Raw genomic sequence first — 72,089 nt, forward strand, 5'->3', positions numbered from 1 at the left:
TAAAGCTTAAGGTTTGGAAAAAACAGGACTTGGTCTTCCATTTTTGCAAAACAACAAAACTGAGCTCAAATCAAGAAAGTAAAGTTGTGACAACAAATGAAATCAGAATGCTAAATCATAGAAAATCAATGTAGGAATTACAATATAAAGACAAACAACTCCCAGCTTACTGAATATTTAAAGTGAACATCCTCAAGTATTGACATATTTCTTAAAAATGGCTAACTTGTCACAGCATTTCTTGAAGACATATGGAAAACTGTTCTTGCTTTACTCCTGCTAAAATTAAAGTCCCTGCTCCAGTAGGGGAGCACAAAGAATCACTGTGCAGCCCACATGGAAAAGCGACTGTCTGGGCAAGATACTCTATGAGAAGATATGATATAAATTAATTATTCCCTGGAACAAGCCTTGTGAGGAGACACAGTCACGTGCACACAAGGACGATGGAGAAAAATATAAATAAGCTCAAATATATTTCAACTATTCCTTACTAAAAGAAAAAGTATGAACATTTCTTGAAATTGGTCAGGACACCAGGGCCTGGAGGATACCAACCCTTCTAAATGTAGGCTTGACTTAGAAGAATGGAAGATACCAGTTATCAGTATTGAGTACCAACTGCCCATCCTTTATGACAGTGGCAAGTCTTGGGTACAATTTCCCTCAGGTGAGTGCACAATTTCCCCTTCAGAGTTTCTTTGGTTCCCTTTAATCCTCATCATCTAATTAAAAAAAAAAAAACAAAACTGGGGACATGGGAGTAGACCTGTAACATACAGTAGTGTTTGGTCAAGAGGTTGTTCCCCTGGAGAGAAATAAATGTCTTTTTCCTTAACAAGGACTGAAGATCATTCTTAGATAGAAATGGCATTGTCAAAGGAAAAGCCAAAGCCAATGACTAAGCCAATTAATGTTCGTTATGCTCAGTGGTGTTTAAGAATGTCCATGAGATTCAGTCACAGGAATTCTTCAGTACAAAGCAAAGAAAAATCCCAAAACCAACAAACAACAACAAAAGTTGAACTAAAAAAGAACAATAGCAAAAAAAACCCCCACCCAACCAACAAAAAATTGCTCAGATAAACATAGCTAAAAATAAAAAAACCCCCTCTGAATATTTTTGTTAATTTTTTTAAAAAATACATTTCTGCAAACCAAACACATAGATGAAAAATTGCTACAAATAAAAAAAGCTGATCATTGCTAACCACAATAATCACAAAATTCTTAGTCTGCACTCTGGTATATGCATGTGCAAATATTTATAAACTAAAAAAACCCACAGTAAACGTGGAAAAAATATGGCAGTGTATTGGGTGAGGTGCATGTTTCCTTTAGGATGTATTTCCATGCAGACAGACATAATAATTTAAGCTTCAGCTATGCAAGATTTAGGAAAAACTGCTGCAAATAAACCAGTATTTTCCTACGTTTTATTCAATTTTTGATACTTAATAATCATAGGTCACAGGTACCTTCCCAAATCTACCTTAATTTCCCTGAGTGTAGTCAGGTACGATTTCAGAGGACACATAAGACTGAGAAAAGGGGAACTGAGTGTATTCCACAGTAGAAAACTGTGTATGTCAGCAAATGCCAGGGTAAAGTTACAATATCGTGACCATACAAGATTAATAGAAAGAAATCCAACACTGAGATTAAAACTCTCCACCTTGGCAAACAAAAATGTCTTCTATCTCCTGCTTACAATTTTTGTCACTTTTTCTTCCTCTTCAAATATCCACAAAACCAAAAACCATAGGTGAAGATAATCCATTACCATTGGAGAGCAGCACCGCTTTAGCACACAAAAGCCCTTCAGTTCTCAGTTTTTTGTTGGGATTTTATTTTTGTTTTGGGGTGTTTAGTCATTTGTTTAAAAAAAAAAAATCTTTCCAAATAGATTCCTACCTCCATAGAAAGTACTTTCTACACCACTTGTCTGGCTTGTCTTACACAGATCTTACAATATAATGTTTTGTAGGAAGACCTCCCTCTGAAGCAAAATTATACACAATTATCAGACCTTGTAAGTCTCCCTAGTTCAGTTGCTTCTCCTCACAGAATTTCTAGAGCCTAAAGAACAATATTTCAAAGTATAACTCATTACTGACATTGCAGAATTTATTTCTGCCTCTCAGCTGATATCCCCTCATTCCAACAGAACTGCAAACCAAATAACCTCAACAGGGAGCAATGCACTGCACCTGCTGAAGCTCTTAATGCGAATAACAGCGTTCATTTTTGTGCTGTTATTCATCACACTCAGAGCACATCTTTTCTCTATGGTTAGATATACAGATTCACAAAAACATTATATCTCATAATGGCAGAAAAAAGATATCAGAGACAAGTGTACCTATGAGAATATACCTCTGTTGTGAATACAAAAGAGAACTACCAGTAAGTAGTAAGGAAATGACAATACCCCATTAGAAGACAGAAATTATGGAAAATTCTGGGGTTTTTTCCAACTGCAAAAAGGATCCTCACATTGTCTGACCATGTGGTCACCACAGCTGTCTAAGCCACATCAATATCAGAGTGAGACACTTCTCCAAAGCTGATTCAAAATACATGAATTACAGCACACTTATTTTCTCCTCACAGCTTCGCCTGACTGCTAAAGTGCTGTTTATGCATGGAATAAGCTATTGGTGCTCTAAATTAAACTGCAGGTTCTCCCCCTCCTTACTGACTACATCCAGGATGTAGAGACACTAATGGTCCCTGCTATTCTATTTTTTTCTTGGCCACAGCATGGGTAAAACCTACATCTACTAAAGAAAAGTCTTTCCAATGATTCATTTTTCATTTGCTTTAATAGGAACATGTACATAAAAATAATAATAAAAAAGGGCAACAAAATAAAGTACTACAAAGATGATGCAATTATCACCTTGGGAGTAGGAGAAGGAATGAGCCAGACACGACAGATGTGAGCTGCATCAGTTAGTGTCTAGCTACCAGGCTCCTGGATTCTGAAATAGTGAAAGAAGCCTAACAGAATATGACTGGAAAGGTAATGGAAAGCAGACACGAACCTTTGATTGATGGTTAGCTATAGTACTAAACTCAGACTTCAGAAAGGATGAAGAATATTTAATTCTTCATTAAAATGGTGCTGAAAGAATGGTGTCAAACTCAATTCACAGTATTTTAGCTAATTACAGTCACACATTTAAAATTACTACAACTGTGGGGGAAAAATTGAAATTAAATTTGTGTAGGGAAGCATAGCAGTTAAACAGTGATTATCAAGGAAAATTATGTGGCTTCTGGGAAGTACTGAAAGCACTGATCCCAAATAACTTTTCATTCATGGGTAAAAGACTATGCACATTTTATAGTTCCGTGGAGTATTACTTTGTCTTCAGTGAGAGGAGAGGAATGTCCCCTTAGCATTCCAGGGCAAATCTCCAAGCAGCAGATTACTGGGAGTGAACACGACAGAACCATGAGCCTGTTCTGCAGCAGACTATGCTTTTATACAAAAGTATCCAGAGTTACTCTTACAACCTCTATTGAGACAAGTGAAATCTTCTTTTCCTGTTCTGCTGGCAGTGGCTGAGTTTGCACAGGCAGGCAGTGCAGCGCAGGAGGAGCAGAGTTGTGGAGAAAAACACTCGTGCCAAGGATTCAATTCTGACATGACATGCATTTTTAAAGATTTTACTTTAAGTTCTCTGTTCCATACATCTGACTGGATGATTGCTGGGGTCAGATGGAATAGTTTGCCTACTTTGAGCCTATTTGCATTTAAGTCCAGGTCAGAAGTGAATCTTCCAGCTGCTTCCTCTCACTGTGCTTCAGTTCATCCTGCAAACGGCCATGGGATGTAAAGAGTGGATGTGTATCAAGTTCAACTTTCAGTCCAGGAGGGTATCCTATGAGCCCCAAACACCAACAGCTATTCAGGACAGGACTATAAGAGATAGAAAAGAAAAGATGAAATCATGACAAATAACTGAACTGCAACAGGCAGTGTTTCTGGATGAAAAGCTGCTTCTGCAGATCACATCCACTCTAATGTTTGAAGCAATGTTATGCAACATACAAGAAAGACACAGCCTGTGGCAAACAATGTCAACATGATGAGCAGCTTAAAGAAAAAAACAAAACAAAAATGAAACTTTTTTAGTTAATAATTTCTGGGGTAGAAAGCAGACATTTTTTCAGCTGCACTGTTTAATTGCAGAACCAACCTGATGGCAGAGGTTTTCAAGGGAAAATATAAGTAGCACTGATTCAAAAGGCAAATAACTTCTGTTTCCCTGCCACCAAGAAAGCAATAGCTTTAAAGCTATATTTAGGCTTTAATAAAGCCATTTCCCAATCTGAATTTTATAGTGAAAAAAACCACCAGTGTTTAAGTTAGGGAATAACAGAATAGGGAATAATTTAAGCTGGAAATCTGATTGAATCTAACAAGCCCCTGCTAAATGACATTCAATTGTCTTTTCACAGTGGACACTCCCATTGCTCAAGTTCTCTCCTGACTTCCATCTTTTCCAAATTTATAATAAATTTGTGAGAAGAGAGATATCACCCTCCCATCAGGCCAATGGCCCCTGTGAGTTTTTCAGGAATCTTTCTACTATTAACTTTCTACTCCCATGTATAGTCCTCTTCTCACTTTTGAATTAATAGGAATAAACTCAACCAAAGGCAGCTCCCTTTTTTTTTTTTTTCTCAGCAAAAGCTGTATTATTAATTCGTATTTTGGTGTCAAAAATAATGTTGGACAAAACAGCTGTCATATCCTCTGCCCCAAAGTTTAATATCCTTATCAACAATCTGGACAAAGGAATCATTGAGCACTTGAGACTGCATCTTGAGTAGTAAGCCCCTCACTTCAAAAAGACATTGAGGTGCTGGAGTGAGTCCAGAGAAGGGCAACAGAGCTGGCGAAGGGTCTGGAGCACAAATCTGATGAGAAGGAAGCCATAGAGTCACCATGTCTGGACATATGTAAAAGATATGTAGATGTGACACTCAAACATGGTTTAGTGGTGGACTTGGCATTGTCAGCTTAATGGTTCAACTTGAGGATCATAAAGGTCTTTTCCAACCTAAATGATTCAGTGTTTGTGTGAACATCACCAAGTAAGAGTGGAGCCAAAGGTCTCCCTTAGGTGAAACAATAATGTTGTAATAACTATCAGCTACATTTGACACAATCACTGACATTGTAGAATCAAGTCTTTCTGAAAATGTACAGCCTCAAAGGATAATTAAAGTTATTTACTTCAGAACATTCATCCTAATTCTCTCTCTGCTCAGGTATTCAAGGAAGTGCCTGAGCATTTGAATATCCTCAAGAAGTGTATTGAAAAAAGGAGTATATTAATACAAATGAGAAGCTCTTGATGGCTGAAGTAAATTGTTACAAAGCACCAAAAATAAGTATCATTTCTTTTACTATCTCTCAGTTCTACTTATATCCTGATGTTGATAAATGATAAAGAATGACCTTTTTCAGTAGATAAAGTAGCTAACACAACAGTCATGTTTTTTAAGAAATACTTACTGGGAAAAGTGAGTCCTTCAGGAGAACATATGTTTTCATTTTTTCAGTAAAATCCAGGAAGAACCACTTTTGTTCTGTTTGCTGTTATTTTGGTCAGTTTTTTGTTTGGGATTTTTTGGTTTGGGTTTTTTTTTTTTTTTGCTTTAATTCAAATATCACTGATTAATTCTTGGCAGAGAGTGCAAGTACATTTTTAGTGACATTCTGAATTAAGTGAAAATTTCAAACATCCATAATTCAGAAATCTCAATTCCCTAGATATCCATTTCAACATCAAAATATTTACCCTATTTTATTTTAAAATAACTTTCAAACTTCACTTTCATCATTAATCTATTTTTTCTCTAAAGAAGGATTGCATGAAAGCCACTTTTTAAATGAACTTTGTAACCAGGAGAATACAGAATGCAGAATAATGCAAGCTCATGGAAAGGCTTCTGAGGTTATGCAGAGTCTTTGGGAACCTGGAAGTTCTTACTTTCAAGATAAATGTACTGGTTTTAGCAAAACAAGATTCTACAGTTGCCTGTCCCCTGGCACCTTGTAACTATAACTGGACTGAGCAAATTAAGCTTGACCACCACTGAGCTAAGGTGTGCATCTTTTAATTAGGTAGCATGGGGTGATGGCTACCAGCCTTGTGGGTAGAGCACAGTTATTGTGCCATTCACCCTTTAGAATATTGAACAGTCCTGTGAAATGGCAAAGGGTCTAAAAATCACCTCACAATTATAAAAGGCATTTTATCCTAAAGTAGTGTTTAAGGGACTTCACAGTGAAAGTAAATATCACCTGAAAGAGAAGAACCAGTGGACTCATCAAAATGCAAATAACAAATGTGAGGAAAGTACAAAATAAGGCAGTTCTGTTTCCACATTTCCTGAAACTGTACCAGATGGCCCAGTGCTTGCCTTTCATTAACTAGTGTGCTGGGATAAAGCTGTGTTAATTAAATCACTAAACTACCACTAATTCTCTGTTATTTACTAATTCAACAAATTTAATTTTTTTTGTTTCGTTCAATACAGCAAATTCTAATTAAGTCTTGTAAAGTTGAAAGGATCAATAATTAAATAAAATAGATGAATAATGATATGTGGTTGTCTGTTATAGCATTAGCCATAAAATACAAGTTTGAGGCACAAACTAGCTCACATGGAAGGAATATTTCGCACTAAAGAGACCCAGTGGAACAAAATATTGAAGGAAGAACTTTCTAATATACTTGCTAGAGCATTACAAATGCTGCCAACATGCTAATCGAGATGCAGGCTGCTTGGAACTGAGCTGTGCAGCTTTTCCCTGAGATAACCTCAGATCAGGACAGGCTTCCCAGAACCTGGCTTTGGGGCCACCAAGGTACAGAGCTTCAGCTGCCCTGTACCAGCCAGAGGTAAATACACAGCACTCCAAGCTGTGAAGAGCAGATCTTGTCTCTGCTCAGGTTCCCTTCACCTCAGTGTCCAAGTTTTGTCTGAAAAGCAGCTTGAGTGCCCAGTTACCCTTTCCTCCCACGTGACCTTTTGGGAAAAATAGCCATTTGAGTGCACCAGAACAAGCCACCAGCTGTCCTAATTATTTCTAGCAGGACTGGCAATTCAAGGGCTTATTTGAGTGTTTTCCTCCCTTTGCCCTCTGCTTACAATGAGCAATCCTGGGAGATTTGTTAGGAGCTGTTCCTTTACTCAAGCACAGTCAGTTAAGAAGTTCTTTCTTTTTAAGATGCTAAAATTTGAGAGCGAGGAGAAAATAAAATAAACAAATCTGTTGATTCCCATGCAAGGAGTCGAGCAGCTTTCTGGATCCCTGCTGAGGAGGTACAGCAGCACTGGGACACAGTCCCAGCACAGCAAGCATACAAAACCCTGGAGCCGAAAGAGTGAGGAGCAGGAAGCAGAGGACTGCTCCTATTCCAGAGGGGCTAGCTCATATTGCTTAAAGAGTAACACAGCACAGCTAAGGGTCCATGTTTATCCAACGTATTTGAATTCCTCAAACAAACAAAAACCTTCTTGCAGCTGTGGTGCCAGCCTACTTCATAGCAAAAGTAAAGGCCTCAGGAAATATTTGTGAAATCGCAAGAAATATTGGGAATTTCTTTTGTCATTCTACACATGTTTTTGAAGGAAGAGAATTGTGCAGAAAACTAACACTTCAAGGAAAAAAAAAAACCCAGAATCAAAACAATTGTAGTGATTACAACTGACACTTAGTGTTTGCATTCCAGCTCCATCCACAGCCAGTACCCTTTCGTTATTCCACCATATAAGGGAAAACATCCTGCCACTAAAATGCCTTTAAGACTGTCTAACACATGAAACCAGTGCAAATTTACCCACCAATACAGGAGAATCTTCTGTCAGGAGACATAGATCATTGTTAAGCAAGGAATCCTGCTTAAAAAAACCTGTTTTCCTAAAAGAGAGGATTGTATTGGGTACTGTTGAGTGGACACTGGAAATAGAACCCAGGGTTAATTACCAAGGTTTCACTAGAAAAGAAAGATTATCAGCAGCACAGAGAATGGATAACTACTTCCTTTGATACCAGCTGTGGCACTAATACTCTCAGAAGGCTGGCAAACAACCCTCCATCAAATATTCATGCCTAATGCTCATCTCTGTGTATGACGGGTGTAACTAACCTGTCCAGCTTTTAATTCTTCCCATATTTGTACTTATGATTCTCAATTAAATAGTTTCTCGAAACACTCCCCTGTGAATCAAGCCAGTGCCAAAGAACTGGAATCTACACTTGTTCTCTTGCATCACAATAACAAATTATTATTTGATTCCTAAGAAATGGTGAGATTCTAGAGGTATTTTGCTCAGATCTGTTACTGGGGCTTTTCTTAATGTGGTATACATGTACAGGACACAAGAACACCACTTTTCTGCTGAGACTTTAGTGAAAAGAAAAGCAAGAGTAAGCATCTGAATTACACAAAAGGATGATTTCTTTGGACAGTTTCTCATGTGGCTGGATCAAGAATCTGAGTTTGGAGGGACCTGTGTGGCCCAGAGCCTGCTCAGGCAGATGAACAGACTGCCGAACTGTCCAGCCCTGGATAAAGCACGTGGCATTTCTTCCTCAGTCCTTCTGAAATCCTGCTTAGAAAGCACACTCCAGGTAGAGGCTGAGCAATGACTCACAGCTGAAACACTGATTAAATCTCTAATGAGAGCCCTTTTACCTTTGAGGGCAACATATCAGCCTATCCTTCCCTCTCAACCCTGACAGGGTTCAGTCTATAGATCATGTTCCTGTCCCCAGCAAAACCAGGGCTAAGTGGGTCAGATGGGCTAACTCTCAACAAAACTCACAGAACTATCTGAAAGTCACTTTTTGGCTGCATCCTGTGCTGATAAAAACATTGCAGAGCATCCATTATCAGAGTTGATGCATAAACCTCTTTTGACACACAGATATTTTCAGAACAATTAAGAAGGAAATACACCACAAAACAGGAACCCTGACAGCTTTTATGTTGGATTTAACTGAGATAAATAAAAGTTGTAGCTAATTTCAGTTATATTAACTTGTGCTTCTTAGTTTTCTTCTGGTTTTTTCATATTTACCTAATTAAGCATAAAGTCTTGATCAGAAATTTTTGTTTGGTTGGGGTTTTTTTATTCATTCCTTTTCAGAAAGTTTTTAGCAACTGCACACAGGCAAAGCAAGAAGTTCAGCAGTCAAACTCCATTTACAGTCAGATAGCTCTTGTTTTAAGAGAACACAGCTGATAAACTATGTACAACACATATATGTGCAGACATATACACAGAAACAGAAAATCTTCACTGAAGCCTGCATTCAACTCACAGCACCCAAAGTAAGAGCAATTTAAATGTGCCACTTTTCCATCAGCCAGCACACAATGATGAAGCAAGGCTGATCCTGTTGCTTTCTGACTGGTGTAGTTTTTGTTCAGAGTTTCCTCTGGAAAAATGACTTACCTGGATGTGTTCCACTCTTGGGAAGAAATCATGCAAGGAGGTGAAAGATCTATAATTATACTTTCTTCTAATTGTTTACGATGCTCAAGCTGAACTGTACCTCTTAAAGGAGCTTAGGTGGTTCACAGTCTTCAAGAGATTATGCTCTACTGAATAACAAATAGCAAGTCTAAAATATTCCTCACCTGTTCCAGGACCCCAGCAGACAAGCTTAAAAAGGCTCAAAACCCTATTTTCAAAACAGGGTTTCTTTGTAGTTTAGTGGATAGGTTTTTTTCACCTGTTTATCTTTGAGATTTTTTTGTGCAAGAAAAAAGAGTATATTTGATTTATTTATTTCTTACTACTGTTCTGGAATTGAGAATATCAAGAAGCTAAGCTTGAGTGATTGGAGAATATTTGCACCAAGTTTTGTTTGAGAGAAAAATCATTTGTTCTTGTACAAAAAGAAATAGGTCAAGTCAAAAGCACTTCAGAAGAACAGCAATAAGCATTTGGAAAAACACTATACATTTCTTGTAGAAGATATGTGGAAGAGGAGAACGAAAAGTTAGATAAATTTTACTACTGTTGACATGCCCTGATAGAAGGAAAGCAAGCCAGAGATACAATGACATCAATCAAAAATAATTCAATTATTGAGAAAATAATAGTATTGAACTGGCATAGTATGCACTCAAGGTGCTGAAAAACAAAGTCTAACACATTCCCGGATAAATTAAATGGTCATAACATATCATAAATTTGGGGTTTTTAATCTTTAATGTATTTGCAATTCTTTTAAATCTGAATCCTTTAAATTTACAGTAACTTGTCTGGAGACATTACACTATCTGTTACTACACCTGTCGACTGATTACCACATATTATCAGGTATTAAATTTGATCTGTGCAGAAATACAGAATTCTGTTCTTCCTCTGAAATACACTTTTTGTGGAATGCTTTTTCCACAATTATCAATAGTACTCCTCAAGAGCAAAAATTGCATTTGAACCCTAAATTGCCTGGTTTCTTATTTCTGGATTTTAGACACAGCATTTCAACTTGCTCATCTCTAGAGAACAGGTAAACAAATTAAAGGCCTAAGTAAGTTATTTAAATCCTACAATTTAAATGTCCAAACCCTCCAGTTTACCTGGGTCTGTAAAGCAATAATGAATAAATTTGCCTTAATCACATTGTAGTCCACTCTTTTAGCTTGGCATTTCCTGCTGGTTTTTTGCCATGGCTTTTTGAAAGGAATAATTATGCTTTTGTACTGCTATCAGAAAACTAGCAATATGTAAAACTTCCCTGTATGCACCGGAATCCAGGAATTTCACAGGCACAAAGCACTGTGGGTACCCAAACTGTCCTTGTTTCCACGTCTTTTAGAAATGTAAATTTCAACTAAAACCAAGTTTTCCCTACCCTGTAACAATCTGGTTTATTAATCTTCGACCCAATACACCCAAACCTTCACTTGCTGAGTAAGCTCCCTGCAGTACCATTCTCATCAGATTTTTAATGCATATAGTGGCTATTGGCTCCTTTGCAGTCTCAAACAGTAGCTCTGACTTTTTTTCCCAAACAATGAAGCATAATTTTGAACTCTGGATACCTTGCTAATAGGTCCCTAGACATGCAAAGCTCACTGGTAGTCCAGAAATAACATGTTATATTCATTAAACTATCCAAAATTTTTCACAATAAATTTTACATTATGCACTATTTCAACACACTAAGCAGCAAGTAAAAATTCAAACCTAAGGGCTGAACCCACCCTTGCTACCTTTTTGCTTATTCAGTCACAATTCTCATCCATAAATTATCTCCTACCTTCAAATATTAAATGAATGGACACAACCTTCTCTTACATATCTTTCTTTGCCAGTTCATCAATATCCACTGGTGCTATTTAAAGACCAAGATGGAAATTAAATCCATACCCATCCACCAGTAATTCTGCCACAACAAAGCAGATGAGAAACAAATTCTAAGAGCACTGTGCACATTAAATTAAGATGTTTATTCTGAGGAGATTCATTTTAAACATGGATCCCACACAAACACAAAAAATAGGTACCTCAGGAAATGCAACACACAATGTAAAGTTTGCTTTTCATAAATTGCCCATTTCCTAAGTCTCTCAGATTTTATACTGAAAAATCTACTTTCCTTGAGAAATTGTAGATTCACAAAAATGAAGAAACTTCCCAGACTAGTAAAACCACATTCATTGTGGAAATACTGCAACTGGCATTTGATCAAAAATTTTACCTGCTCTCCCCATCCTGGGTTTCTTATAAGAATTACAGAAGATATTTGGGTTTGCTAAAGTTTCATACGTAATATGTAATAAAAAATTAACTGTATTTTCAGAGGGTGATGAAACAATCTTGAGCTAGAATTACAGGTCTGCAAGCAACGGCAAAAATTAACAGTAGATGTTAGAGGATAGATTAATTAATTTTTTTTCTTCCAAAGAGAAATATGATAGGACAAAAATTTTAAAGTCTAATGCAAGTCTAAATCCAAAACTCTAACCTAAACAATTTTATTACCATTTCTAATTAAACTGTCCCCTCATGAACGTACTGGGACAAAGAATTTTTAGCGCCAAAATGCTGATTTTAGGGAAAAAAAAATATTGTTTATATTTTTCACAGGTGGAGTCAATCACTGAAGTGCACTGCTAGCTGTTTATAAACAGCTTTTATTAAAAACAAGCTAGTGCTGCAAATATTTTAATCGCAGGTTGCAAAAGCAGAGAGAAAAAGCAAGTTTAGTGGTGAACAAAGCAGCCTGTCATGCTATTGAGCCCCGAGGGCAAACAGAATGCTCGATGCTTTATCAAATAAAATAAAAACAGCTTGTACCTTTTTTATGTTAATTGGCTCATGATTGAACTTTAATAAACCCACAAACTCTCTTTAAAAAGTTGCCTTCCAATTTTTAAGCTTTATTTCTTTATTTAAAATTTCCATAGTTAAATGAATTCCAGAACCAAGTCAGTGCAGCGGCAGGCTTTTATTGCCATTCGGTTCTTTATTCTATTTTTAAGCATTTCAAGCCAGCATGCACATTCTTGCTCAAAATATTTTGTTATAATTTTTGTCATGCTTCTTATTTATCTTTTCAACTAGCTCTTAGGTATGTTTCTACTTTCACAGCTTGCTCATCCACAGGTGTATTATTTAAACGTCCTCTAAGACAAGCATAACTATTTTGAACACAATACAAAAGGAAAACAAGAAACCAGTGCAAAGTACTCATTTAAAAACACCCTTGCTCCAAAATTGCCTGTTTCTTGTCAACAGCTGGCACATTTAGACAACCAAAGATACCCAGTACATAAACTTCTAAAGCTACACCAGTTGAAATGCCTAATTTCTGTTTAGCTTCAGATTCATCCATTATGAGGAAAAAAAAAAATATTTTTTTCCCCTACCTACCTCTCACTAAGTCAATTTCCTGAATTAAACAGCTGGGAAATGAAAATACGTGTAGTCAAAACAGAATAAGTAACAGAAATTAACTTCCACATGAACTCTAGAAAAGCAATAAGCTTATTCAGCATGGTCCCAATAAGTGAAATAGCTGAGGAAACAAGGGGTTTCACAAAAACTCACATATTTCTGAATGATGATATTGCAGCACCTGTGGATAACAAAAGTTATATTTAATCTCTGCAGATATATTACATTAATGCTATTGAATCTTGTCTTCAACTCAAAGTACAGAGAAATTTTATGGAGCTTCCAATTTAATCCTATCACTGTTGACATGACCGACCACCACAATTACAGCGTCTTTAAATTAAACTATTAGAAATAATTTATTCAGTGAAAGACCAGGTAAAACTGCATCTCCTGTGTAGAGAAATGCATTCTAGACTACACCCAAATTGCATGCTTATTACCACAATTTTTTTTTTTTTTTTTTTTTTTTTTTTTTTTTTTTTTTTCTGAATTTCAGAAGAGTCACAGGGAGTGCGGAAGGATTATGGAGAAGTTTGGGAACTGCTTTCCTCAAGCCTCAAAAGTTTCAGGATCCTACCCTCTTTTTGCTCTGGGGAATATTTTTCTGGCTTCCATGCAGTCTCACTACTATCTATTTTATGAGGCACTTGACAATTGTGTGAATTATCCCTTTGTTTTTACAGTTTGGGTATGTAGTTAGCAAAATTAGATGCCATTAGGTTTATAACAGCACAATACACTTATTCTGCAGATTGTAACTCTTACTATCAATTTCGATGAACAAGGAAAACAGGTTTGCTTGAAGGCCCAGGACTTTGTATTTCCTTATCTCAAAATTCTTACATGCCTATCAGAAGTCAAATCATTTTTGAAAAGTAGGTGTGATGGGTCTTAATTTGAAATCCAACTTCAGAAATTCTTAAGATGGGATGTGTGGTTACTGCAGAATTAAATCTAGCAAGTTCATACAGCCCTGGATTATTTTAAGATAGAGATGATGAGACAATAAAAGATCTTAGCTATGTTGTTTGTTGAATAATCCTTTAAAATTAAGTAAAATTGGCACCACATGAGTTAAAGGGAAAGTTTCCTACCCATTTGAGTGCTGATTTTTCTGTTCAGGGTATGAAGGCACTGTTTTCCCATGACTTAATGCTGGGAGAAAAACATGCGCTTTTTGATCAATGTAATTATTCTTTCTTACGCATCTTCCTTATACTTTGAAGAAAAAAAAGACATTTTCTGAAGGTAGCATTTAATGCCAGTAATCAGCAACCATTGATACTTCCAAGACCAGCAATTCAAACTCTCCTGAAATTAACAAAACAGCTCTGTTACAGAGACACTTAAAATAGTTTTTCCTCTAATTTTAGACCGATGCAAGCCTTAAATTGGTGCAAGTTTGGATCATCACATTATGAACATATTCATCTGCACTTCACAATTATGCATCAGACAACCAAGGCAAATATATATGAAGTCAAGTTGACTTGTTATAAAGAAATTTAATCATAAATATAAAACAACTGCTTTTCAAACACCACTGGGTGTAAAAAATGGTCTGCACCATTATATATTTGTTTTTACTCTGAAATATATGTAACAACAATACTCCATTCTAAACCCATTGCTGCCAACAAAGGAACTGTTAATGTATCCCAATGACCATTGAGGAATTGCCTGTTGGCTAATCCCAACCTTATGGTAGTGAGTTTATAAAAAAATCCTCCCAAAATAATTTTTAAATAATGGTCACAACACAACTGGCCATATGTTCAGTTGTGCTTATTCTTCATTCTGTATCTGATCCCTCAGTGTTATTTGAATTCCCCTGTTAATCCCCAGCTGAATGGTGGCTGAAGGATCTGGTGTGCAGAGCTTGAAGAACCAATTTATAAGGTGATATAATTTACTAATTTCTGCATTTTTAGCTTATGACTATAACTGCTATATGGGGAATATTTTCTGTATAAAAACATTTCTGTGCTCATTCTCTCTAATGAAGTTTATGCCATCTCATTCATAAAATGAATCATATCAAAAAGCTTGCTGGCATTAGTTAAGTTTTCTTCCATTAAAATTGCTTCCAAACTTCATTAGAGTGATATTTGTTGTGCACATCAACAGCAAATTATTTTAATAATTCAGTTAAGATTTCACACTGTCTATTTAAATTCTTCAATACTTCCTCAATATTAAAGAAAAAAGATTCAGTGCTGTCATTATTCTGTCTATCCCAGAATGGTTGGCACTTCAATGCTTAGCCATCCCAGAGACAGATTTACTGAGTTCAGCTAAACTGGAGACTATTAAATCCCCAAACATTAATCCTCTTTATTCAACAAGGGATTTAGGATGAAACATAAATACTCTGGTTCAAAAAATTGTGTATGGAGTCCAAGTATAACAGAGCACATTGAAGATCATTAGAGTAATTATTCAAAAGGCAAGAATAAAAGAAAAGTTAAATGGTGAAGCTTTATCTGCCTGGGCTGCTGCACAGCACAGAAGCACAGAATGATGAGGTAAAGAGAGATGTCCAATGGTTTCTATAGTAGGGTCCAGCTAGAGCAGACTACCAGTGATTCTGCCTAGTGGATATTCTGCAAGGATGGATATTTCATCACCTCTCCAGGGAGTCTGTTCCAGTTTTAATCACCCTTGAGGTTAAAAGAATTTTTAGGGTATTCTGGTGGGATTTCCCATTTTTTTGATGAATGGAAGTTGCCTGTAAGACCCTAGCTCAGTTTTCTCTCTATCCTCCAATGTTTGCCTTTCTTGGTCTCAGAAAATCCCTCCAATCACCCTAGTGGCCTTCCAAGAACATAATCCACCTCTCAGCACTCTCAGATGGCTGTAACTCAGCCTTGTTATCTCTGCATCTCTTGGTAAACCACTTGGCTCTCCTCTGGGCAGCAGGCACAGCAGCATTGCCCAAAGAGCCTGTGTCCATCCATTGCAGCACTTCAGCCAGGCAAGCCATATCTCCACATTTTTGTAATCAGAGCTCTGCAACTGTGCACAGATTCCCACTTGCTTTTGTTTGCTCCTTTCTTTGTGGGCATTTATGTGCAAATGTTTGAGATGTCTTCCTGTCACCACTGCTTTCTCAAAGGAAGCTCCACAAGCTCCTCTCTCTTGCTGTCTCCCAGCTAAGTCTCTTCTCCTATCATGCCAGTGGCATGGTTGACTTTATTCTGGTCTCTAAATCAGGAATTTTGTTTTCCTTCTCTTTCAAAGATGTATAAGGCTTCTAAATTAAGTGGTTGTGGGAGGTACTTCGGAGGAGAGTGCTAAAGAAGCAGAACATCAGTGATATTTCATTTGAAAATGGCTACTTAATCTTAATATTGGATTATATTTCCACTGCCCTAAAGTATTCCTATCAAACTGTCGTAATATTTCCAGACTGAAGCAACAGAGAGTTCTTGGTCACATGTCAATGCAAAAATATTGCAGAACTAATTCATTAGTTCAAGAGAGAATATGGCAGTATGTTTAAGCTATTCAAGAAAAAGTTACCAGGAAAAAAAAAAAAAAAAAAAAAAAAAGAAAAAGAAGATAGGTTCATTAACATGCAAAACCATGAGAAAATGGAAGTATATCCTTGACTCACAAAGAGTCAAATGCAAGTCAAGTTACACTTGGCCAGTAGTGATTTATAGCTACACACATATAGAGGAAAAAAAATAATCTGAGACAGGAAGAAAGTGATTTAGCAAATGGAATGATTTTAGCAATTGCTGATACATCTCTATCTGAAACTGATAGAAAACCTGTTCAGTATCACTGAAGTCAGCGGAGCTATGCTGATACATGCCTCAGAAAGGTCAGATTTTCCCACTGTCATCCACCCCTCACCAAGATGCTTCTTTTGCCATCGTGCCTGGAAATGATTCAGTACCCTTAATTACTTATCTGAACTTGACAAGAATCATTTAAAGAGCTTGTTTAACAACTGAACCCATAGTCTCCAATATTTATTAACAGAACCAGAGTAGAGTCTTATTTTGTCTGATCAATATCAGTTTGAAACAATTAGAGCTCAATGAACCACAGCACCACATACCTCACATATTGTAGCCTGGCAAACCTTTAAGAGCACATTTAATGCATTATAAGCATATATTTAATATATATACACTGTTAGCCTTTAGGTCTCTGGAATGACAGAGTAAAAAACAAATGTAAATAAAGCTCATTGATTGAAAGCACATTGTTACCTCTCTCTCCTAATGGTAACATCCCACAGATAAATCCTTTTTCTGAGCATCACTATCCAAATTATAAATACTATAAAGCAGTGAAAACCATATTAAGTGTTACAAAAAAAAAAAAAAAAAAAAAAAAAAGAAAAAAGAAAAATCCATTTGAAACTGAAGGATCTTATGCAGCAGAAAGTTTCACAGCTAAGACCAAACTCAACTTTTCAAAATGCAGGTTTATTGCTGCTAGTAAGGATTACTGATGGTCACCTGAAGTTTGGAAACTAGGAGTGTTTTGCTCCTTGAAGCAGTTTATCAGTTACTCAATTGTATTTGTTCCAAAACACAATATATTATTGGATTACATTGCTACATTTCCCTTCCAGCTCTCTGGGGGAAAAGCTAGGCCCTTTTGAAATGGAGATGAGAGTGACAGTGAAGAGCTGCTACAAGAATATTTTGCTAAGTGACATCCCTGATATTTACTAGAGTAGTGTGCAACTTTATTGTGCAACCACAGCTTTAATGAGATGTGACCAAGGCCTGGGAGCATCTGGTTATGAATACATATTAGCAAAGTTTCAAGGCAGAATGATTCTTATATCCTATTTTATACTCCCAGCAGTTCTTGATTGTAGAAATGAAATAAAGTTGAATTGTCTTAGCGTTGGCTTCTAACTTGAAAGATTTAAGAATAAGAGTTAAATTTGAACTAAATGTAATGGAAGCTTATAAAAATACAACATAATGTTTCATAGGACTATACAGAGAGCTCTACCTATGGTCCACTTGCCTAAAATTTAAATTGGGTTTGTGTCATACATTCACAAGTCAAAATAGCAATTTATCCATTTGGCAAATCCGGTAAGAGCAAAGTTATTATTAGAAACATGATTTTAGAATTCTCTTCTTAATCCAGCTCCCAAACTCCTTTCCAACTTTCTGTTTGGACATGAGCTTCCATTCCCCAATTTCCAGGTGAGAGTCTTTTTTTCCTCTCTTCCCTTATTGAACTCTGAGTATGTTTCACAGATGGTACGGTATTACCATTGCTTGAAAATGAATATGCTGCTTACGAGAGACGCCAACAGAGCAGAAATCAAATCTTCAAACATAAGATGGAGCAACTGGGCAATGGCTCTACTGCTGTCTGTGCCAATTGTCTTTTCAAACCCGTTCAGGATTTATGAATTGTTTTCTATCCATTCTCTGAGGTTTTCTAGATGCTGTACTCTGTGGCTTTATTCCACAGAAGGAGCCCATTTACTTCAAAGATATGTCAAGTGGGCAATCCTACAGAAACTAGTGAAAATACTTGTGCATCTGAAAATTCACAAATTGAAATCCTTTACTTCATCTGAGATTTATAGTAAGATATCAAGTTGTAGCCAATAGATTTTTTTTTTTCTTATCTCAGCATTTCTGGCAAATTGGGGCACTAGCTCCATTTCCACATGGAACACCAAGCCATTGGCATCTACTTTTCTCCAATATATCCGAATCTAAAAAGCTACTTCTCAGGGATTCTAGGTCAAAAGTTTCCTCTATTACTCAGCTACTGTTTCCTGTTATGCAACTGCTACTTTCGGAATATATCGACCCTAGAAGTAACTCCTGTGCAGCCAACTGTCCATGTCTTCCTTCCATTTAATCACCGGTTTCCCATTTTTATCCCATCAGGATTTGGGGAATATAGTCAAATTTCCAAAAACAAATGGGATTAATATTCAGGGTCCCTTTTCTTTCAATAGGCATGATGTCAAGGGATGGGGGGGGCCAGCAGATTATGCCAGAAAGGCGCACATTTATTAGAGCTGGATGTTTACAAACCATCACAGTCATAGCGCAAGAATGTGAAGCTCTGACTTGCCCCAATAAAGGGCTGTTTTGGAGCAGCCTGGTGAGAGTGACTTGCTGAATCACAAACATTTGCTCCTAGCTCATTTTTTTGAGAGAACCATAACTCAACACCAAACATCTACTTCACTATAACTTTCAGTCTTTTTACTCAGCATACCCTCCCCTACATCCTTTGTTTTCCACAATATTTTTCCTAAGATGTCTCATATCCATTTCTGCTACATCTACCATGACAATTTTCAGGTGTCACTTCTGCTGTCACATCATCACACAATCCTTCTGCTTACATTTCAAAGAAAAATAAGGTTTGATCCAGGCTGTCCTTAGGACAACCTGCAAAAACTTTCTTCCCTTATTTGTGATTATCACATAATAGCTATGCACAGCAGGATGCAGTGTCTCTGAAGAACAGGTATAAAAATAAATGGTTGCTCCTCTTTAACAAAGCTACTTAGAGAAACCTCAGGCTTGAATTCCAAGGTCTGAGATTTCATCTCTTTTGATTCTATTTGTGTTATTGCTAACAGCCTATTTTATGAAAATGCATGGTGTTAAAGAAAAAAAAGCAACTGGTCAAACAGACAAAATCCTCTGATGGCTTGAGTAGTAAGTCAAGAAATCTGCTATTGGTCCCTGGCAGTGCAGATCCAGGTGAGGAGGCTGCAGCCAGACAGCTGCTTACTTTCCAGCACTGGGTAAAAAAGCAGACAGCTGGAGAGCTAGTTGAAACCTATTGCTTCCCAAAGCAAAGCACCTCCATGGAAAAAAAAAAAAAAAAGAGTCTATAAAGGAAAACAGGGACTCCCCTAGGCAATGAATGGGTGAATAACCTGGGCATGTTTGACAGAAAAAAACCTTTTTTTACAGATGAGATGACAGTGAAGGATGTAATCTCAATGAGGCTGAACCCAAAGCAAAGATCATGAAAAATAAGAACTGATCAGGTATCAGAGAAAACCCCAAGTATTCCCTCGTCCTTGATGAGCACATGTAAGTCAGACAATTGGCCAGCAAGCTCACACACCCAGAAATGTAACACAGCATAAGGCATTAGAAGTGCAGTAGGAGGTAGCAAAGCCACCCATGCAGCTGTTGCTCAGAACCTGTACATTACAGGACACAAAAATAGTGTCCATAAGAATAGTTTCCATAAGAAATAGAAGCATGCAAGCTTTTACCACAACACCTAATGGATGAATAAAAATATGACAATAAATGGCACAACTCAGAAACCTTTCACAGGAAGAGAGGCATTGTCATCTGGAGGCAGGGTGATCAGGCACAAAAGAAAACTACCCAGGCTCTGGCTATATGATTTTTTGGTTTTTAAATGGCACTGCCTAAATCAGAGAATTGCACCTATCATGCCTGATTAAAAAAATACAGCCTGTGATGCATAAAAGCAAGACAATATCATCTGCAGTCTGAAGGAACCTTTGAAGCCACACCTTGAGTGCAAGAAATCAGTGAAACAGTTGGAACCAGAACAAGCACAGCTACCAAATGAAATGGCTGTAGCTGTAATTACAGCAGTTATATTCACTAAAGCCAGGAGAAAAAGAAATTCAAAAAAGAGTAGGGAAAAAAAAAAGTCACAGTAAGTTAAAATACCATTATTAAAGCGGGAGTTTCACTAATGACAATTCCAAACATTTATTTTATTAGCAGTTAATAGAACAGTGCTTTGGTCAGACACGTTCTTCAGGATATTGTGCTTTGATCACTTTGTAGGGGTGTGCTGATCTGTGGCACTGATAGCAAGATCAGTGAAAAGCCTTTTTAATAATGATAATGGCAGTGAAAAGCGGCTTCATTTACTTTATCCCACATGAATCTCCATTACTGTGAGCAACCTAAGCCATGACAATGCTGGTGCTAAATAGCCAAGCAAAAGCATGAGCCATTTGCTATCAAACCTATTAAGAAAGGAAAATTAATAAGATCACATCTCAGTACCATGGTACTCACTCTTTTAATGCAGCTATATAATATATACATATCAGTTTCTGCACTCCTGTGTCAATAAAGAAGCTGCAGGTTTAACCTGGATACCCTTATCTCTGCTCACATCTGCAGGGCAGCTCTTCTTCCCCCGATGTTTTCTCTTAAAGGATGCCAAGAAAGCAGCATTTAAGTCTTTTGTCTTCTCTTTTGCAAATCCTGCACTATCAGTTCCTGAGCAGAGAGAGTTTCCTGCCAGGCACCATGCCCAAAGCCTTGGCAGTCAGAAAGGTTTTAACTCATTCCAGGACAGATCTGAGCACTTTGCACTGAACAGAAATGAGACTGGTCACAGACTCAAACAACTTGAGAAGTTTAGAACTTACTGAAATAAATATCAAGCTGTCATTTTCAATAGCCTCTTCTACTGATTTTATCTCTCATAGTATAAACCCTTTTTCCTCATAGCACCGCCTGAGCAACTTGACTTAGCCTTTGGTTGTCAGAGTTGCAGGGCAGCTGGGGCAAACATCTCCGGGTAACCAAAAGGACAGCCATCGCCTCGTACACAACCTCAGGCAGCACAAGCAAGGCTTGGATGCTCCATCGTGCCATCCTTTGCAGGGGCTCCACGCCGTGCCCGCAGCCCTGTGTTGGCTTTTGTGCTGTGACAGGACACGGCCTTGTCACTGCCAGCCCACCCCAGCAATGACTCGCTGGAGCGCTCAGTGCTCCACCCCTTCCAATTAAACCGAGCCGTGCCGTGCTGGGCCCCCTTTGATAATTCAGCCACAATTTATACCAGGGCTGAATTAGCATATACTGTGAAATGGGCGTTTAGCTAAGGCTTTAATGGTTTTCTGGAAAAAATAAAACAAACATACAATGTGGATTCAGATTAAAATGGTGTAAATAGAAGTTAATGAATATTATTACTTGAGTTATTAGAACTTTCTGCTTGAAAAAATTTAATCTAATATTCCCGTTTTTAGTATTGCCAACAGCACTAGGGCATGCAGTTCAATAGTTCAAAGTTACCAGCTTTATAATTGCTTTCTACAGACCTTGAAAAAGGCATTTAAGTTTCAGGATGTAACTGAATGGAATGAATTACCCATAGTCACTTCAAATGCAAGGGAAAAAAGTTATTACTGTGCTTAGGTATTTACATGCCTTTTCCTTTGAGAAACATGAGGAAGAAATAAAAAGCATGGTAAACAAATGAGAGAAAATCCTGTAATCAAAGAATTAGGAAGCCTTGGGCATTTCCAGCTCAACCAGTATTTTTAAATAAGAGAGATTAAGTTAAAATTTTAAGTGATATCACAGTTTTTCTTCAAGACACAATGGCATAAAGACTGAATTGCAGTTTATTTACTCTTATCTATGCTTTGTGTACTCAGTAGGATATAAGTTGGATTCATCTCTTAATGCAGCTCACTCAGGACAAAAGCTGTTGCTAGCATGCTATCTTCAGGTTAAATGATATTATAGTTTGTTGACAAATCTGTTTTAACATCACCAGTTAATGCTGCATGCGGAGACCGGGCCATTGGAAAGAATTACTTTGTCCTGGTACTGACAGCTGCCTTGGTGATAGTACCATCAGATTTACCATTTCAGTGGCAGCAATATCTTAGTGTCTATCTGTAAAAAGGACACATCGTTTTCTGAACCACTAGAATGATTACTTAAGTTTTAAATATTTAAAAATACAATTAAAACAAGATACAAATATCAGTTATGGGAGGAAAAGCCCCTAGGAAACTAGCCTAACAACTATTTCAAATATCATACATGGTTTTCCAGCCTGAATTACTCACCATTTTACACTTGGGTAGATTAAAGAATTGGAGAAATAGTTATAACTCAAATATGTAGGAGCAGATTGACACAAATTACTATGACAATCAGTCCGAGTTATTTCAAAGGCCTTGTTTCAGGCAGAGTAATTTGGCCCCCAAATCCTAAAGGTTTTTTGAGATTTATAGGATTCCTAGGAGATGGGAGTTGATAAGAAATGAAAGATCATCCTTGTCCTAATACTGCTTTGCATGTTCTTACTTCACTTACCCACGTCTATACTGAAAGTTCCATTTATAAAAGGAAAACCCCATGATTTTCACTGAGGCTCTTACTGAGATAATTGCTTCATAATTCTGTGTTCAAATGTCATGATCAATGGTTCTGCACGCTTTTAAAAAGGAGGAGAAATAGTTCCAGAGATAGCAAGCCTTTCTTTCCTGCGTCTGCTCTAAGAAAATCCCCAAAACCAAACCATGAATTGAACAGCTTCTGCAATTTGTAAAGTTCTGAAGTAGAATAGGAACCACAGACTGAGGTTCCCATGGAGTTCCAAGTTTGTATATTATATAGCAGAAAAGAACATGATTCAGTGTAGCCCCAGATCTGTTTGCTTTTCAAATTCAGTGTGCTTCTGTGCAATATAACAAAAATGTCAAGCCCAGCTAAGCTTAAACTAAGTGTTTAACCTGCAAGCCTTTCTCACCATACAGAGCAATAAAACTTGCAATGACTTCAATGGGCACTTGAACCAAAGAGCCCTTTTGAAATTATCTTTGATGAAAAGCTCAGATTTTTTTGAATTTAACTCTAAGATCTGAAAGAAAATAACATTTAGGAGGTATATAACTTCTTTTTCGGTTTTGAAGGCTCACTAGTAGAGATCAACAGGTTCAACACTTACAGAATGTGAACCACTCTTGAGAAAATGCTTTAAGGGCTTTGTTTATAGTGAATTATCCAAGTATTACTTCTTTCCTTTTAGACCACTGTGCATCATGAAAGGAGAACTTGTACATCTGCCTTTCTGTCAAGTGACTCAAGATCAGAAAGGTCCAAGAAAATTTTTGTTTGTGTACATTTCTGACATCAGCAGGTGAAATCTTGCCTGAACACATTGAAATCCAGACAGCTGATACAAGTGCAGAACTTAATTACACGCTCAGTATTCACTGAGTGCTCAGTTTGAATAGCAGAGCCTTCCAGGGACTCTTTTTTCATTTCACAAATACCAATGCAAAACTCCAGTACATACTATGATTTTTTTGTTTGTTTCTAAGATGTGCAGATGCTACTGACAGCAAATTTAGATGAATGTTTCTTAGACAGTGCACTTGAGTATGGCCACTGCATGCAGTCAGGTCATATCTGTAGGAGTGGTTCTGTTTCAGGAGCAATATGTAAGTGTCCATCATACTTCGAAACTTTTAAACAGCTTCTGCCAAATGCATCAGAAAAATAATGAAATATGCTTTGTAAAAGCTAAGAAAAATCTACTTGTAATAAACTTGTTATATTTCATATATTCTAATACAGAAATTTTACCTTTTTTCCCTTTTCATTGCAAGGCTACTGCAGAGCAATTTTGGCCAACTTACAGATATTTTGACAGATTTTATTATTTAAGTGTGTGATGGAAGCATGGGAACATAGATTACCATTTAATATGTTAAAACATTCTTGCACCAGAGAATTACTAAGAGGACAATGGTGAAAGATGCATTTGATTCTAACAGATTGAACCATATCACCTGGAGGAAGGCTGTGGGCTGCTCAAACTGCACAGAAAGTGCAGTTCCACAGGTTTTTTACAAATGCTCCTACACATGGAAGTTTCCAGTGTAGAAGTGAACTCCAGAACCTCCAAGGGATGAGGCACTGCTGCAAACACCAAACCAGGTTCCTGTATCCTAACAGCTGGATTAATGTTAGGGGGGAAAAGTTCCCCTATGTCACATAGCACAGTATCAGTGTCATAAAAGCCTGAGGCTAAGCTTCCTGAGGGAGAGAGCTCAAAAGTGAAGACTGGAAAAGAATGTAATCCTAAGTAAAATTCCTGTGCTTAGTGTACAGACACAGCAGAAGCTCTTTTAAGGAGAAGCTCTGAGGGGTTTTGGGGTTTGGTTGGGTTTTTTTTTTGTTTGGGGCTTTCCATGGTTTTTTTGTTGCTGCTTTTTTTTGTAGTTAAAGGAGAAAGAAATATGAAAAGTCTTGTACTTTCCTGAAATAATGAGAAAAAAATACATAAAAAGGGGAACAGAAGTTAACAAGAGCTCAAAAGCAGTAATATAAATCTACAGTCAAATACAGATGCTTTTGGATTTCTGTATTTTAATGAGGAATTTCTCATAAATTCTTTTCAGAGCAATCTCAAAAAGGATTGAAATTCACACTGGACTTCCATGTTATCCTCTTTTTTCCTCTAAATGGTCTGCAGAATAAAAAAAATACAGAGATGACCAGTTTAAGTCAGCTCAAGGGACAAAGTCCAGTGAGGAAGCACATAAAGTTTGAGTTCATCATCATTTAAATCTGAAAACCCAGGAAATACACAACTGACCACCCCTTCCAAAATAACTAGGATTTATTGCTTTTTCAACATAATACCGTATTTTGTGCCTTTTCCCTTGTTATACAAATTCTCATCGCAGTCACCATGCTAAAGGGCTGATCTTTCCTCAAGAAACCCCATTTCAGAAGCATAAAAAGGTCTACAAGAGATTCAGACAATCTGGCAAGTTTGAATTCATCTCTGGCAAGATAACATCTATGATAACATAAAATAACCGAGCACATTCATAAACATGGTTTATTATGAAAGTGGGGGATTGTTTCTGTGAGGGGGAACCCTGCTCGTCCTGAAAACTCTGTGGCAATATCTGACAACATGTGAGTGAAGGGATTCCATGAACATAGCACAGCTGTACTCTCAAAATTTAAAGTTATTAAAAAAGCCAAGTTCCACTAGACTGGAAGAAAGAGCCATTTCTGGACTGAGTGTTAATCAAAGGAAAAAAGCAAATAATAGGTCTTAGCCTCACACTGTACAGCAGTGGTTAAGTCAGAGATGTTCCCTAAGTACTAGTCTCTGTCAACATCTTCATCCATGACCTAGAAAAGGAAATTGGAAGAGAATTCCAAGCCTTTCCAAACCATGTGCAGCAGCTAAACAGGAAGAACTCCAGAAACCCCTCCACAAAGGTGAAAAAGCAGACAAGAAATGACAAAGAGGCTTCAGTGGAAATAATGCATTCCTGTTTCTAGGTACCATAACATCATTTTGCCCACTGCAACTATAGAAAATTCCATTTTTAAAATAAATTTTAGTTATGGACATGAGTTTACAATACAGTTCAAACATACTCAGTATTATAGTAGCTCTTTCACAGAAGAACAAAAACGTCACGAGTCCCTCTACTTGAATTTCAACAAAATAAAAACTAAAGAAGAAAATAAATGTTAGAAGACAGTGACAAATCAAGCTTTTAATTTAACAAAATACCCATAAATACTTCTTACATTAAAATAAGCCCTGCAAGTGTGTTAGCCTTAATGACTACTGAAGAAAAAACAAAACAATTGGACTGAATTATCCTATAAATTCAACTTTATGGTACTTTTTCCTGAGGAAACTCAGATCCAAGCAGAAAAATAACACACTACTAAAATCTCTAAGGAAGATGTACAAGCAAGTGTTAAATGACACTGTGTTAAAATGACACTGTCCCTATTCCTCTCCAAGAGATGTAATTTGTAGTGGAAAACTTGTATTGTAAACTGGCCACCAGGTTCCTTTGATACTCTTTTATTCTTTTCAAAAACACTGAAGTCTACTTGTGGGGGTTGTAGATGCATACAGATACACTTTCAGGGATGAGCTCCAAGGCAGGAAAAATACTTATGAAAGGAAATCAACAAAATTCTGCACATTTTAAATGCAGGCACAGAATGTAGTAACAAATAGGTTTGTGCCTCAGAGTGGTTTGTGATCCTTACTGAACAAAAGCAGTACTGAACTGTAGGTGCCAATCAGTGAAGGTGAGAGAGGTCTCACAGAACAAATGCTGTTTAACACATCAAGGGTGTTAAGAAAAAACACAAACTACTGTGTGTAAACTGCGTGATTTCTAAAGGCTATTCAGAACCTAGGAAAAAACTAGCATCTACATTGGAATGAAGAAAAGACTGACAAAGACAAATCTTAATGCTCAGCAATACTTCAAGACAGTGTCAGTATTTAACTGGTGTCTGTAGGAGATGCTTGACCACACCCATGCTGCACTGCAGGCACGCTCCAGTTAGAGCCATCCTGCTTCCCAGGCCACTCAGCTCTAGGCAGAAACTTCCCTCTGCTGGCAACTAAACACCCACAGGAGGTTAGATGACCCTGATCTCGTCCTTGAACAAAAAAGCTGCCAAGGAGCATCTCCAGACCTGGGAGCCAGAGGAAACACCTGGGACATGGATCAGAGGCAGTCAGGGTGTGGCATAACACCACAGCACAGCAAATTCCACTTTTCCAAGTGACATCACTTAAGTGGACTTAAAAATCTGGAACAAGCCTGGGTGCAACATCACAATAGTTTAACTCTTCTGTGTTCGTTGTGAAGTCAGTTTCGTGGGTTTTGTTTTTAAGGAACAGGGGAAATTGAAGCTGAAAGAACTGAAAGCCTGACAAAGCTCACTACAAGAAACTGGAATTGAGCTGCAGGATGAGTTGCACACCTATAGAAGATGAAGTTTTTATTGTCTTAACTAAACATACACTTGTTATTTATCTATTTGATTCCATATAAACTACAGGGGTCAGGTGATGGAACCAATGATGAGCAATGACCCAAGAACAAAAATAAGTACTTGCCATCCTTCAGGTTAAGAGAAGATGGCAAAGAGTACATTTGCTCTAGTCATCCTAAGAATAGAAGCTCATAATCTATCTTAACTGCTAGATATTTTAATGGCCTACAGAATATATCTAACTACGTAGAACAGAAGCCTTAAAGGAAATGAAATTCTCAGGGAAAAATATGATCTAATTAAAGCGTCTACAAACACGTTTCAGAAATGGGAAGGAATATTTAATTTTGTCAGTAACATCTGCAAAATGTTTTAATATGAGATATCTATAACCCTTCTGACTTCCAGATTTTCAGAGTATTTCAGAATGTTTTACAAAACACAATAATTGGTATAACAATAGTCTGAAGAAGTGCACACCCTTTCACTGGAAAAAGGCTGCCAAGAAATTGTGGCTGGTTTTATTTCACATCACTGTCCCTGAACTCTGCCTCAAACTCCTCTGTCTTATCCCAATGGTACCAATATTTGTAACTATAAAGATACCATAAATTGTAAAGATGTTATAAGGTACACAGATATCAGATTTTCAAATGAAACGTTGGCTGCTTTACATTCAGCAGCAATCTCTTGCATTTGTGATTTGTTCTAAGTTGTTTTTTTTTCCTCCTTCAGTGAAAGAGGTTTCTTTTGCTTGAGACTTTCCCTGTTATTTCATTTTCTTTTTCCTGAGGGCAGTATATCAGCCTAAAGAAAACACTAGGCTGCAAGTATACATGTAGTTGAAACTTCTCCCTTTTTCATTATTAATTGCTGTAACTCTGGACAAAACCAGGGGTAGCAAGACAGATAACACAAATGTACAGTTCCATATTGGCAACGTGAAATAGGGAAAGAAGTTTTATTGCCCAGTGCAAATTCACACCAAGCACATTCTGAAAAATGGGAGTGCTTCAACTACAAGTAAAATTTTGGCAAGATCACTTTCTCCAAACCTTCATTCTGGAAACACGCAAAATGCAAATTTCATCACCTTTGTTTAGTTTTCCAGTGTCCAACAGCAAATCAAGATACTGTTTTGACAGTTCTCCCTGGGGGACACAGGATCTGGGTGAGGACTAGCACACTGCATGCAGATGCAGTCAACCATTCCCTGAGAAGCAAATGGAAAATGTCCTGAGAGGTTAAGGAAATGCCAAATCCATGGCCACCTGCTTAGAGCAACCCATAATGTCCTTTGGGGAGCCAAATAGATGGGTTAAAATCCTGGCACACAGCTCTTTAGGCAACTCTTTTACAATTCCTCTACCTACATATGGTAGGATTTTTGAGAAAAGCATTGTTTTGTGCTCAGGGTATAGTAGGATTTATCATTACAAGAGTGTTATTAATATATTCAGTAAATTCTCATTTGCCAACAGCCCAACTTCAATTAGAAGTTTACTCCACTAATTATCTTCTCTTCATAAGCTTGTAATTCAAGAAATTTTACATTGGTTCATTCTCATACTCTGTATTCCTACATCTTGTTTCCAAATGCTTAGGGTAAGGAAAATATTTAACGATCAAACAGTTCTCACTGTGGAAGTTACTGACCTCTTTTTTTGCCCTGGCTATTTGAGAAAAATTATGATTTCTGAAGCTACCAACAAAGCTGCATATGTCAGTCCTAAATCACTGTCAAATCCATCATATTAATCTAGAACAATTCAAAGAACAGAACACAAAATTTGAACTGACACTACGTCTGAAAACAGTGGCTCAAAACTAAACCAGTTGAATAGCATACACATGCACAGAAACATCCATGAGATTAGTTTATATGACTCTTTTTTAATTACAAGCAAAAGAGAGCAGAAAGGCAGATCCAAAGTGCATTCCTGGTTAGTTATAAACAGAAATTGAAGGCAAAAAAACCCCGTGGAGGTAAATTCATTCCCACAGATGGGATCTTCTCCAGTGTGCACCTGAGGAATATTAAGACACTTCATAAAGAGAAGTGTTTTGTTTTCAGAGCTGTCAGCCTGGTATCCTCTATGATGATTACATCAACTTCCATTTCACATTCAAAAGAAAAAAAAAAAATCACCTAGAATTAATAGAAGTAAAATGTAAATTTATCCTGCTTCCTGCAAGGTGACCACTTGTCACACAGCCCATTGAGATTCCCTACAGGCCTGGAAATAAACTTCCCAAGCCTGAAAGCAAACTTTAGCTGTACGTAAGGCTGAGAGTTTAATGAGTGAGCATCTGTTCCCGCAGTTATTCCATTTACAGTGCACTGTCATTTCCAAACTTCAGTACAGGTGTCCTGTGCCACCAGTCTTAACCAGAAGCTTCCTATGTATAGAAATATTTTCTTTCTCCTGTTACTTTTAATTGCATCATGTGGAATTACACTGAATAAAATATTGATTTCTAAGATTTATGTAGCTTAAGCAATAATGCAGTTGGTAACACCTCTTACTATATTTTCTCTCATCCTCTATGGCAATTTTCTAAGCTTAAATATGTTAGCTCCTGGCATATGGCATGTTAATACACATGTTCTGGGAGTTATGCTCTCAATTTATCTACCAATAGTTGGCAGTGTTCACTCAATTCTCTACAGCATGACAGCAACTCTAGAGGATAGCCAAAAGTGACACACTGTCTGGGCCAGGGTTATATGCTAAACTTCAATGTTTTTTCTGGGCACATTAACTAAAAATTAATTTTCATGGAATGACCTAAAAACCTGCAAGGATATGAAACATCCATTCTGCTTCCTTGTCTTTGTAATGGTTCAGGCTTAAGACATTATCCCGTATTCAGCTCACAAACACCTCAGTACTCCTGGTAGTGTCATTTTTTTCCATATTTTCCCTTTTTTCCTTTACTATTCTTCCTAATTTGGTTACCCATTAATATCATATTTCCCAAATATTAAAAAGGTAACAGTGATAACCTACACTACTTGCCTTACTCTACCCTGATTTTAATGGGTTTGCCTGACAGAAGCCTATGGAGAACTCCCACTTCAATATTGACATCACTGAAGGCTTTATTAACCTAGTTTGTGTGACTTTAAACAGCTTTTCTTTCATTCTGAGTCCATGAAGACAATATATTGATATTTTCAAGGACAAAGATCAGTTGGTACTAGTTGATCTTGAAAAAAAGTCGGCCCTCAAAATCTTCCCTGTTAGCAGATGTCTTTGTGAGCCAGTTACAAGCTTCAGTTCACATCTTCCTTCCTTCAGTGCTTTGCAGAAGTATATCCACCTATATGTTTGTGCTTCTATATATATCAATACATATTTCTATAATTTTTTTGCATTTCATTCTTTTGGCTAAATATATAAGTTCCATATTTTTCTCCACTTGCTAATTTTACTTTGACAAGACTTGACAGATGACAAGAAATCTTCTCTTGTGGCTTTCCCACATTCCTTCGGGCCTGATTGCATATCCACAAACAAAGCTGTCAGTGAAGCCACCTGCTTACTGACAAAGCAATGTGTAAGAAATAAAGCTGTGTGGTTTTACGAATTACATCCAAAGAACAGACGATCCAGAGCCACAAAACCAGGACTTGCTTCAAATCAGAGATGTGTTAACTTTGTTCCCAAAGTGTGGACTATAATTAAATAAGTCTTTTTTTCTTTTTTTTTTTTTTTCCTCAAAACTAAAGACAGGGAAAAGGAAAGAGAAGACATCTCCATTCTAACCACTCTGTAAAATTCTTTCCCACGAAAAAAGTAAAATACTGCAGATTAGTATCTACTGCATGAACACAGGAAGTTAAATCAGATGATATGGTGCTGGTCCCACCACGAGGATAAATGCACAGGAAAGCACCACCAAAATATGATGGTAGGTACTAATTAGTGAAACCCAAGCAACAGTACAGGCTGGGGACCGACTGGCTGTGAGCCTGAAGGGCTGCAGATGCTTAATATCAAAGTGGACAAGGAAAAGGAGATAAAGGAAGGACTGTTTGCATTTATATAGTCATACAACTCCTATTCTGTAATATTTATTTCCCACATACTCTTACATTTCCTCATCTTTAACATTAGGACAGAAATACTTGGGTGAATATATTTCCTTTCATTTCCTTACATAACCCCAATGTGTTTCACTTTCATGTCATACATCAAAGTTGAAAGTAGTGTGAGGACATCTCCATTCCCTGTTCCTTTTCCATTGCCTACTAGAAACACACATTTTTATTAATTCTACAGTTTTATATTTGCCAACATTTCCAGAAGAGTGAGAAGAAATACTCTGACTGTAGATCAAGCTAAAACAACCTCCAGACTGCTCTACTTTGGACCAGGGCAGCAGCTGAAAGCTGAAGCAAAATGTGTTTCTGCATATCATTGAAGTATGAAACACAGACAAGTGCCCAATTTTATCCCCAGACATTTCCTAATAAGTGAGTCAATTAGCTATCCTTTCAATCTCTGCTTTGCTCAATATGGGACCCATCAAGACCAGATATGAATATATTTTTACAGACAATCTAGCCTGTCTGAGCTTCAGGGCAGGCATCTATGCAGTCCTTGCTTCCCAAATATCCAGTGAGGGGCACCTCTGGCTTCTAGCCTCTAGCCACCATGGCTTTCCTTGCACAGAAAAACAAAGGAAGGAGTTGAAAACCAGCACATTTACATCTAGTTCTAAGGTGCACAGGAAGTGATGCTTGTACTTCTGCAGTGGAGATGTACTGCTGCCTGTATTATTCTCTCTTAACTGGTGTTTTAACAATGACAGTTTCACCCATGAAATTTGGAAGGCTTCAAAAACAGAATTACATTTGTCCATGATATTACCCTAAATTAGAACACTTTCTCCTGAAAGCATACCTCTAGCAATGCATATTTTTAAGACATTCAACTTAAGTTCTCTAGCATTCTTACCTGATCAAATAAGAGCTTTTCTTTTCACATTATATCATCACAAGCTAATTCCCAAATACTCTTCCCCAGAACTGTAACTAAACTGGCAATTCATTTCAAAGCTTATGATGTACAGCAAAGAGAAAATCTGAAGTGGTAACATTCTTATAATTGAGAGCATAAGTTATTTTAAACATCTGTAAAGATCCATCACAAGGGATCATGGGAACAGTAAATGAGCCATACTGTACCTATAAAAAACCATTAAGAGTTTGACACCATAAATTACTAGCAATGACAATGAGCCTTTACCTATAACAGTTTGCACTAAAACTTAATTGTAGCTATAAGGCAGTGTATTGTTTGAAAAGCAAGGAAGAGCTTGTAGTAGACACAGGACTGGTAAGCTGTTTATATTTGATTTTGCAGACTTTGTTCAATCCTATTTTATTAGAAAAAAAATTTAAATTTCTTCTAGTTTGTAATATTAATTTATTTGTATTGACTCTTTGCAGACATATAGCCAAAAATTTATATAAGGCTTTTTGTTTCTGCTCTCAGTTATACACTGCCACAAAGAAATTTAAAGAAAACCAAAAATACTGACATTAAATTCCCAAGGTGATGTTACCTAGAAGAGTCACACATATAATACAACAAATCTAAATTAGTTACTTGACACATGCAAATGGTGGCCCTTCAGAGAGTCCTAATGAATGAGGGATGACTTCCAGGAACCTGGTCCATTGCCACATTGAGGAAATAAACCAGTTGGAATTTTAAAATATTGTTTCCGTTAGGAAAAAGAGAAAAATGGAACAGTTCATTCAAACATAAAATACCCATGAAAATATTTCTGCTCAGGAACTTATAACAGTGTTCCTGTTACAATTCAATATTCCTTCAACTTGGATTTGACAAGGCAAAAACCTCACAATTAAAACCAGGAGCTTTTTTTCTCTTAAGACAGAGGTAGTGAATTTGGGTTCAATAATCATTAAACAGGCACAGAGGGATGTACATTTTCTCATAGTTCTGTGTCTGAAGGCATTTGGTAGTAAATGAGTCCTTCAAATTGGACTCATCATTACTCAGAGTTTTACAAGACAAGTATTGCACTGAGCTAATTGTGCATAGCCACCCAGCTTTACCTTTAAGCACAAGCTCTCTCATTACTTACTTGGGATTTTAATAGATTCGCTGTCTCTAAACAAGAGCTGCACAAATAAACAATTACATTAAAGATATGTACAAAAAAGCCTGAAGTTTGGTCCTAGCCTTGTACTGCAGGTAAACAGAGTCAACAGATCTGACTAGAGACACCACAGGGGACTGAGTAGACTCAGAGCACACACGTGAACAAGGGAGAGGAGTCAGTGGAGGTGCCTGAGCACTTCACCTGGGCACCCTTGAGTGCTGCAGATGGGCAGCAAAAGCCAAGGGACACAATGTCCTGAGCTATGGGCAGAGCTGCATCATCAGCACTGGATATTCACAGAAAACAATGGAGTTATACATGCCAAGGCAGGGCCAGAATTTACATCTTTTTTACCTAACGATGTACTTGCTTCAGCCTAAGACCCAGTTAATTTCTCACTAAAAACCACCTTGTCTTTCTGGGAGGGACTTGCCCACTCTGACATTTCTATAGCTTTTTCTTGTTCCTTGAGATTATCAGGCATTTATGAAGCCCTCAAGAAGACAACAACATGCAATTACATGGAATATAAACATCTGAGTAGCCAAAGGAAAAAAAAATTCTCACCTTCGTTAGGTCATACACAACAGATATCAACACATCTCCACCTCATCCAACAGATCCTGGTTATCCCTCTTCATGTGTTTTACTCCAGAAGTGAGTTAGCTCTTATGTGTCTGCAAAATCTATTTAAAATTACCTGCATGTGAAATGTTAACCACATGTGATGTTTTTCCTTACACTCTAAACTATTATGGCACTGGAGCTGGGGTCCTCATTCTCTACTGAATCTACACCACCTTCACAAGAAGCATATGCTTCAGCTCCCTCTCAAACATCTGGCAGTTGAATCGATTCACAGTGCATGAAATTCAGTCAGGTGAGTGCAAGACATGTAATGAGTTCGTAAAGGACTCCAAGGACAAAATGTATCTCAAGCCAAAAGCCACATTTAGTCTGAAGCTGAGTAATAAACTTGACAGTGCAGATTTGGGGCAACTGCACCAACACCACCCTATGCCCCCCCCCACCCCATCTTGAAGAGCTCCTCCCTTTTGTGGTGGACTAGGCTATCAAAGTGAAAAGCTTAATCTCTACAACAGATCTGATCATACTGAGTATCCACCCAACTCTTATTTCAATAGCCTTCAGCTTTTGAAGATGGAGACACTGCATCTGCCTCAAGACTTTGCAAACTTTGTTTTCATATAATGACCCCCATTAACAATCACTAGGTCATCTTAGCTGTTAATGGCAGGTAAGATATTCTTTAAACTGTGGGTATTGGTGTTTTTAATTCCCATCCTCAGTTATTTCAAGAATATGAACTGCATTAAACATATCAGAACCCAAAGTTTTGCAGTCTTTTACGTATCACTGCAAAAGTGACTTCTTTGCATACAAAGAAGACAGAAACACAATGTCACTTGACACACAACAAAAAAATGGTGCAGCTTCGACAGCTCAGTAAAAGACTCTTCTTCAGTTTTAAAGGAAAAAACAGCTAGAAGAAAAAAAGTTTTAGTGACAATGTTGAAGAGTCGAGAGATCAGGGTCTGAATAAATATTTACATCTTGGACATTAAAGGCATTTATCAATGATATGAATTTTTAAATGACCAAGCACTTTTCTGTGTAATGTCATAATACTTTCATTCAGATAAAACTACCCTTGACCCTTTAAACCCCATACAAATAATACCTAAAGGAATTCTAAAAACATATTCTTCAGCCTGCATTATAGCACAGTTCATTGTTGCAGTGAGTGAGCTGTGTTCTGTGTGTTTGCAGGTGTCCTGCACTCATCCCATGTCATAACAGAGGGGATTTCAGGAATGTAACCAAACTTACTGAGCTCTGCAGTATCTCTGGCAGCAGTCATCTACAAGTTGCTGTAAAGACTCTAAGAAGACCTTGCAGGAATAACTTCCATTCCAGAAGTCAAAAAGGAGGATAAGGACAAACAAAACCTGCACAGTTAGCTGACTCACCCTCACCCATGGCGTTAAAGAAGAGGTGTTTCCTGGTACATTCCAAAGAACAACACCTACTGTATCAGAGGTTAAAAGCAAGTACATGGCTTGACTTTCCCTTCTAACATGATGTATCACGTACTTTAGACCATCTGGTACAAAAGAACTCTTACTTATCCCACAGTTTAAATGCATGGAAGAGGCACAGCCACCAAATTATTGTTAGAACTATAAATAACTAGCATGTTATCTTTTATGCAAGACTACTAGTTTATACATTCTCAAGTCCATTACTCTCTGCTGTCCTCAAAACATGGTGTTGCCATTCCCTAAAGAGAAATTTCCCCTCAGAATTCAGGGTTGGTTATTCAGCATGTTTCCTGTATCTGGGAGATTTGTTATCTGTGTGAACAATATGAAACTCACAGTTAACAGACTCCTTTTCTGTATTTCTCCTTTGGAAAGGGAAAAGGTGTGGGGAAGCATGGAAATCTTCTACAATTACTCAGACTAACCCCAAAGCTACTCCCGTTATGGGGAAGGAATGGCTCTCACTTGAAGGGAAAGAACATCTGTTCTTCAGCAGCCACCTTCTTCTGCACATAGAAAGTCACAACGGAGAGAGCACTGTTCCCATCCACTCTACCATAGAACCCCACCACCAGAGAGAAGCTGAGTATTATTTGATACAGAGAAGCACTGCAAACCTGCTTGTTACATCTATCTACCACTGGTGGTTATTACCTCAGTCACTCTTGGTGGTTCCCTAAAAACCAGACAGTAAGATTTCACTTCCACGCACACAAACAGAAAAAACCTCCACAAATGCTGATCTTGGGCATGCAGAAGAAAAGTAAATTCCAGGGGAACTCAGAGAGGGTGGAAAAAGCTATGAAATTCAAGGGTGAGACTAATCACAACAGTACAAATTGAGGAAAGATTGGCTGGAGAACGGTTCTGCTAAAAAGGAGAAGATTGGAGGAGGCTGGTGGACAGCACAATACACACATGGATAGTGTGTCCTGGCAGCAGTGAAGGCTGACAGCATCCTGGGCTGTGCCAACACAAGCACAGCCCGTTGTTCAAGGTAAGAAATTATTCCTCTTTACTCTGCTCTAGTAGTCAGACTGTCTGTACCTACTGCAGCCAGTACTGGACCCTCCAGAACCAGTGAATTAATGATAGCAATAAAGTAAAAATAGTGCACAAAAACACATGTCCTTTTAAAAGATACTGAGGCAACATGGCTTGCTGGATTTGGAAAAAAATATAGTAAGCTTGTGAGGGACCTAACAGTAGCTCTCCAGTACTATCCAGTACTCAGGGACTGTCAAGAAGATAAAGTCTGTGATGAGGCACGACAGGAAAATGAGAGACAGCAGGCACTAATTGAAAAAAATTATTCTTACAGTACAAGGGGAAAAGAGTCACTACAAAAATAATTAAGCAGAGAAGCAGGGGCCCAAAGAGGTTGTGCAACCTCCATCCTCAGCAGCTTTCAAAACCCAGCTGGACAAAACTCAGATGATCCTCATAGCTGACCTACTTTGATGTTGGCAAGGTCCCTTCCAGCCAGAACAATTCTGTGACTTTCCTCTCTGTTGGCACCTCAGCTAGAAGCTTACAAAGCCACTTCAATATCTCAGGTCACCAGTTTCCTTGCTTTTCAGTAATACTGAGCTCTATGAGATGCAAAATACAGTGTCATTCTGGTTGGACATTCCTTTATTTATTTAGCTTTCTGACAATAAGCAAATTTCTGCAGAAAACGCTAGCACTAAACAAGATTTGTTACTGAAAAATAAGAAATACAGTCAAATATTAAAAGTGTCCAAATCTGAGTTTTCAGCTTTAAATTTAAATTTTAAAATCTCTTCAAAGAATTTGAAACGTATACATGTTTTAAAGTTTCATGTGCAAAGGGCATTGACTAGCTCTCAGCAAGTTTTTTAATCTACTTACCTAGTGCAATTTGCCACAGCATTCACCCTAAAACATGAAAATATCCTACTCCTCCTAGGCTGAGCAGCAGCCTGGCCACTACTGAAAAAAACCATCAGCAGTATTCCTCTCTTGTCACAGACCTAGGTGTCATTGCCCAGGAAAGTAGATTTCTGTTCTTCCTTTGCTAAATTTGACCCTTGGAAAAGGAGTATTTCATTGCCTTATTTGTAAAATTGGAAGTTATATAGAGCAACACCAGAAATATTTCATCTTTTGCCAACAGACGTGTTAATAAAGAGATAATCCTCTCATGTTTATATCAAAGCTGAGGCAATCCACAGCACTAATGCAAAATCCCTCACTCATCTTCTTCCATTTATGCTCTGTTAATCATATAACATTATTACAAACAATACAGTAAACTAATTACTGTTCAGTCACTTTTTTCTTCTACACTATAAACTAAATTACTTACTCATGGACACATTCTCTCTGTGCAAATGAACTGTTGGTTTGTTCTCTTTCCTTCCTGGCTGTTTAATGCTACTTTAATTTGCAGACACCAAAACCTTAAGGATGCCTTCCCACATAACTGGGGTGAGGGGTCTTGGGCTGTGATTATTTCTGGGTTTGGGTAGGAGTTTCATTTTTTGTTTGATTTGTCTGAGGGGTCTGTTTTATTTTTGGTTTGTGGTTGTGTTTGTTTGGCTTTTTTCTTGCAGAGGGTGGGGAAGAAGGATAGGGCAGAAGTGGGAGGAAGGAGGACGTGTAAAATGGCTTTAATGAATTTTCTCCTTGGTTGTCAGAGCCACTTTTCAATGCTGTATGTAAAGCATTCTACAAAACCTGGAAAAGTCCATCTGATTCATTGCCCTGTAGCCTTGTGACATTAAATTGGTGCAGTAGTTCTGTAACGGCAAGCACAAAGTGAATTGCATCTCTTACTTCCTCACATTCGTTACAAATACCTTTGGGCACATCAACATTCTGCTGAGCTATTGCAACTAAAGTATCATGAACCCTATATATTTGAAGTCTAGTATGAAGAGGGAGGTTTTAGCCTATGAAAACAAAGACTTTCAGGGAAAGATTTTAAAACAACCCTCTACAGAAAAAAAAATCAGATAATAGAATCAACATAAGCTTCCAGAACAGACAGTAGGACAAAACTATGCTAGCATTTTATGGTTTGGATTACTGAATACTGAATATTGAGTTCACAATATTAGAATAAATACTGAATACATTTCAAGATATTATTGTGTTGGAGAAGCTGCATTTACTCACCACATTCAATGCTATTTATGAAAGCAAATCAAAATTTGTTCTGAAAATGGTTATATTCTGAAACTGAACCTGAAGACATGTACTCATGCATTATTCTTCTCCTATTTGACAGGAAAGTATGAAAGGCATTAATATATGAATCAGCGTACCACTATCATTCTTCATAGCTTAATACCAAATCTTGCCATCCATTTTTGAAAACAATAAAAAGCTTTTTCACTTGGAAGGTAAGAAATGTAGTATGGAAGCCATTTCAAGCTTCTAAGGTCATTTAAAACAATCCATGTTTTGAAATTGAAGTCTTTTACGTAAATGAAAAATTCTCTTGGTACTTTAAAGAGCATTAAAAGTCTACTCTGTTGATTTATGAATAAAAATATACCACAAACACAACTATAAATCATATTTGCACATAAAACTCATATTTCAGTGAAACACTACAGACACTCACCAGAGAGATCAAGAGAAGCTTTAAAGATAGCAACAAAGCTAATTCACCTCAGATAGGATTCGTGTGCTCCAACAGAACCCAACAGGACTTAAGCTTAAAATCTAGGAAAAAAAACCCCTCAATTTTGAATTGTGGATCACAAGAAAGACAACTAGGGGCACAAAAGTCCATGACAGAACTTCTCCAGTGTTTCTAGCATATTTTGGATATCCAAATTCAACTTCCATAAGAAAGTCATATGGCTAGCCCTTAAAATAACTTGCACTTCATGACTAACTCTGTATTGCTTACTAAGGGATAAACTGCTTTCCAGCTTTCAGCTTGCTCGGAAATACCAAGACAGTAACTTGCCATTTCTTTGTGCCAAGTCAGTAGTACATGTCACTTCATATTAGATTTTATTCCAATTGAGAAAAGTGCATTCCTCACTTTGGAAGAGCTAAAGGCTTATCTCTTTCTACTACCAATGATTTACTAGTTCCCTCATCTTAAAAATGAGGCTGAGCTTTGAGTTATATTTTCTACATCTCAGTATTCACCCCTTGTTTTCATCCAAAGCCAGTGAAGAAATGGCCTTTTGTGAACGCCTCTTAGGAGCTCTGCTTTTCAAAACCCAGGAGTACTTGTCCTACTGTGGTCATGTTCTGATGCTCAAAAAGTGCTGTTCTTTCTGCCATGTGCACAAGGGAAACTGCTTATTAAAGAACTGTGTTTTCTAATAGTAATAAACTAGAACAAAATTGCTTTGTTTCAAACATATGCTCCAAATACCATATGGTTCACCTTGGTGAGCATTTCAAGAAATCATTGAAAGTCTCCATTTTAAATACTTTTGTACGAAATATGTGGCCCTGAATAATCAAATGAAATCCAATTTCCTCTAAGATACTATGCACAAAAATAGCTCAAAAGGCATAGAAACCATCCACAAAGAACTTGTCCCTAAACAAGTGAAATCAGTAAGTCTCCTATCACTTTCAATGCAAAGCAATTTCTGATTTAAATTTTCTTTATTAAGCTCTCATTACTATTCTATTTATTTCTATTTTTTCCATCAGCAGATTGCATTGCAATAAATATTTGTATACATATTTGAAAGATACTAAGTTGTATTCACTTTAATAGTAACTGGGATAAACAAATGGAATTTTGTTCAGTCAATAAGCTTTCCCTGGCAATGGTCACAGGACGTACCACTAGACTCAACAGCACAAGAGACTCTTTACCACACAGCAGACACATCCAGCAGGTCATGTTTAAATTGCTCAAGGATTGCTTTCCACTGGCTTTCTTCCTTTCTTTCCGCTCGCTTTACTTTAGTTGCTGCCCCCTCAGTTCATTAAGAACGTATTTATACACTAATGAGTGATTACTCTATTTTCATTTCCTCACTCTACATAAGTACCATAATATTGCCGTATGATATTTTATTCAAATAAAAATTTTATTTGAGTTTTTAATCAGTGCAGCAAGGGTCTCCCATATCACATTCCTTCCTTGCCTTCTGCTAGATACCAAGCCAACAACATGAAAAAAAAACCAACCTGAAAATGTGGACCATACGCAGTTCGTGGCAAGCATAGAAATGATTTTTTTTCTATTTTTTTTGCTACTGTGATTAATTCCAAGAGCTGAGCTCTATTTTTTAACTTTTTCTTTGAGAAGCTATCAAGTCAAAATAAAAACAAACTTGCATGTTTATTCATGTTTCATCGTGTAAGAGCTTCATTTTCTTTTGCTACTTTAGCACTGTAGCACTCTAGCCTACCAGGGGAAATAACCATAAGGGTTTTGTTTGGTTTCTGTTTTATACTAATGCTCAACCATAAATGCCACCTATAGGCTTGAAGTTTAAAATGACGTTGATTTTGCAAAGCAGTCATCACCTCTCTATATTTGGGGCTGATGACTCTTTCCCAAAATGCTAAGTTGCTATTTCAGGTGGGAAAAAAGTTTCAAAAAGGCTGGGTACTCTGACAGCCAGGCCATTAGCAGCAAAAAAAAATAAATAAATTTACAAATCCTACAGAAGCATCACATTTTAATGGTGTAAAACATTTTTTTTGGTGCTGCCTAGAGTTATGAATCCCTGAACCATTAAATCATTCTCTGTCCTATTCCTGAAGTTGAGATGAGCTGATCTACTCTCACCAACAGAGCCCAGTGGCAAGGTTCTCTCAAACTCCCTCACCCCATCAGTCTGGCAGAGTCCACACTTACAAGCCTTCAGGGCATGCTGCAGGGTTTATCTATTTATTCAGGCTTTTGCCTGAGGGAGGTCTGCAGAAGCAAAGGGAAGGTTGGCAATTTCTCTTTATTTGAAACGAGGTCATTTTTATGTATTAATTTATGTACATGTGCCTAGAGATTATGATAGGCACATTTCATACAATAGCAAACAACTTTAGCCATAACCTAATTAACTCTGACTAAATAAGAGGAGCATTCTGCAGGTCTCCATTATAGATAAGTTCCTGTAAAAGCTCGCCATGATCACAGATGCTACAAAATAAGAGTTGGTCTGATCTAAAAGTAAAGGGGGAAAAAAAAGTGCCTTTTAACACACTGAGGGATACACATGAAAAATCAAAAGCCAATTTATAAGTTTCATGTAAGTTGTGATACTATCAAAGCTTTTCCTTCGATGTCCTTTGAATTACTGTTGAGCACCAAAAAAATTTTTCTGCCCTCTCAGTATAAATCCGGGCATAATTTTGCAAGTGTTCAAAAGTTTTAGAAATATCGTAGTTCATTAGACTTGAAAAAAAAAATAAAATAAAAGGAGCTTTTACTCTTAAGAGAGTCCCCTGAAAAGGAGCACAAAGTGGTAGATTCGTGGTGTTATACTGCAATAATACAATCAATACAAGAAATCAACTGGAAAGTGAAACTGATTGTTGAATACTTTCTGACAAATCTAAAGAGACTTTCCTGCAGGTGTTGGTTTGACCTATTCTCTGAAGAAACAAGAGAAGCATATTAGATTGGCAAGCTGAGGGTACAGCTTAGACATAACTTTGTTTTAAGGGAAAGAAAAAAACCTACCATGTTTTTAAGGTGACACATCAGTCCTAGGAGTGGATTTGAAAAAAATGCAGTGAGTCTTATGGCACCTGCTGTTGTGGTTGAATTATTTAGACTTTAGTTTTTGTGTTACTTAGCAATGCCAAGTATCAGTAAACAATACATACAAACTCACCCTAAGCTGGGACAAGGCATGCCCCAGAACAATGTAATAAGCTACAACAGCACTCAGCAGAGCCAATAAAATGCTCCATGAATATTTTTAGAGAGGCCAAGAGAAGCTTCAACCCTATAAAGTGTCTGTTCTACATTTGCAGTTCATCAGGAGGTGTTAAAATGAGTCACTGTGGTTTGGGTGGATGGATAGATCAGTTTAAGAATTGCTTTGCACATACGGAGATGCAAAGCGACAGAAATTCAGCTGAGGATCCTACCAAAAGCTATAGAGTGACCAAGCACCAAGGGCTTGTAAAAAAGTCAAGAGAACTTGGAGCTGTAAAAGGAGGGCTCACATGGCATTTAGAGACTTATTCAAACCAAGAGAATAACTCACCTACAACTGATGTTCTTACCAAAGGGGATGCACGGCAAGGTTGCAATTCTATTGGAAAAATGAGATAGAGTACATGTGAAAATCAGAGTATTCCAAGTATGAAATCACACATATTCCTCAATGATGAGCATGTTCCAAATACCTTTAATGGCAATACCTTCATGGCAAGCAAACAGAAAACAGCATGCACTAAGAATATGACAAGTAGAGCAGACCTCAGGAATAGAACTCATTTTACAAGGAGAGAAGTAGATACTGCATTGTCACAAGCACTAATGTAAGGTGAAAGTGCATAATATGCTCATCAGGTCACACTTGAAAGCTTTCTCTTCCAATATCTAAATTACAGTGACATTCTTAATGACCCATCTTTTTACAGAAGGTATTGTAAATATCATGGGATCTTTATATTTAATTATCAAAAGAAAACTTTTAAGCTTTACTAATCTGTGAGTGGCTGCCAAATTTGTGGTTTATGCCATAAAAATCAAACATACGTTATATAACATGCAACCAATTCAGTAATTTTCACAAGTTTCAGGCATCCACTTCCCTCTCCTTGATACATGAAATGCTTTCAGAAGCAGCTGTATAATAAGAACTGGGAGCTGGAAGATTTAGAGAGAAAACCTGTGGGGATTTTCCTATTTGTCACCCTTGGGCTCTGGTATTGACTTACGGAGAACGTCATGTTTCTCTACAGACTGTAAAATGAAGTTCTTAAGCACAAACTGAAACTTAGGTTTGAAGTTTCAGGTAATTTTTGTACTCCTCATCCTATCTTCTACCTCCATGGCAAGATAAAGCTGCACAACCTGCCCTGTGCCTGATTCCTAGTGCAGGTAGGGGAACATGTAGATTAAAGCTGCATTTCTGGCTTGGCTACAAGTCCTGTGGAAATGCCACACACTATTTCCTCACCTGAGCAATCATCCCATCAGATTTGGGGTCAGCTGCCCTGTTTGTAATGTAATGATTCTGAGGAGAAAGATGAGGTTAATGATGCAAACTCAAACTTCTAAAATGAACCCAAAAGTTTGCCACAGCAATTTCAAAGTACATGAATTTTTCTTTTTGTCAAATGAAAACTTTTTAATCACTAAGTAAAGACTTAACAGCATTTATTTAAAGTGTCAAAGCTTTATTTAATAATAAAAATGCAAAACCCTCAGGAGTATCACTTGCATTGATAGCAAAGTATTTTTTCAGACAGTAGTTAGAAAGTACACCTGTTCTTGCATGTAACTGATGAAGTTTCTAAAACCATAAAGTTGGTTGCAGAAGAGCTGTTTACTGTGAAAACTCTCTTGCTTCACTTCAAACACCCTTCACTTTATCCAGAAAAGTCACTAAATAACAAAGACTTGAACTATGAGTATCTAATATCACGAGGCTCAGGGTCTTGATCATCACACATTTTATTTACTCAGAACTTCTGACATAATTGTCACGATTACTGAAATGTTAAAAGTGATTATGTTATCCAGCCAACACAGTTGGAATGGAAAGAAAGGAAAAAGCTGTTTTTCCCAAGGTTTAAGAACATAAAGTCCTTAAACCACTTGTTTATCATGAGACCACTCTGTCTTTGTTGGAGATGGATACCAAACATAACAGATGGTCCGCCAAAACCCTATCACGTTTGCTTCAATTATTTGTGAAAGACTGCAGAGGGGGAGGAAAGAACTAAGATGATACAGTAAAATCTAAAAGGAACACAAAGCCAGGTACTAAACAATAGAAAGAATGATAGGCTGAAGAAAATAGGCATTCATGCACAAGTTGCCCTGAAACTGCTCCAGGATCTTTCACTTCAACAGAAATTAGGAAAGTACTCAGTCAAACAAGTATGATGCCTAAAAAGAAGATAGTTTCATTGTTAATTCAGCCTACTTAATTTTTTCAACACTCCAAAGGCACATACAGATGATTTTGCATAGTATTTCCATAGAATTACTAATTTAATATTATGAGAACATATGTACAAGATAAAGATACACCACTATGTGTAACAATTAACTCTGATTGCAAAAGGGCAAACTTGTAATGTGAAAGGAGACCAGATGACCTTTTAATTACGAGACAAAGCTCGGCAGACAGTGGTGTGCTTTTTGATTCTCCTAAGCCCTTAAGAATGCTTTTTTCATGGGCCTGGGTGTTTAAAAGACATGTATATATGGTACTTAAGAGACCTAGTTTAGCGATGGACCTTTTAGATTAATGATTGTGCTCAATCTTTTCCAACCTAAATGATTCTATGCAGGAGAATGTGTAGGACAGATTTACCAAACCCTCACGTGTTGCCACATGTCTTATGGATTCGCCACCAGCACTCCATCAAAACACAAATGACAAGACTGCAGTACTAAGTCAAGCATTCAGATATTAAAGATAAAGAAAACAGTTTAGAAACAATATGGAAGAGATTTATGAAAACATGTTTGCACATGATTTTCTATTTTTTTCCTGAGCTAAAAGTGTTTGACCCCAGAGCTGCAGAAATTTAGGGCCTTCGAAATGAGATAATTTCATTACGTAATCTGATTTCTTGTGTATTACCAACCACTGCACTTTCACTTAGCTACCTCTCCCTCACTGGATCCAGTAAGTTACATTTATCAAGATTATCTTCAAAATGCCAGTGCTTCTCATGAAGACACACCAAAACCAGAAAAACAACGAATTACTTTTGACAATATGCCCCAAAGATTATTGTCTCACTTATGGATAAAGTCCAAACACTGATTTTCTGTTTCTTTCTTGTCACTGTCCATCAGCAAATACTCCTCTTATAAAACTCTTCAATACTGAGTGCTTTTCTTGTCAGAATACACTAGGAAATAATTTTCCATATACTAAATAAGCTATATACACAAAAATATAACTATATAAGATAAATAGATATGCAACAGGTAACCTACAAAAGCTATTCTGAGAAAAATTATGTTCAAGTAAGACATTTTTTGTGAAATTCACACTATCACCATAGATTTGCAGTCTTACAGGAATCAGAGAGAAAAGCTAAATACCTTTCATTATACTTCAGTATAAGCAATTTTAAAAACTGAGTCCCCAAATTTACTGGGGGAAAGAGAAGAGATGCAAGAATTAAATTTTGTCTCCTCCCCTACCTTTATATATAGACACTATCCTGAGCAATTCTTCTCATATACAAAGGAGATAATAACTTACATGATCAAAAAATAAGGTTACTAGAAAGAACTGTATTGTTTACTACCAGATTTCTCTGGTCACTAAGTTATGTTCTTGGAGGTTTTAGAATTTATTCCATAAACAGTTGGGTCCCTCCTAAATGAACTAGGAGTTCTCCCTGAAGCCTTGATACTCTGTTTTGAAATAGGTCTTGCATTTTAGGGTAAAGCGTGACTGAAATCTGAAGTTCACTTTAATAATTCACCCTCCAGGGGTGAAGGGTTATATGAGCTAACACACCTCAGAAGTTACTACAAGGTGGTGCATTCCTGCACTGTATTATGTGGACCATACAAATGCAGCTTTCACCTCTACTGGTGAAAAGGGTGGTTTAAAACCAGGCTGCAACATGGAGACCTCCCTCCATCAGCCCCAGAAAACCTCACCCTAAACGGATCACAGCTTTCAAGCTCTGAAACAAAGGTTAACATATGTGGAAGGCTTAAGAGTCACCTTCCCTCTTCATCCCACACATCTCTTGCTTTGTTCTGACAATAACACTGCTCACTCCAGCACTCTTCACTATTTGAGGTGATCCACAATGGTGTGAGTGGCTCCAGGAGCACACACCAATTTGTCACCACCCTAAAACACCTCAAAACCAATGATCACTTTAGTGTCCATTACTTCTATAGCAACCTCTCCCCAGACCACACTTTCTCCTAGAAGAGTCATGAAGACAATTTGAGTTCTACTGATATTTTTTTATAAGAATAAAGTGAATGAAGCTGCTGCAGTAGATGTAGAGTTCCCTACAAATTATTCTGGAAAGCACTGATACAGGGCAGTGTGGGAATTAGAGACTGTGATGAAAATTATTTAAACCATCACATGATATAAGAATAGTCCAAATTCCACACCTCTCGAACAGTGAGAGAAGGGTGATAACTTCAGCTTTTACCAACACACACATGTGGGGCATGAGCTCAGAGATCTTGGGAGCGAGCTGTCATTAAATCTTTCATCCTGCTTATTTGCCTGACAATGAAATCTCTCTGACCATTAACAAGTAATTCCTTTGCAAGAGCCAGGAGCTGTTCAGCTCAGCAACCATCTAATTTCTTAATAAAGAAAAATAAGTCAAGGTTACCTGTGAAGAGGATGAAGCCACTGTCTCTGCAATTCACAATTGTCACAATTGCTCCTCTTATAAAATCGGTCTTTTCAGTGTCTAGCTCAAAACAAATGCCTTTTCTCACACGTGTCATTGCAGATAACTGCATTCAATCTTATTTTTGAGTCTTTATTGTAGGAGGTAAACAAAATAGCATCTGCACTTTGGTTATTTTTTACTTGTGTATGTGAAGAGATAACTGCAAAGAGTGTTAATACTCAAGTTTATGTTAATGTTAATCATGTCTATGTCAAATACTCCACAAAAGGGAGCATTCAGCATTTTTCACTCCATTTCAGAGTAAAAAGAATAAAAGTAAACACAAGAGCCACGTAACATCAGAATTCTTTACAGCTGCCCTATTTCAGATGTATACGTGCACTATTTTTGTCTGTCTAGCCTTATGGAGGTTGTGCCTACTTTATAAACAGTATGAAATTCAGTAATTTCAAAGAAAATTTAACTATAACAGCAGCACAAGCCATTATGTTCCAGCAATCCATCATTTTTAGAGAAAAAAAAGCATTTTCTTCACAATGAGCAATTTATGGATTCAGAGAGTACATCTGGGATTTCTATTTGAAGTCTATTATTTCACAAAAAATAGTTCTAGTAAGAGTAAGGCTAGATAAATATTAGAAGAGATTGACATTTTGTGTAGATTATTTCTAAGATCTGAAAGTAATTTGGTAAACATTGTACCAAACACTGAATAGAAAAATCTGCAGCTCATAAGTCAACGTACTAATTTGAAATAATGGCTATATTCCCAAGGGTAAAAAGACAAACAAACCCCCCACGCCAAACAACTGTGAAATACAAGTTATTTACACTATTTACATTTAGCTCCAAGAGTACAACCTCTTATAATTAAATAAATGTGTAGGACAGATTTCTGGTGATTCACACTGTGTCAGCTGCTCACCCATGGCACAAAACTCAATCCATAGTACACATCTATAGGAATATCTACCATTTCTGCCTGTGACATCAGAGGATAACTGAGCTACTCCCTTAACATTCCTGCCACACACCACCATGCGCACCCTTGGCAGCCCCTGGGAATCCTGCAGCAGGGAAGGTCTGGACCAAAGTTATCCCACTCCATCACAGGGCAGGCAGGTGGCCAATGAAAGGCTCTCACAGCTCCTTTAAAGCCAGTTCCAGTGTCCCCATAGTGTCCACACTATTACAGAGAGACCTGAATTAAGAGATTTCCTCCCAAAGACAGGGTGTTGTTTTTGGGGGTTTTTTTTGTTGCTTACTCCAGTGCTCCCATAGCAATTAAATAAGGTGCTGTGGGTTGAATTGCCTGAGCTAAAAAAATTTTAAAGTATTACTCCCAGGTTTTAAAAATGTTATTATTTCTAAGCACTTTGATGCTAATTAACCAATTCAGGCAGAAAACAGGCCTCCCTTAACTCCAAGAGTTCCTTCCATTCTAGAAGCAGATTGTGGGGTTGTTTTATTTCTCTGAAGATATTAAGGTATTGCAAAAGACACCCAAGCAAATCTAACTATTTATAGCAAACAACAGAATAAATTTTGTCTTCAGAATCCCACAATATTTTTGGCAGATCATGAGGGAATAAAGCCCAAAACTACGGGTGCAAAGAGCTGATTTTTTTGTGGTTTGTTGCTGTTTGTTTGGGTTTTTTTAACTCTAGCCAATCCTGTGTTAGAGTATGAAATTAAGTTCACATAATTTCAACACTATATATTATACTAATCACAGTATGTATATGCCAAATACAAGAATAACATATATATGGATGTAGGTAAACAGTAAAGGTGGGTTTTCTCAAATAAATGAGTTCAAACTGTAGGTCTATTTATGTCTTCGGCATGTCAACCTATAATTTTAATTTCCTTGTTCTATGAAATAATCTATGCATTTTAAAAATCATAAGAATCAAATAATTAAAAATTTATGTACTTGTAAGGTGTGTTTTCAGACATCTTTTACTATGTGTCTATGGAAAATTAAAGCTTTTTAAATGGGGAAAAAAACCAGAGGAAACCGATCTGCATAAGTTTTCAATATTATTCTTCCCTCCTGATACACAGCCTCACCTCTTCACCTGTAAAAGTTTCCTAATTTATTAAAATAGATTCCACACTATAAATATAGTATGTGGAATCCAAATATTGCCTCTAGATTCAAACAGCAAAATAAATGTCAGTGGTTCAGTGTTCCTTCTCACTTTACCCTTGGGTTTCTGCTTTCATGTGGACCTAGAGACGAAAAGTGATTCATGCGCCCACCAAGCGCGCACCAAAATGAAGATCAGGAAAACAACATTGTGCATAAACCTGTGGTTTTGGCATGGCTCTCCCTTCCAGGGGCTTACTTAAGAGAACCTTTGAGAACTTTTCTGTAACAGTCTGTATTAACTTTCCTAGTTGAAATTCGTCACTTTTCAAACTTGAATTAGTTGTGTGAATAGTGCAATTGTCATCAATGCATCAGTACTGTGCAGTAGCAGCAGTGTTTAGATTGTACAAGCTCTAGTAAAACAGTACACTGGTTACATTTCCCACAAATTTACCATTAGAAAAATGTATCTCTACTTCTCTCCCAGTAACTCTGGTGCAGGGTCCCAGGGGCAAAGGTGACTGCAAACCAGCTGCCCAGTGTTAGATGTGCAGTAGAATTGGTTTATTCCAAATAACAATCCACCTAGAGAACAGGAACCAATTTCATTTTTTACACAAGTATCATGTCAGAGAGGTTACATTTACAGGGATCTACATCAGGTTTGTTTAGACCATGCAAAGGATACAGTGGAATATTAAAATTTTGCACACACGTGCTCTTGGCTTGATTATAATTTCATTAGCAATACATAGTAGAGAACTGTGTCAGTCACTAATGAACAATACTAGATAACAATCAGAGGCCATCCTCTCGATGACAAAGGCCAAAATAGCTTTGAAGATTTCAGATTAAAACCTCCCAATTACCCATGAAGTGCTATTAAACTCTCCTTGCCCAATTTAGATTCAAGTAACATGGTGGATTTGGCCTCAATGCTTACAGTTGTTTAAGGTTGCAGAAAGCTTGAATCCTGTGAGACTATTTGTATGTTTACACTTGAGTACAAATATTGTTTAGGATCTTATTTCTCCTCAGTAGAGGACAGCCACAGGGAAAAAATAAAATAAAATACAGTAAACCAGCATTTTTCACTCCAGTTGTTTTACTTTGTTCTCCAATGCATTAAATCATTTACTTGTCCATAAGCATTTGGGCATTTTGGTTTTTGATCCTGCTGGGTTTTTCACAATTCTTTTATGATGTCTCACTATGTGATCTTTCACTGTATCTACAAAGCCATTTGGCTACAGGCTGAAGACAGCACAGCTTCTAGGCAACACTGCATAAAAAACAGGAAGGAAGGAAGAGGGCTGAACATAATAAATTATGGGTTTAATTTTCTATTTCCTTAATAATTGGTTGATAAATGAAAAAAGGGAACATTTTATTGATATTCAATCTTTTCATCCTTCTATTAAAGAGTAGCTTGAAAGTTTTACATAAAAAGCCCTCAGGAAAGTGCTACTACTTATATCAATAAAGTATTGAAGGAAAATTACAAGTTACACTTCCACTTGACTGTTTTTGGGCCACTGTAACACATGGTCAAGAACTACAGCAAACGAGAGTAAGTTTTCCTAAAGGCTGGGAAGTGATTTCATGATAATTACTTCTTAAAAAATTGATCTCCCAAAGCTTGTTGATTAGGTGGTTATGCTGGCAAACCTTGTATTTTATTTAGGAATTAGCTTGGTTGAGCCAGTTAATGAATAATGAAAGGAGTAAAAATTCCTTATAGTTAGCCCAAAATAAGAAAGCCAGAGCTACCTAATTCCTAGACAGATGGCAATCAATACTTGGTGAATGCGTATGAATTTTTAGAATTCTGATATTGGCAACACAGGGAAAGCTTCCTAAGCTCAAGTGCATGCAGCACACAACCCCCTAAGCTCAGCCTGTCAGGCAAACCAGGACACATGGGCTAAAAATAAAAGAGAAATTGCAGCTCACTTGCACCCTCACAAGCAGCAGAGCAAACAAAATGATTGCCAAGGCTTTCCTCTCTCAGTTTCAGGCACATGCAGCTGGCACCAATGCACTGTTCTCATGCACCAAAGGCAGCAGATGGAATGAATTACATATTTCAACAGCCTTAACACCACATCAAACACCTTGGCTTTTACTTTGAGAAAAGTAACTCCTGGGACTTTTTTTTTTTTTCCCCCCCAGCTTTCACCATCCAAATAAAAGTCATACACAGTTATTTCCTTCTTTATAGGACAATATAGCTGTATGCTGCTGACTTGCAAGTCTTGCATAGTGAAATGGTGCAACAATAGCGAAATAAAACGTTCTGAGTTTGGCTTTGTGGCTAAGGCACTACTCACCAAGCAATGAGTTACAGATAACAAAGACCTTCAAATCACACAATCAGAAGTTTGGGTGGGAAAGGGCCTTAAAAATCACTGACTTCCAGTCTTCCTACCACAGGCAAGAACACCTTCCAATCCCCACTGCATTGTAGAAATAATGTACTTTTCTAAACAAAAGAAATTTCTAGCCTCTAATGTTCACAGCTTGGCAAAACTGATCAGCTGTATTTAAGAAACATTATTAATTGCTTTTAGTTTATTCCTTAAATTTCCTAGTTCTAGCTAGCAAGTACCCTACCCAAGGAGGTGGGGACCTTTCCTGCTGATTGACAGGCTGGGAGCAGTGACAGTGCTGCTGGGAGCAGCACAGCTAAACATGCCCCACAGTGTATTGGTTTCATCCAAGAGGAGAAAAATCTCCTCTGGGCATCACATGCAGCTGAAAGACTGTTCCTGAATTGCATCAGAGGAAGTCTGGGTGCTCACATCTGGGACTAACTCCAAGGAGAGGCTGGACCACAAGCCTTTTCCAGCACCTAACTTTCCTCACTTGCTTACTTTCCTCTCTCCCAGAGCAGCTGTCAGACTGTCCTACACATGTGTCTGAAACATCTTCCCCTGGGCCTTTCCTCCTCCCCACACCCACAAAATTGTACTTCTGCCAGACTCAGAGACCATCCAAAGGCTGCTTCAGCAGAGTGGAAGCCTCAGCAGAGGGCAGAATGAGAGTCCATTCTGAGGAGAGCCAAGCTGGGAGGCACCATGGCTGCTCAGGGCCAGAACATCACCTCACCTGATTAGTCTGAAAACCTCAAAGTGAGTAAGCTGATAAAAGTTCTCCTATCCTTAGATGCTTATAGATCTTCTGTTTTCCTGGAGCAAGCTACTAAGTGTCTCTTTGCTTTTGTGTTATCAATCATTTCTTCCAGTCTCAGGTTTTGAGCAGATCAAGTGAATGCACCTTGTTATGACCTTGATTCCTTCCACTTCTGCTGAAGTGGGATCAATGCTGGCTATTCCGCCTCTTACAGATAACGAAGGCTATCCTGCCTTTTTCAGGCTGCATCAGACCCATATCCTCCCACAGCTTCTTTCCAGCTTAGCTGGAAACTCTGCATGTACAAGTGACTTTGATCCTGGCCAGCTCAATACTTCTTTGAAATACATTACCTGGTAGCACCAATATTGATGAAAATCTCTTTAGTCCTAATAATATATGAAATGAGGAAAAAAGAGCACCAAGTATGATAGTCTCACTGTCCTACTTCTCCCCCCATTAGTTTATTTGTATTCAACTTTAATTTTTATTCAATTTTAATTTTTAATAACTCTCAAGTTGATCTTAAACCATCCTTTGTTTTTTTTTTTTAATTCCATTTTAGCAAAGAGAAACATTTAAGCTACAATATGGATCTTTCTCTTCTCTGCACATTTTTTCTCCAAAACCAGGTTTTTTTATTTCTATTGGGAAAGAACATTCTTCCCTCATCGATTGGAAAAAGTTTGATATACCCCTAAGAATTCTCCCTCTCAAAATCTGCTATGTTAATGGATTCAGAGTAAATTGATAGTCTGCTGCAGTTCCATATGGAATTAGGAGCTTCTAAGTACCTAATTCAGTCCAAAAGGTGCCCATTTTTTCCAGCTTTGTTCAAGACAGTTTCTCACTTTGCTTGTTCCTAATTATTGCATGCCTCTGAAGTTTAGCTCTCTGCCCAGTTTCTCCTCTTTTCTTGCAAGCGGGACAGCTGAGAGAGACAGGATTTTTCTGACAAAGATGAACTACTTCAATTCATCTCAGTTGTCTGCTACCCTAATCTCTCAATTTCCTTAAATCAGCCACTCAAAGTGAAGAGACTAAAATGCTTACAGAGACAGAATACAGAAAAATAAGAGCCCAGCACACATAACAATGGTACAAAGAAAATAGATTGCTATGTTAAAGAAAAGCAAAGCATCAACTCAGACTATAGAGCCAGGCAGAAATCAGCAAGATACAAACAAAATGTATTTCAGAACTGAAAAGACAACAAGACAGAGCAAGATGTAGTTCTCAACCTGTACATTCAAAGCAGTTTTACTTAAATATTCCAAGGAAAGTACTTATTTGTCATGATCACTGTGTCAAAGGAAACTGATCTTAGCCTTCATGTTCAGCACCACACTAATCTAATCTATTTGCTAATTTCTGTGTAGCACATAACACATGATGCAGTTTAAGATGCCATTGAAAGAGGAAACTCAACTGCCACACAGTTTTTAATTTAAATTATGGATGTGACAGTGTATTCTGTTCCTTTTATGGGAGTCAAATACAAGGATGCACTTTTTTCTTTGCCATTGATCAACTGAAATCACCAGCTGTTTATGCAGAACTGCTGGCAACCTTGGAAGTATCATTTCTCTTACTAAGCTTCATGAACTTGATTCACCCATTTGTTTAAGAGCACAACAAGCAAACAGTGTGAATGTTTTCATTATAAGTACATAAAAATACTCAAGAAACAGCCCCTAATCATGCAAAAATTCTACTGCAAAGAATGATACCTGCTAAAGAACTACAGAATCAAGCTCTACAAATTGAAGGGAGCATAAATCTATGTGAAAGTCTTTAATTGCTAGAACAACCTAAATCTCTCAGCTCTCTAATTAGTTCAACTAATATTGTCTAAGGTGTAACACCTGGGGCTTATTATAGACAAGTTTTAAAGTTTGAAGTATGTACAAGTGTGCAAACAAGCAGTAAAGTTGTGCTGCTTTCCACCACACTTAGAAAATAATTTTTTTAGTATTTTTTTTTGTTATCCACATTTGATCCTTAACTTAAAATGGCTGCCCTTGCTCTTAACTGCAAATTTCCAGGGATACTGAGATCATCGTGAGGTGTATAAAACACTCTGATCTGCAGGTTTAAAAAACCCATCATTAACCCAGTTTTTTGAATAATATGGACAGAACAGGGAGAAGCGCAGTATGATGGAGGTCAGACATCTATGTGGACTGGTGAACCCATATTCAACCTGCATATTCTAAGTTTTGATACTTATGACAAGAACACATTAGCTATTTAGAAGCCTCGTCCTTCTTTCATAGGTGAAATGCTGATTCTAAATGAATAGTCCATCATATGTACTCAATCCTTTTTCTTTTCCTAACCTTGCATTAGAAATATATAAATACTGTTTTAAGAGTACCTTTCAGAAAGTTACAGAGGAATGACTATCCCATCTCACATGCCCTGCATATTACTATTATTCAGAACATTTAAGGCAATCAAAACAAAACAAAAAATTGTTTAAAAGCTATGAAAAGTTACTATAATTTGCAATTGTGGTCTAGCACAGCCAAGCAATACTATCAATTCACTCAAACCATACACATGCTCACATGCAACAACCTGTGGCACAGGCATCACAGTTACTACTTCCCCATTATTATGGGGAATATTTCTTTGACTTTTGCAATGCATGGCAACTTAGTTTTCCAAGTCATCACACAAAAATCATCCACTGTGTTCCATCTTCTTTTGGTAACAGTCCATTGTCAAGTCATTCACTTTGAAACTTTTTAACTGAGCATATGCTGGCTACACATTTGCTGTTTACTGCCAGGTACTATCTGGAAGCCAGTTTTGCTCCATTCAAAACAGACCAGCAGGCTTAGCTTAACATGTCCCATTGCCATACACAACCCCCACTAGCAGTAGTTGCTCACGCACAACCAGATCAGCCCCGACAGCATTGCCAGATGAAGTTGAGCAGCCGAGACCCATACACCAAGTTCAAAATCCTCCTACTTCATGGCTATGTCACACATTTGCTTCCTGTAACAGACCCTCAGTGAGCCATTACAGAGCAGATAGGATCCCTGTCTCACAGCTGCATGGATGCAGCAGGAAGGATACATATGCATCAAGAGTAGAGCACATGGTACCTGTCTTCCTCACAGCTGATTATTCTGATGTGGTCTGACAGGAGCTACATCGAAGCTGTATCCTTTTCAAAGGCTCCCTTGCTGCGTGAAAGTCAACAGATGTGGCAGTGGAACAGCATTTGGAAAGACTGAGAAGCCAGGCATGAAGACTATTCTCTTCCTGCTCTGACATAAGCACACAGCAGCCAACAAGTGGAGCCTCCTGTAAGCCCAGTTCTTTGGAGAAAAGAGATGAGCAGCAGGGAAAGGCAGAAAGGGAGTGGCAGGAATATATCATTCTGTCTATAAAATAAACTGGGAAGGATGCATACGGCAGTGCCAGCAACCTATCATGAACTAGGTGATGGAAAACAGACAACAGCAGGAAAAGATGACATTTTAAAGACACTTTCAAAGATAATTTACAGTTACAATAGTGATCCACAGCACTGAGAAATTATACCTGTCAGATGACTAATTGGTGATGAACACTACATGATGGAGTGAAGCTGTTTGACAATAACTGCCAGCATGATCACAAACAAAAACAACCAGCTACATCCACAAGAGTCCCATCCAGCATATTAATGAGGGAGCTGGGACAATCCTTCAAAATATTCTGCAAGACTGAGGTCAAGTGACAAGTGATTTCATTTCAGGCTAAAAACCTTTGTAATAATGTATTAGCTGGTACCTTTTTGTTGCACTCAGAGATAGAAAACAAATCAGTTTCTTACTAAGAACAGCAATCTAATATAACCATACACAGCACTTTGGTCTGAACTTGGACAAATAATCTCCTCCTCAGATCATAAAGGAAAATAAATTGTACCTGGGACAAAGGGCTTTTTTGGCCTCTTCAGAAATCTACTTTTACTATTTTAATCAAATTCATTCACCCCCACATACTGCAACATCAATCTAATCACTTGTTTTGCCAGTTTAGTACCCAGAGACACTGCAGAAGTTTTAACAGCTGTTGGAAAAATGTTGCAGCCTCTGACTTTTTTTAGTGGAGTTGCTACAGCCAAGGTTTGCCATAAATTGATGATTTAGCTGGATTAGATGTTAATATGCCGCTTGATATATTATTCATGAGAATGAGTCACAGACCTAATTAGAAACATGACAAGAAAAGCTTTTGAGTCCACAATCTGGATTCTCCCTGACATGAAAGATTTGACATATGAATACATTTTCACTTACTGAGGGAAAAGAGATAAATGACCTTTCACATCTAAGCACAAAAGCGTCATGTTGGAGATGCAAAACTTGCCTTCCTGAGAGTTTGGGAAAAACCAGTAGAAGTATCCAATTTGATATAAAAGAAGGCCTTCAGAAACACAAAGTATTTACCCCTTGATGGAACATCTATCTGCTTACAAAGCATCCATTCCATGTACCTTTCCAGTCACGGACATTAAAAAGAGGCTTTATAATCCTCTGCCAGGTGATCATGTCTGGGGCTCCAATAAGGTGGCCCAGGAACCTGTCCCATCAAGGCATTTAGGCCTGATAAGTATAATATTGAGAGAAATCACTGCTGTTACAGATATGAATGCTAAAACTTCATTTTCCAGGCCAAGATGAGAGCACATTTCAGATATAATAAGATGAAGGTATCGCTGGAAAAATTTGAAATAAATATGGTCTGTCAGGCAGAGAAAGAATATTATGAGAAACATTTTCTTCCATTTACAAAACAAACCACCACAATATACTAATGAGCTGTCAGGATGGAAGAAAGCACTTTAAACAAACTATTTTAAGTTAGATGGCAATTAGTGTGAACCTTACAGTACTCATGGAAAAGAAACTAGAAGACTCACATTACTACCCAGTATTGATCCACCCCAGTAAAACTGAAGGCTACACCAATGTAAGCAAGGCTTCCAAGGAACACAAACTGAAGTGGGACAGAAGCATCTGAGAGTTTTTCCAGCCTTTACAAAACTGAGCAGGAAAAGTCATTTCCAATAAACAGCTAACAGCTTGCACTCAGATGTTTTTCTATGAGGGCAATACTGAAGGAGATTGAAAAGAAGAGGTCAGGATGTACTAGCTTCCAAAATTAATAATTCATAAAAAATTTCATTTGAGAGAGCTGTTATGAAAAAAAAAACCACCAAGAACTTGAGAAGAACAGTGTAACACCTCAGAATCAATGATCTCCATGTCCTTACTTGTACAGGACCAGCTCCTGAGCTCTGTAAAATACACAATCACACACATTTCACTTCGCCCAAGCTGCTTTTGTTTCCTGCAAGCTGAAAAAACATCAGCCTTGTGACAAGGATAAGAAGCTATTTCATTTCGATATTTTTAAGCAGCATTATTTGCCAGCAGGTTAAAGCCATCTGCTGGTAGTGCCAGTCATTCCACCTGAAGCCACCAAGGAGCAAGCAAGTGCTAATTGGATAAAAGATACAAGCAATAAAGCACTGCCTCAAACTACAATTGTGATACCTGACCTTGGAATATTTTTAACTGTTTCAAAATAAAAATATAAACACAACCTTTTATAATCTACCATTGTTCAGGGATATGCTTATTTTGATTCTTAGTGAAAACAGGCTTTTTAAAATCAATGTAATTAATATTTTAGAAGAAAATGTGGAAGAGATTAAAAGTCACTGATTTTTCTAATTTGTAAATCAAGACATGTTATATCTTCAGTCACTGCTGTAGAGATTACTGGCATATTCATGGTCCAGAGGTAGATTTTGAACAAATTGAAAAGCCACAATTTAATGATAAAAGGCTCAACTAAAGAAAGATCATGAAAAAAAGAGAAAAAACCCCACAAAATGAACCAGAAAAGTACATCAAGACTTGACAAGTTAAACCCTATGAGCTCAGTTTCAAAGTCTTTGTCATCAAGCTGTAACATTCACCAAACACAACTCCCCCAAAGGATGTAACTCTTCACAGGTCTTATTGAAGATGAAAGCAGCAGCTCACACCCTTGACATTGCCAGCAATAGAAAATAGACCTCAATCTGCCACTACTCAGAGAGGCATTCAGTCTAGAGAGGGAGCTCTTCTCTTACTGTGCATGAAAGCATTGCTTGTTTATATTCTTCTCAGATCATTTGAGACTCCAGTGGTTAATAGCTAGGGGAAAACAAAAAAAAAGAACAAACAAAAACCCCACATCATTCTAGGAAAGGGTCTTTTACAAGTTTGCTTTGCTAGTACGTTTACACAGAATTTACTTCTAAGAATCCTAAGATACAGGTTTCAAAGAACCAGTGTTTTGCTGAAGAGGTTGTTTGTTATGGTCACTTTCAGACTAAATATTAAAAAACCCTGCTAGCTCATGGCCATGTACCAGAAGTTACACTAGAAGAGTATGGCAAAGCTGTTGCAGAGTCTGGTGCTCTTCAATTTCTTTCTCCATAATTTCCCTTCCTTTACTGACTGCCAGACAGACAGTACAATGACTCTGTCATATCCTAAAACAAAAAAAACTTTTAAAATCTTCTCTCTCCTCTAATCCAATTGTGTAATTCTTCTTCTTTATCTCCACCTCCACCACACTTCTGGGCTTGAATGGTACAAAGGAATCAAACCTCAAGAGGGAATATTGGGACCAGAGCATCCATCAGAGGCACATTTTAGATTCTGTGATTTTGTGTCTACAGTACTCAAACAAGAATTCCTGCTTATCCCAACAGAAGGGTGAACACAATTCGGCAACAAAGAAAAAACCAAAACACAAAACAAACAAACAAACAAACCCCAAAAGATGCCAAACAACAACAAAAACCAAATCAACCAACCAAAAAAAAACCAACAAAAAAACTATACAACCTTCGGAGTTCTTATGCAAGGGGGGTTAGGTTCTTTGATTTTTGTGTTGGGTTTTTGGTTTGGGTTTTTTTCTTTTTTGTTACTAACAACAACAAGGCAATTTTGAGGAAAGATTCCTAAAACATTCTTAGATTCATCAAGCTACTAAAATACTGAGCACCAGTACAACAGCTCTGTCTTGCTCAAGTATGGAAACGTATTAGGATGTCTAAGTGAATATGAACCTCAGTTTATTCTTGACTATATGGAGTAATTTGTCCCCTCACCCCCAGGAAACATTCCAGTCTATCTTTACTCTTTGAAAGGCAGAAAAATTGAACATAGATCATTGCACAAATACTACCTCACTGATTCTTGAGGACAAAGCAGTGCGTGTAGCACAAACCATTGGGGTTTTGCTTGAAACAAATAGAAAAATTATTTTTACTAGATTTCATAAAAATATGTTTGAGGAAGGAAACAAGAATAAGACAAAGAAACAGGCAGTAGGAATGTAATTGCCTTACACTTTCCTAGTGTCTCTTGATTTAAATAATGGATAGGCCTAAACCCAAATATGCTATTGCTCTCTTTAAAAATGCTAGGACTGATACAGTGAAACACAGCATGGGAACACAGTTTAAAACAAAATGTAAATTTTCCCTGAAATGGACAGTATGGCAGAACTAAGTAGCAGTGTTTCCCATTTGTTTAGTTTGCAGCTCTGAGTAATCCATCAATACAGTTTCTACAGTTGCAAACCCCCACCCAGTGAAATATTTAAGAGACACCTAACCTGATCTCTATAGGAAGCTATTTTCAAGTTCCACTTTGCTCCCCTCTTTCCCAAACAGGCCATGTACTCAAGTCAGCGGCACTACTCATGCCCTAAGAGAACCTAGTTGTAAAACACCCTTTCAATAAACCAAGGAGAGGCTCTCAGTAGAGCAGCCAGTTCTAGCAGAGACACATGAACTGAAAGGAAATAACAGCTATCAAATAACTGAGCATTTACAGCAATGAAAATGTCATTTATTTACCAAACAAACAGCAACAGAGCTCAATGTGTGGCTAAAAATGAATAATATAAACGTTTTGACTGAAGTGATCTCTTTGAAACAATAATATTGACAGAGACAGCCCTAACCTGTGAAACTTTCTAGTTCTCAGTTTCTGCTAATTGCTCATGCTCATTTGTAAGAGTCAGCTAATCATCAGGAGAACAATCCCAGCACAAAAAGCAACCTCTGTGCAGGGAGAAGTCATTGAAGACCTTCCCCAACAGCCCAACCTTCTGTCAATGAGGAAGCACATATAGACACAGATAAGAATTTAGTGATGCATCTAATTCAACAGATCAATCCAGAGTGTTCTGCAAAGAGGGTACAGATTAGAAATCATACTTTGACCATGCTACTTAGAAAATTCAGACTGTTAGCAGTAGTTTCAATATTAAGTCCCTCTGATAATGCATTCTGTCCCAAAGTAAGCCATTTAAATAAATGAATGGCAATTTCAGCTCTTCCAAATTTCCACTGCACTTAAATTATAAGATTAAGCAAACATAATCTGCTTTAAGAGTTTAGTGAGAAAAGTTTCTACATCAAATCATGCTAATCCTCTTGTTAATACAGTTTGGTTATATTTAGGGACACCATTTCCCTGCTTATCAGATATAACCAAGATTCAGAGAAGTGCTTAATCAAGAAAAGTCTCCTAGAATTATCAGTCAGCATCACAGTATCTGCTGCAGAACACATTCTAGGCCTTTCAATATAACATCATCCCAGACTGCATTTGCCCTTAATTTATTTAAATCAGTTTAATCCCAAAGGTTTTACAAACCAGAAGTAGAAAATGCCTCCTTGCATGTGGTTAAATCATGGTTATACTTGACTGCTGTATAAACACTTGTACATCACAATGTATCTGGCTTGCATTTGTGATAATTTTCTTCTCATGTTAACATTTCTTTCAACATACAGCAGCATTTATGTGCAGCCGAGCTCCCACAAAGCAGAGTTTGGCAGCAGCTGGGGGTACCACGGTGCAGTCGCAGCCACCTGCCAGCACAACTGGCCAAAACTAAAACAAGCAAAAGGAAGCAAAAACAAACAAACAAAGCCTAAAAATTAAAAAAACAAAACAAAAACAAACAAAAACCCCACTAAAGGTGATTGGCCCATTGGCCTGGTTACTAGTAATATAAAAAGAAAACAACTGTTAAAAATAACACCTGGCAAACAAGCTGGCCAGAGGCAATTCCTAGCTATCCTGTACCTTGCCTTTCTGTGCAAACAGAGGTTTCAGCTGCCCACCTTTCAGAGACTGGGGCCTGCCAGACCAAGTTGAACTTTCACCAATGTCTATTTGAATTATCTAAAGCTTTCAATCCATACACCCAAGTTTATGAAGTGTGATTCTTCATTTAATTTCCTATATTCAAAATTGACTATTCTAAGGTCTCAAGATTTACTGAGGACATGGAATGGTTTGGAAAGCAAACTAAGGAACAAGGCAGACAAACAAATTTGTCAGGAACAGGGAGAAAATATGCTAAGGGGGGGGGGGGGGAAGGCAATTGTACTTGTGTTTTTATTGCACCCTTATAAGCTATAACTTGTAATTTCTATGGGGTAGTTAATAGTTCATTCAGGTTAATAACCTAAGTCAAAAGTTTATTATTTCATTCCTGTCCCTGAACACTTGAAACTCTTCAAGTTCTTACATCCCAGGTGAATTCTGTATGCATAATACTTGAAAAGACATTCTTTATCAGAAAGAAAAATACATTTAAGCAGAGTTGCCAAGTATTTTATAAAGTCGTACAATTCTCAAACTACTAGGTTAATTCCTGAGACTATTTTTATCTTTTGCTCTTGTGCTTATTGTTGCCTTATTTCATGTTCTGTTACTACTTGTAACCTACATTAAATCCTATCTCACTACAGTGCAATAATAAAGCAAATAATTACCTAAGGGATGAAAAGAGTGTATTCCTCACTACCTTGCATAAGGAGATAAAAACCGAACATTTCAGGGACTTCAACAACTCATTTCTCTTAACAGGAAAAAAAAAAAAAAGAAAAAAAGAAAAAAAGAAAGAGCTTTAAAGATTCCATAAATTTCTAGCTCAAGTAAGAATCTCCCAAAGGGCACTAAGCCACGGAGACACGTGCACACCATCACCTTGTCAGCCTAGGAGCAGCTCCCTTCCTAAACAGGCTCTGTCGGCTGGTTTAATTTAATGGCAGGGAGGGTGAGCACTGAGTTCTCCTCTTCTGAGGTGCAGATCTAAGAGGTGCAGAGCTCCACCCCTAGGGCCGCGTTACCTGGCATGCACAGACAAGCATTCCCCGACCGCTCAGGACAGCACGGCTAGGAATAAGCCGTCCCTACAACCTTCTGTAAGAGGACAAGCTGTAGGATAGAGGGCTGCCACAAAATATAAACATGCACCTGTTTCTCACCACCAGCCAGTTCATAGACTCAAACTCCTTCCACAGACGCAAATGACAGTAGTGTCAAGGCACAGGAACTGGGAAGTGTCCCAGGATGCACAGAAATTGCTGGCAGCTGCTGCATAGCCCGTTCTTCAGACTGCTAAGTTTTGTGGTTCTGGCTCTATTCTTCACAGCAGCCACTTCAGTACAGGAGTTGGTGTAGCGAGAAGTTCTGGAGTTCTGTTTTCTCTCACATAAATTCTCTTCTTCTTCAAGACACACAACTTGAGAGAGAGAGAGAGAGACACCTCCACAGGAGGCAACATTTAATTGCAACCATTTCCCAAAGTGAACTTGTAAAATATGCTAAGTGTTTACATTATGGACTTAGGGGATTTCAAGTCTAAAACTCTAAACTGTATTTTTCCAGTTAAAATTCCTGTCAATTAAAAAGTTTAAACTCAGCCAGTTTTAACCACAGAGTGGAATACTCTTTGTCCCAGATCACCATCCAAACACACCCTTGCTTGTATACAGCTCATGTACCTTTTGGGTGTCTCGACTACAGAACTAAAACATCCAAGATCTAGTTAGTATTGCTTAGCACTGAATCTTCAGAACAGGGATACAATTACAAACGTGCAAACAAGTGGAAGCAACTATAAGAGTTTTGGAGGGGGTTGGTTTGTTTTTTTGTTTGTTTTTTTATTTTACAGGGAGAATTAACATGGCAGTAATAGAAATCATCTTTCTACAGCAGCAGCTCTCCCAACTTGCACACTTAAGACTGCACCACAAGTAGTTTCTAGATATGAGATCTGGTTGCTACGTGCCACCAATTCACATGGAACTGCTATAGTAAAATGCCATAGACACATTTTCCTCTCTTTTTCTTTCAGTTCCAAAGAAAGTCATAAAGGCTGGCTTGCTCCCTGGGTAGCCATGTTAACACTAAAAACGCTGACCAGCAAAAATGATTGCAATCACACCACTACAATCTTCCACAGAGGAGGGCAATCACACAGATCAGTGTATGGTCAAATTGCCCCCTAATTCTGGTAATGTCCATCTACTCTGGATACCCTTACTTTGTATTTTTGTTTCTCAGTCATCACAGAACTGAGAGCTGCAAGAAAAGGAGAAAGAAAAAAACATTAATAGTCCTTGGGTAAGAGCAATATTGGCCTGCAAGTAACTAAAAATAGTTGATAGTGTCTGTATCAGGCTTTTTTTTTACTCTCCACCAGTGTCCGTTTCAGGCATCCTGTTAGTGTGATTTAGGATTTTGCAGCTCAAACACAAAGGGCTGCAATCTGAGAGGACTACAAGAAAATAAACCTTATCGGACATTTTTTTCTTTCCCCCCCCAGCTGCCAGGTGTAAGTTACAAAATGAAAGGGCCTAGAGTTTTTAAGCTTAATTTTTGAAAATACAGTATTAGTGTCAGATTCCAAGGGGATAGAGATATAGGAACAGCAAGGAAATGCTCCCAGAAATGTTTTCTAGCCTGAAGAGACAAGCTAGCCACATGGACAGGAGAGAGCCATTTTATGTACAACATATACATTACTGAATGCAAGATCTATTGGCCCTTTGGGCTTCTGTTTCTAACAAAAAGCAACATATTAACTTGTGTTTATGAAGACCATAATTGGATTTCAATGTTTTTGAGACAGCTTCTGAGCAAAGTACAAAGAGACTGAATTACATGTTAGTAAATGTAGCATTTAGAATAGCAACTAAATAGTCCTGTTTCATAGTTAAATGTTCAGTTCTTCATAAATCATGTGAAGAAATTCATGTAATGTAGTACCTAAACCAGCTAAATCCCACCTACACCTCAGACCTCCACCTATACCTGCCTGTGTAACTAACATTTTCCACTCTGCTCTCTATCCTTTATCTCACCGCAGTCCTCAAGCCCTCAGCCAGGCACCAGCCAACTTCTCACCTCGCTGCTGGTATTACCAAGTGAGTACCTGCCCCACCCACAGCAGCTGTGCAGGTCCCTGACTGCCTAGAGAACAAATCTAAAGTGCAGACTAAAAAAAATGGAAAAAAAAGAGAGAAATATTACAACTCTTCTAAATAGTTTGAGACTAGTAAAAGATGCATCAGGATGTCATGAGACTTATTTATTCCCTCTAGGCCACTCAAGAAAAGAAATATATCCTTCTCTGGGAAGATAGGGTTTTTTTGTTGAAGCAGAAGCATGTTTTATTAGGCCAGTCTCCTTCCATGTTTGTCCCCCCTCCACAGGAGGCCACTCACTATGTATATAAATATCTGTGTCTGAGAACACATCTACATGAGTGTGTGACTTGCACTGGAGCAGTATAAGGCATAGTTTTATTGCACAAAGATGCAGAAATCTGTCCTAGAAGAGGCACATCTTACGTAGCTGTAAGAACCCTGCCAGCACATCTGCTGCTAAAGCAACAGTTCTATGCAGTAGCTTCAGTGTGCTGAGATGGAAGTGTTGCTTTGTCAACACGTAAACCACAACAAAGTACTGGTGACAAGCCTTTTTTTCCAAGTTTGACTGAAGGTTTCCCTGCAGAGGGCACACAGAAGCACGACACATTTGCCTACTGTGCACCTACAATTTCTACACGATCATTATCCCTGCTCAGGTGACTGAGCAAGCTGACAGTATACGACAGGTTATCTATCATGTATAGAAAGTCACAGAAAGAAGAAGAGAGGAAGAAAATATAGACGATTACAATGCAAAAGATGTTGAAGGAGTGTGACAAGGATTGAAGATTAAGAGACAGAAATAAGTGGCCATACCCTTTGACTGTAAAGTGCTGAGGGGAAACTGCAAGTACTGGCACATTAGAGCTCACCGCGCTGACTTGCATGCCTTGTCCACATTACCATTATTTCAATTAGATTTGCCTCCTGGACAAGCTTCCAGGTCTCCAGTACCACTCCTACCTCCTGTACAGCAGTCTCCATCTTGGCAGAGAGTTGCCAATAGATCAGGGATTGCCTTTTACACCATAAGCATTCAAGTTATCCATGGAGTTTCAAGAAAAAGGCTGCACAGCATGCCCAGGAAAAAGAGTTTTTAAGAGATGGAAAGAAGGAAATACTGATTAAGGGTCACAGTTTTGCTGAGGTTTAGCCTTTCAGATGTTTGCTGCTTTTCTACTGAAAACTGCAGGTGGGAAAGCCTAGGCAGAAAAGGGAGAGAAAAGCCATGTAAACAAAACCATAGTTCTCTACATGGACAGAAGCAGATTCCATCTTCACCAGGCTAAGGAGAGTGGTTTCATTATCAGAAAAAAATGAAAGCAAAAAATAACCCCAACATATATGTTCTCCCACTACATTTAGACATTATTATAATAAAAAAGGCACTATAAAACCACTGAAGTAAATTAGTGAGTTAGAAAAAATCAACAGGACACAGGTTAATGGTACCTATATCTATCTTTAGAAGATGAGCAATTACAATCTGCATCCCAGCACATGGCCAGTATTTACTATAATTTTAAATAACAATAAAGCCAAACACAACATATCACTGATGTTCCTACCTTCTGCTTTCCATACACAGCACAGGATGGCAGCAACTACAGCTCAGTTCTCCTGAGCACACACTGCACTGCAGCTATTCCAGCCACACCAGCATAAGAACAGCCTCAGGTTGTACAGCCAGTGCCTGAGCCAGGCACCAAAGTGCATTTCCACTCAGGCAATGGCAGCTCTGTGCTCTTCCTTCTTCTCGAGGAGGGAAACAAGCCCTATAAAAGTCTATGCTTATCACAGCTTTCCCTTACCAGCTTCAAAGAGCCAACTTCTGCGGATACCCTAAAGAGCCTGTTAGGAAGAGCCAGCCTTGCTCTCCTTTCATGAGATCCAGGTGACACCCACCTGCACCCATTTAAAAAGGTAAGTTTCAGCCTGGGAGTGACTCGGGTCTAAGCAGTGAAAAGTGATGATAATTAAAACCACCTGAGTAACAGCCGAGGTGACTTAGCTCCCTGCTTTGCACAGACACAGTTGGTGGCTTGCTGCAGTGGGGCGTTCCCTGCTCTGGCAGGGGCTGGAGGGGCAGCTGGGAGCCTTTCCCAGTGCATGGGAGCTCCTGCACCTCTGGTAGCTGGGGTATGTCATGTGTCTTCTGGAAATCCCGGCACCACAGTGGGGAACCTCAGGTAGCCTCCGGCTGGCATCTCTGATTTTTTTGTAGTTCATCTGTCTTAGGTCTGAAATCAACAAATGGACTTTTAACCCCACTCTCAGTATAGCAGAAACTTGGAGCAAAGGGGAACCACATCAGGAAGGTGCTCTGAAATCTCAGAGCACACAGTGGGAGAGGTGGAATCCTAACAGGGCTTTGCCTTACCTTATCTGTAAGATGGAGAACAGCAAAAGTACACAGAGTCTTGTATTACAAAACCAAGGTTTTATTACAGCATAAACTAGCTAAATCTTTTTTTTTTTCATCAAAGTCTAGTTGTGCTAAGCAGTACAAAATATAAATAGAAAAATCTTAGAAATACCTCTCCTCCGTGCTTGCTATGAACTCGCTCAATCCAAAACCTTCTAAAAGCTCCACAGGGCCGTCGGCTACAGCAATACCCTGGTACCTCTAAGAGTCTTTTTACCACTTCATTCAGTGATCTGCTGTTTTAGATATTTCCCATTCTATGCTCAGGCTACATTTTCCTGAAATCCTGCCCTGCCCGGGTACCTGCAAGATCTGTAATTATTATTCAAAGTGCTCTCATTAGAGTGTCTATTGACAACATTTCCATACAAATAGGACTGGGTTGGTTTGTTTTCTAACAAGCTCATATCTATAACAGATTTCTTTCTAAATTCTTCACTGATATTTTTACTGTGAAGTAATTCAGGAGAAATTTACCCATCTTCACTTCCACCAAGACATGCCCCCTGCCTACTTCGGTGATAACCATTCACAGAGCAAAACACTTCATAAAATATAGTCTCACTTGCCCAGGATGACTGGCCAGGCACGCTTTGACCTGCTTGAAGCCTCTGCCCTTGAGTCTCTGCATTTGTCACACAGGACCCTTACTCAAGACGTAAATGTTTCTCGTGCACGAGCTCTGCTTCTGCACTACCCACACTTTTAAAATGACACTTCTTGCCACAAAACACAGAGCTGCACCTAAGCAACTCACAAACACCGAGGTTAAAAAAGGGAGAGGAAGGCAAACGCCCCATGAAGGTTCTTGATGAGCTAGATAAACACGACTGAATACCTTCATAAAATGTATCTGGTGCCTTTTATTGGAGATGATGTGGCTAGAAGACAACAGAGATACAACCAGATACATGCATGGTACATATATGTAGATTTGTTCACTGTCTGTATTAGATTTTTCAATTTCCAATGAGAAAGACAGTAATAAATCAACATTTTTTATGCAGCTAAGTGAATAGAGCTTTTGTTAGTTCACAAAGCACAATATTGCTGCCCCAAAGCAAGAACATACAGGCCAGAAATATATCCATCTATTTGCAATATTGCTGGATGAAGGTACACTTTTTAAAATACCTAGTGGCTTTGGTAATCGCTGAAGGTAATGCAGATTGGGCTACCCCACTGTTTACTCATATTTCTGTTGCACAGAAGTCTTGGATTTTTTACAGTGTATATTTGTAATTCTGACATTTTCTGAAATGAAAGTGAGAGGAGAAATGGGCTAAGTTCAGACACCTGAAGTAACATATTAAGGTTTGCAGAGGTAATTCAAAGACACAAGGAAAGCTTTTCTATGTGAAGAATGACAGAGCAAATTAAAATAAGTATTGACAAGAATAATCAACACAGTGGAAATGAAGAGCATCTGCACCATAATAGAGGGTGTATAAAATCAGACTCTGCATCAAGAGAATATAATTCATATTTCTGCAGGTAGATATCATGTATTCAGATCCTACTAAAATACATAATACAGCATTTCAGACTACACTCTCAGTCAGACTCAAAAGGAGGTGGGGACACCAGAGGAAGATAGATGGAGTTTCAAAAACATGGTTGATGTAATCCTGGAGAGAGTAACCCTATATTTAGGAAACATTTTGCTGTGGTGTTCTTTCAGGAGTATCATCCATATGATCCAAATGGGGGCCCAGCCCTGTTCCTCAGGCAGTGCCTGATTCCCAGGCTGGGGCTCCCCCTGGCTGCCCTTGCTGCTCCCTCACACGAGCAGTGCATTCAGGGATCTCCAGCTGATTTGGGTTTATCACAGTGGTGACAAGGGCTGCACTTCTGTTTCCAAAACACAAAGGCAAAAGAGACAAGGGATGACTTCAAGGCATGCTGCAATTTCTTCTGCCACACTGCAGGGAAACGGTGGGAGCAGAGAAATGGAGAGTAGGGAAGCACAGCAGTGTCTCACAGGGCAGTCCAGAGAATAAAACAAGGCTTGAATAGCCTGAAAACATACAGTCTCCCAGCTTCTCAGGCAGGAATACTGCAAAGGTGTACTTGGAATTGATTTGTTGTGCTTATTTTTAATTTTCTGGTCTCTTGATAATTAAAAGTTCCAATCCATTCTTTTTTACATTTGTTTTGTTTTCTATGGAAATCTAGAATCTCACCTCAACTTGTTTTTGTAATCCACATCATGGCTGCCACAGTAATTTACTTATCAGACAATCAAAATTCCTATGCGCTTTTTGTTAGCACTGCTGGAACCCGTGCCAGCCATGCCATGTTCGTTATGTGCCCATAAAAAGTGACAAGGAGCAGCTGTAGTGATGTCAAAGGACTGCAACGAAGGGTGGAGGAATCAAGTCTTCATTGTTCAGTAAGAAGGCAAATAGAAGTACTGAGCTGGGTTTACACCACCTCTGCTGCTATGGATTTATGGCATATTGTAATACAGTTATCTACAAGCAGGAAATCAGCAGGCTGCTGAAAACTGGCAGCAGAGGGCTGAATAAGCTACCCCTAGTGCTGAAGGACAATAGATTTAATTTGTCCCTAAGTTGGTAGGGATGTCATCCTGTGATAGGGTAAATAAACAAATTGCAGGTAAAATAAACCTACACACATCCATGTTGAGATAATCTGACTGACGAGGTGCCTGGACGTTGTGTGCATAAGAATCTCTAGCCAAATACTGAATTCTAATTGACTTTCACAAGTCAATTCATACTGGATTTCACAAAGGCAGCTGTCAATGCTCTGTGGTTGAACAGCTTATTGAATTAGGAGAAAGTCACTCACTATTCTGAGCAGACTGCATTCTGAAAGTACAGGTGAAACAGCTAAAAAATCCCATCAAATATGACTTAGTAGGGAAAGGATTTATAAAAATTCCACTGTAAATAGAAGCATATTGTTCTGACTTTATTTCCATTGTTCTGTGAAATTAGGATGACTTTTATAAATAATGAACAAATGAATTTTTATTTATTGAACATAAGAAATGATTTTTTTCTTTATAAATGGCCTCATGGATTAAATACTGTTTATATATTTCAGAAAGCTGTGGGAGAGCTCTGGAGAGTTCTGTTTAAATCACCCCCAGTGATATATAAATCACTTCTAAATTGTTTAAATCATCTCCAGCTCGTAAGACAGGAAACTTCTTGTTAGAGAAGCAGCTATGTCTTTTCATACTTGAAATATCCTGATGCTTTGAATAATACAAGACATTTGAATGCTTATTTTGCACTTGGGACCCAGATCATCTACTAGTCTTTGGGGATATTGGAACTTGACATCCGGCTCAGCAGCTTGCTTTATGCAGTAACCAGTTCCAAGCAACTTAAAGAACATCAGCTGTGAGGGTCTCTTCTTAATCTTCCTGTCTCCAAAGATAATTTCAACAAATACTATAGGTTTGCAATAAGATAAAAAATGCATGTTTAAGGAAGCTTTCAAAATGGCTTAGTGAGATGTAAATTGGCTGTAATTGAGTGGAAATGAAACTAGGTGCTGTGATGGTACCTTTTTGCTATGGAAGAGTGAGCCTGTTGTTACTCAGGAATGACACACTTCCTTGTCAGGAAGAGATTCTACAGAGCAAGGAGTTTCTAACAATGCAAAGCAGCACCATTCATTTTGCAAGTCAGCACAGCTTTCAATCATGTTTCTCAGTTTCATATTGGATGCTCTCATTCTGTTTTCTTTTCACTGACTTATTTGGAAAATGTGGAGATCCTGAGTAGTTTACATCAACTAATCCCCCGGGCTAGGGAATAAGGCGCAAAACAATGCACATCACAGACCCCCTTATCTTTTTATGATATACATCTTTAATATGCATCATTATGGCACACAGGAAACCTGACTGCAGAGTAGTCATGCATACAGAGCACATGTCACCAGTCGTTCAAAAGTGGGCCTGTGGGTATTTCAGGCTGAGTGGGTGTGTGTTTTATTTATCACATGGATTTGACAACTCTCTCCATATAGTAAGCGAATGCAGGAACTGCTATTCCACCACTAACACCTGCTTAATGTAGTAAAAAAAAAAATTTTTTTAACATTATTCCTTTTTAAGTATTCTACTCTGTACCATGATGGATTCTGAAAGCCATGGTGACTTTTTCAACTGTTTTCTTTGAAGAGGTCTAATAGCACAGTTAACATAGTTGAATTATTTCACCATGTAAGAAATTTCACTCCATTTTCTGCTTTTCACATTCATTCATTTTCATCAGGTACCAGCTTGCTGTCCAGCAAACCAATCTCATTCCATATTGATTTGTGGTGAGGCAAAAGGACAAAAGGAAGCAAAAAGAATAGGAAAAAGGTAGCTAAAAAAGGAGAAGCCCTTGACCTCTTTCCTTCCTGTGGCAGCCTGTCTTGGTCGAAAGATAAGTGTTGTAATATATAAGAAAGTAATTCCTCCAATACAAGCAGAATAAACATATTTCTAGCCCCTCGCAGTGTGGTATTTGTTTACTAGATTTGGATAGCTATCACATTGTGACAGGAGTCATGATGCAACAGAAAATATTTTATAGTTGAAAAACCCACATAACCCGTAGCTGGTGAAAACCAACACAAGCAGAAAGTTTGTTTGCCCACCCTCTCTTAAGTGTCTCACTCCTGATATGCTCCAAGCTCCAACATTCAGCCCATGCCTACATTCAGAATGGTTTGAGCCTGCGCTGTGCCTATTTACACACTGTTAGTACAATGCTCATACTCTGCCAAGGATCAGTGATTTTCAACACTGCTGATACTGAAATGCTCTTCAAAATAAAGGTTCTGACCATATGAGCTACTGAAATGCTCAGACTGTCACAGCTCCTGAGCGCAGCTGTGCTATAACGTGTCAGAAACATGTTTAACTCACTGGAGGGTTTGCAACAAGGACCATTTGGATCGGTGT

This window comes from Coloeus monedula (assembly GCF_965178545.1).
Source record: "Coloeus monedula genome assembly, chromosome: 7".
NCBI classification, from domain to species: Eukaryota; Metazoa; Chordata; class Aves; order Passeriformes; family Corvidae; genus Coloeus; species Coloeus monedula.